Raw genomic sequence first — 72,089 nt, 5'->3', positions numbered from 1 at the left:
CCAAAACACACCACATAAAACACACCATCCAAAACACACCGTCCAAAACACACCACATAAAACACACCATCCAAAACACACCGTCCAAATCACACCGTCCAAAACACACCAGATAAAACACACCATCCAAAACACACCAAATAAAACACACCATCCAAATCACACAGTCCAAAACACACCGTCCAAAACACACCATCCAAATCACACAGTCCAAAACACACCGTCCAAATCACACAGTCCAAAACACACCGTCCAAAACACACCATCCAAATCACACAGTCCAAAACACACCGTCCAAATCACACCGTCCAAAACACACCGTCCAAAATACACCGTCCAAATCACACCATCCAAAACACACCATCCAAAACACACCATCCAAAACACACCATCCAAATCACACCATCCAAATCACACCGTCCAAAACACACCAGATAAAACACACCATCCAAAACACACTGTCCAAATCACACCGTCCAAAACACACCAGATAAAACGCACCGTCCAAAACACGCCGTCCAAAACACACCGTCCAAATCACACCGTCCAAAACACACCACATAAAACACACCGTCCAAAACACACCGTCCAAATCACACCGTCCAAAATACACCATCCAAATCACACCGTCCAAAACACGCCGTCCAAAACACACCGTCCAAATCACACCGTACAAAATACACCACATAAAACACACCATCCAAAACACACCGTCCAAAACACGCCGTCCAAAACACACCGTCCAAATCACACCGTCCAGAACACACCACATAAAACACATCATCCAAAACACACCATCCAAAACACACCGTCCAAAACACACAGTCCAAAACACACCGTCCAAATCACATCGTCCAAAACACACCGTCCAGAACACACCACATAAAACACATCATCCAAAACACACCATCCAAAACACACCGTCCAAATCACACCATCCAAAACACACCACATAAAATACACAGTCCAAAACACACCGTCCAAAACACACTGTCCAAAACACATCGTCCAAATCACCCCATCCAAAACACACCGTCCAAATCACACCGTCCAAAACACACCGCCCAAATCACACCACACAAAACACACTGTCCAAAACACACCGTCTAAATCACACCGTCCAAAACAAACAACATAAAACACACCGTCCAAAACACAATGTCCAAATCACACCGTCCAATACACACCGTCCAAAACACACAGTCCAAATCACACCGTCCAAAACACACCGTCCAAAACACACCGTCCAAATCACACCATCCAAATCACACCGTCCAAAACACACCACATAAAACACACCATCCAAAACACACCGTCCAAATCACACTGTCCAAATCACACCGTCCAATACACACCAGATAAAACACACCATCCAAAACGCACCGTACAAAACACACCATCCAAAACACACCGTACAAATCACACTGTCCAAATCACACTGTCCAAAACACACCAGATAAAACACACCATCAAAAACACACCGTCCAAATCACACCGTCCAAAACACACCACATAAAACACACCATCCAAAACACACCGTCCAAAACACACCACATAAAACACACCATCCAAAACGCACCGTACAAAACACACCATCCAAAACACACCGTACAAATCACACTGTCCAAATCACACTGTCCAAAACACACCAGATAAAACACACCATCAAAAACACACCGACCAAATCACACCGTCCAAAACACACCACATAAAACACACCATCCAAAACACACCGTCCAAAACACACCACATAAAACACACCATCCAAATCACACCGTCCAAAACAGACCAGATAAAACACACCATCCAAAACACTCCGTCCAAAACACACCATCCAAATCACACTGTCCAAATCACACCGTCCAAATCACACCGTCCAAAACACACCACATAAAACACACCATCCAAAACACAGCGTCCAAAACACACCACATAAAACACACCATCCAAATCACACCGTCCAAAACAGACCAGATAAAACACACCATCCAAAACACTCCGTCCAAAACACACCATCCAAATCACACAGTCCAAATCACACCGTCCAAAACACACCGTCCAAATCACACAGTCCAAATCACACCGTCCAAAACACACCATCCGAAACACACCGTCCAAAACACACCGTCCAAAACACACCATCCAAATCACACAGTCCAAATCACACCGTCCAAATCACACCGTCCAAAACACACCAGATAAAACACACCATCCAAAACGCACCGTACAAAACACACCGTCCAAAACACACCGTACAAATCACACCGTCCAAAACACACCGTCCAAAACACACCACATAAAACACACCATCCAAAACACACCATCCAAATCACACCATCCAAATCACACCGTCCAGAACACACCACATAAAACACATCATCCAAAACACACCATCCAAAACACACCGTCCAAATCACACCATCCAAAACACACCACATAAAATACACCGTCCAAAACACACCGTCCAAATCACACCGTCCAATACACACCGTCCAAAACACACAGTCCAAATCACACCGTCCAAATCACACCGTCCAAAACCCACCAGATAAAACACACCATCCAAAACACACCGTCCAAATCACACTGTCCAAAACACACGGTCCAAAATACACCACTTAAAACACACCATCCAAAACACACCATCCAAAACACACCATCCAAATCACACCGTCCAAAACACACCGTCCAAATCACACCGTCCAAAATACACCACATAAAACACACCATCCAAAACACACCATCCAAAAGACACCGTCCAAAACACACCGTCCAAATCACACCGTCCAAATCACACCGTCCAAATCACACAGTCCAAAACACACCAAATAAAACACACCATCCAAAACACACCATCCAAAACACACCGTCCAAAACACGCCGTCCAAAACACACCGTCCAAATCACACCGTCCAAAACACACCACATAAAACACACCGTCCAAAACACACCGTCCAAATCACACCGTCCAAAATAATCCATCCAAATCACACCGTCCAAAACACGCCGTCCAAAACACACCGTCCAAATCACACCGTACAAAATACACCACATAAAACACAACATCCAAAACACACCGTCCAAAACACGCCGTCCAAAACACACCGTCCAAATCACACCGTCCAGAACACACCACATAAAACACATCATCCAAAACACACCATCCAAAACACACCGTCCAAAACACACAGTCCAAAACACACCGTCCAAATCACATCGTCCACAACACACCACATAAAACACATCATCCAAAACACACCATCCAAAACACACCGTCCAAATCACACCGTCCAAAACACACCGTCCAAATCACACCGTCCAAAACACACCATCCAAAATACACCGTCCAAATCACACCATCCAAAACACACCATCCAAAACACACCATCCAAAACACACCATCCAAATCACACCATCCAAATCACACCGTCCAAAACACACCAGATAAAACACACCAAATAAAACACACCATCCAAAACACACCATCCAAAATACACCGTCCAAAACACGCCGTCCAAAACACACCGTCCAAATCACACCGTCCAAAACACACCACATAAAACACACCGTCCAAAACACACCGTCCAAATCACACCGTCCAAAATACACCATCCAAATCACACCGTCCAAAACACGCCGTCCAAAACACACCGTCCAAATCACACCGTCCAAAATACACCATCCAAAACACACCGTCCAAAACACGCCGTCCAAAACACACCGTCCAAATCACACCGTCCAGAACACACCACATAAAACACATCATCCAAAACACACCATCCAAAACACACCGTCCAAAACACACAGTCCAAAACACACCGTCCAAATCACATCGTCCAAAACACACCGTCCAGAACACACCACATAAAACACATCATCCAAAACACACCATCCAAAACACACCGTCCAAATCACACCGTCCAGAACACACCACATAAAACACATCATCCAAAACACACCATCCAAAACACACCGTCCAAAACACACAGTCCAAAACACACCGTCCAAATCACATCGTCCAAAACACACCGTCCAGAACACACCACATAAAACACATCATCCAAATCACACCATCCAAAACACACCACATAAAATACACAGTCCAAAACACACCGTCCAAAACACACTGTCCAAAACACATCGTCCAAATCACCCCATCCAAAACACACCGTCCAAATCACACCGACCAAAACACACCGCCCAAATCACACCACACAAAACACACTGTCCAAAACACACCGTCTAAATCACACCGTCCAAAACACACAACATAATACACACCGTCCAAAACACACACTCCAAATCACACCGTCCAAAACACACCGTCCAAAACACACCGTCCAAATCACACCATCCAAATCACACCGTCCAAAACACACCACATAAAACACACCATCCAAAACACACCGTCCAAATCACACTGTCCAAATCACACCGTCCAATACACACCAGATAAAACACACCATCCAAAACGCACCGTACAAAACACACCATCCAAAACACACCGTACAAATCACACTGTCCAAATCACACTGTCCAAAACACACCAGATAAAACACACCATCAAAAACACACCGTCCAAATCACACTGTCCAAATCACACCGTCCAAATCACACCGTCCAAAACACACCACATAAAACACACCATCCAAAACACACCGTCCAAAACACACCACATAAAACACACCATCCAAATCACACCGTCCAAAACAGACCAGATAAAACACACCATCCAAAACACTCCGTCCAAAACACACCATCCAAATCACACAGTCCAAATCACACCGTCCAAAACACACCGTCCAAATCACACAGTCCAAATCACACCGTCCAAAACACACCATCCGAAACACACCGTCCAAAACACACCGTCCAAAACACACCATCCAAATCACACAGTCCAAATCACACCGTCCAAATCACACCGTCCAAAACACACCAGATAAAACACACCATCCAAAACGCACCGTACAAAACACACCGTCCAAAACACACCGTACAAATCACACCGTCCAAAACACACCGTCCAAAACACACCACATAAAACACACCATCCAAAACACACCATCCAAATCACACCATCCAAATCACACCGTCCAGAACACACCACATAAAACACATCATCCAAAACACACCATCCAAAACACACCGTCCAAATCACACCATCCAAAACACACCACATAAAATACACCGTCCAAAACACACCGTCCAAATCACACCGTCCAATACACACCGTCCAAAACACACAGTCCAAATCACACCGTCCAAATCACACCGTCCAAAACCCACCAGATAAAACACACCATCCAAAACACACCGTCCAAATCACACTGTCCAAAACACACGGTCCAAAATACACCACATAAAACACACCATCCAAAACACACCATCCAAAACACACAATCCAAATCACACCGTCCAAAACACACCGTCCAAATCACACCGTCCAAAATACACCACATAAAACACACCATCCAAAACACACCATCCAAAAGACACCGTCCAAAACACACCGTCCAAATCACACCGTCCAAATCACACCGTCCAAATCACACAGTCCAAAACACACCAAATAAAACACACCATCCAAAACACACCATCCAAAACACACCGTCCAAAACACGCCGTCCAAAACACACCGTCCAAATCACACCGTCCAAAACACACCACATAAAACACACCGTCCAAAACACACCGTCCAAATCACACCGTCCAAAATACACCATCCAAATCACACCGTCCAAAACACGCCGTCCAAAACACACCGTCCAAATCACACCGTACAAAATACACCACATAAAACACAACATCCAAAACACACCGTCCAAAACACGCCGTCCAAAACACACCGTCCAAATCACACCGTCCAGAACACACCACATAAAACACATCATCCAAAACACACCATCCAAAACACACCGTCCAAAACACACAGTCCAAAACACACCGTCCAAATCACATCGTCCACAACACACCACATAAAACACATCATCCAAAACACACCATCCAAAACACACCGTCCAAATCACACCGTCCAAAACACACCGTCCAAATCACACCGTCCAAAACACACCGTCCAAAATACACCGTCCAAATCACACCATCCAAAACACACCATCCAAAACACACCATCCAAATCACACCATCCAAATCACACCGTCCAAAACACACCAGATAAAACACACCAAATAAAACACACCATCCAAAACACACCATCCAAAATACACCGTCCAAAACACGCCGTCCAAAACACACCGTCCAAATCACACCGTCCAAAACACACCACATAAAACACACCGTCCAAAACACACCGTCCAAATCACACCGTCCAAAATACACCGTCCAAATCACACCGTACAAAATACACCACATAAAACACACCATCCAAAACACACCGTCCAAAACACGCCGTCCAAAACACACCGTCCAAATCACATCGTCCAAAACACACCGTCCAGAACACACCACATAAAACACATCATCCAAAACACACCATCCAAAACACACCGTCCAAAACACACAGTCCAAAACACACCGTCCAAATCACATCGTCCAAAACACACCGTCCAGAACACACCACATAAAACACATCATCCAAAACACACCATCCAAAACACACCGTCCAAATCACACCGTCCAGAACACACCACATAAAACACATCATCCAAAACACACCATCCAAAACACACCGTCCAAAACACACAGTCCAAAACACACCGTCCAAATCACATCGTCCAAAACACACCGTCCAGAACACACCACATAAAACACATCATCCAAATCACACCATCCAAAACACACCACATAAAATACACAGTCCAAAACACACCGTCCAAAACACACTGTCCAAAACACATCGTCCAAATCACCCCATCCAAAACACACCGTCCAAATCACACCGTCCAAAACACACCGCCCAAATCACACCACACAAAACACACTGTCCAAAACACACCGTCTAAATCACACCGTCCAAAACACACAACATAAAACACACCGTCCAAAACACAATGTCCAAAATACACCGTCCAAATCACACCGTCCAAAACACACCATCCAAAATACACCACATAAAACACACCGTCCAAAACACACCGTCCAAATCACACAGTCCAAAACACACCGTCCAAATCACACTGTCCAAATCACACCGTCCAATACACACCAGATAAAACACACCATCCAAAACGCACCGTACAAAACACACCATCCAAAACACACCGTACAAAACACACTGTCCAAATCACACTGTCCAAAACACACCAGATAAAACACACCATCAAAAACACACCGTCCAAATCACACTGTCCAAATCACACCGTCCAAATCACACCGTCCAAAACACACCACATAAAACACACCATCCAAAACACACCGTCCAAAACACACCACATAAAACACACCATCCAAATCACACGGTCCAAAACAGACCAGATAAAACACACCATCCAAAACACTCCGTCCAAAACACACCATCCAAATCACACAGTCCAAATCACACCGTCCAAAACACACCGTCCAAATCACACAGTCCAAATCACACCGTCCAAAACACACCATCCGAAACACACCGTCCAAAACACACCGTCCAAAACACACCATCCAAATCACACAGTCCAAATCACACCGTCCAAATCACACCGTCCAAAACACACCAGATAAAACACACCATCCAAAACGCACCGTACAAAACACACCGTCCAAAACACACCGTACAAATCACACCGTCCAAAACACACCGTCCAAAACACACCACATAAAACACACCATCCAAAACACACCATCCAAATCACACCATCCAAATCACACCGTCCAGAACACACCACATAAAACACATCATCCAAAACACACCATCCAAAACACACCGTCCAAATCACACCATCCAAAACACACCACATAAAATACACCGTCCAAAACACACCGTCCAAATCACACCGTCCAATACACACCGTCCAAAACACACAGTCCAAATCACACCGTCCAAATCACACCGTCCAAAACCCACCAGATAAAACACACCATCCAAAACACACCGTCCAAATCACACTGTCCAAAACACACGGTCCAAAATACACCACATAAAACACACCATCCAAAACACACCATCCAAAACACACCATCCAAATCACACCGTCCAAAACACACCGTCCAAATCACACCGTCCAAAATACACCACATAAAACACACCATCCAAAACACACCATCCAAAAGACACCGTCCAAAACACACCGTCCAAATCACACCGTCCAAATCACACCGTCCAAATCACACAGTCCAAAACACACCAAATAAAACACACCATCCAAAACACACCATCCAAAACACGCCGTCCAAAACACACCGTCCAAATCACACCGTCCAAAACACACCACATAAAACACACCGTCCAAAACACACCGTCCAAATCACACCGTCCAAAATACACCATCCAAATCACACCGTCCAAAACACGCCGTCCAAAACACACCGTCCAAATCACACCGTACAAAATACACCACATAAAACACAACATCCAAAACACACCGTCCAAAACACGCCGTCCAAAACACACCGTCCAAATCACACCGTCCAGAACACACCACATAAAACACATCATCCAAAACACACCATCCAAAACACACCGTCCAAAACACACAGTCCAAAACACACCGTCCAAATCACATCGTCCACAACACACCACATAAAACACATCATCCAAAACACACCATCCAAAACACACCGTCCAAATCACACCATCCAAAACACACCACATAAAATACACAGTCCAAAACACACCGTCCAAAACACACTGTCCAAAACACATCGTCCAAATCACCCCATCCAAAACACACCGTCCAAATCACACCGTCCAAAACACACCGCCCAAATCACACCACACAAAACACACTGTCCAAAACACACCGTCTAAATCACACCGTCCAAAACACACAACATAAAACACACCGTCCAAAACACCATGTCCAAAGCACACCGTCCAATACACACCGTCCAAAACACACAGTCCAAATCACACCGTCCAAAACACACCGTCCAAAACACACCGTCCAAATCACACCATCCAAATCACACCGTCCAAAACACACCACATAAAACACACCATCCAAAACACACCGTCCAAATCACACTGTCCAAATCACACCGTCCAATACACACCAGATAAAACACACCATCCAAAACGCACCGTACAAAACACACCATCCAAAACACACCAGACAAATCACACTGTCCAAATCACACTGTCCAAAACACACCAGATAAAACACACCATCAAAATCACACCGTCCAAATCACACTGTCCAAATCACACCGTCCAAATCACCCCGTCCAAAACACACCACATAAAACACACCATCCAAAACACACCGTCCAAAACACACCACATAAAACACACCATCCAAATCACACCGTCCAAAACACACCAGATAAAACACACCATCCAAAACACTCCGTCCAAAACACACCATCCAAATCACACAGTCCAAATCACACCGTCCAAAACACACCGTCCAAATCACAAAGTCCAAATCACACCGTCCAAAACACACCATCCAAAACACACCGTCCAAAACACACCGTCCAAAACACACCATCCAAATCACACAGTCCAAATCACACCGTCCAAATCACACCGTCCAAAACACACCAGATAAAACACACCATCCAAAACGCACCGTACAAAACACACCATCCAAAACACACCGTACAAATCACACCGTCCAAAACACACCGTCCAAAACACACCACATAAAACACACCATCCAAAACACACCATCCAAATCACACCATCCAAATCACACCGTCCAGAACACATCACATAAAACACATCATCCAAAACACACCATCCAAAACACACCGTCCAAATCACACCATCCAAAACACACCACATAAAATACACCGTCCAAAACACACCGTCCAAAACACACTGTCCAAAACACACTGTCCAAATCACCCCGTCCAAAACACACCATCCAAATCACACCGTCCAAAACACACCACATAAAACACACCATCCAAAACACACCGTCCAAATCACACCGTCCAAAACACACCGTCCAAATCACACCGTCCAAAACACACCGTCCAAAATACACCGTCCAAATCACACCGTCCAAAACACACCATCCAAAATACACCACATAAAACACACCGTCCAAAACACACCATCCAAATCACACAGTCCAAAACACACCGTCCAAAACACACCGTCCAAATCACACAGTCCAAAACACACCGTCCAAAACACACCATCCAAATCACACCGTCCAAAACACACCGTCCAAATCACACCGTCCAAAATACACCACATAAAACACACCATCCAAAACACACCATCCAAATCACACAGTCCAAAACACACCATCCAAAACACACCATCCAAAAGACACCGTCCAAAACACACCGTCCAAATCACACCGTCCAAATCACACCGTCCAAATCACACCGTCCAAAACACGCCGTCCAATACACACCGTCCAAAACACACAGTCCAAATCACACCGTCCAAAACACACCACATAAAACACACCGTCCAAAACACACCGTCCAAATCACACCGTCCAAAATACACCATCCAAATCACACCGTCCAAAACACGCCGTCCAAAACACACCGTCCAAATCACACCGTACAAAATACACCACATAAAACACACCATCCAAAACACACCGTCCAAAACACGCCGTCCAAAACACACCGTCCAAATCACACCGTCCAGAACACACCACATAAAACACATCATCCAAAACACACCATCCAAATCACACCATCCAAATCACACCGTCCAGAACACATCACATAAAACACATCATCCAAAACACACCATCCAAAACACACCGTCCAAATCACACCATCCAAAACACACCACATAAAATACACCGTCCAAAACACACCGTCCAAAACACACTGTCCAAAACACACTGTCCAAATCACCCCGTCCAAAACACACCATCCAAATCACACCGTCCAAAACACACCACATAAAACACACCATCCAAAACACACCGTCCAAATCACACCGTCCAAAACACACCGTCCAAATCACACCGTCCAAAACACACCGTCCAAAATACACCGTCCAAATCACACCGTCCAAAACACACCATCCAAAATACACCACATAAAACACACCGTCCAAAACACACCATCCAAATCACACAGTCCAAAACACACCGTCCAAAACACACCGTCCAAATCACACAGTCCAAAACACACCGTCCAAAACACACCATCCAAATCACACCGTCCAAAACACACCGTCCAAATCACACCGTCCAAAATACACCACATAAAACACACCATCCAAAACACACCATCCAAATCACACAGTCCAAAACACACCATCCAAAAGACACCGTCCAAAACACACCGTCCAAATCACACCGTCCAAATCACACCGTCCAAATCACACCGTCCAAAACACGCCGTCCAATACACACCGTCCAAAACACACAGTCCAAATCACACCGTCCAAAACACACCACATAAAACACACCGTCCAAAACACACCGTCCAAATCACACCGTCCAAAATACACCATCCAAATCACACCGTCCAAAACACGCCGTCCAAAACACACCGTCCAAATCACACCGTACAAAATACACCACATAAAACACACCATCCAAAACACACCGTCCAAAACACGCCGTCCAAAACACACCGTCCAAATCACACCGTCCAGAACACACCACATAAAACACATCATCCAAAACACACCATCCAAAACACACCGTCCAAATCACACCATCCAAAACACACCACATAAAATACACCATCCAAAACACACTGTCCAAAACACACTGTCCAAATCACGCCGTCCAAAACACACCGTCCAAATCACACCGTCCAAAACACACCGCCCAAATCACACCATCCAAAACACACCATCCAAAACACACCATCCAAATCACACCGTCCAAAACACACCGTCCAAATCACACCGTCCAAAATACACCACATAAAACACACCATCCAAAACACACCATCCAAAAGGCACCGTCCAAAACACACCGTCCAAATCACACCGTCCAAATCACACCGTCCAAATCACACAGTCCAAAACACACCAAATAAAACACACCATCCAAAACACACCATCCAAAACACACCATCCAAAACACGCCGTCCAAAACACACCGTCCAAATCACACCGTCCAAAACACACCACATAAAACACACCGTCCAAAACACACCGTCCAAATCACACCGTCCAAAATACACCATCCAAATCACACCGTCCAAAACACGCCGTCCAAAACACACCGTCCAAATCACACCGTACAAAATACACCACATAAAACACAACATCCAAAACACACCGTCGAAAACACGCCGTCCAAAACACACCGTCCAAATCACACCGTCCAGAACACACCACATAAAACACATCATCCAAAACACACCATCCAAAACACACCGTCCAAAACACACAGTCCAAAACACACCGTCCAAATCACATCGTCCACAACACACCACATAAAACACATCATCCAAAACACACCATCCAAAACACACCGTCCAAATCACACCATCCAAAACACACCACATAAAATACAGAGTCCAAAACACACCGTCCAAAACACACTGTCCAAAACACATCGTCCAAATCACCCCATCCAAAACACACCGTCCAAATCACACCGTCCAAAACACACCGCCCAAATCACACCACACAAAACACACTGTCCAAAACACACCGTCTAAATCACACCGTCCAAAACACACAACATAAAACACACCGTCCAAAACACCATGTCCAAATCACACCGTCCAATACACACCGTCCAAAACACACAGTCCAAATCACACCGTCCAAAACACACCGTCCAAAACACACCGTCCAAATCACACCATCCAAATCACACCGTCCAAAACACACCACATAAAACACACCATCCAAAACACACCGTCCAAATCACACTGTCCAAATCACACCGTCCAATACACACCAGATAAAACACACCATCCAAAACGCACCGTACAAAACACACCATCCAAAACACACCAGACAAATCACACTGTCCAAATCACACTGTCCAAAACACACCAGATAAAACACACCATCAAAATCACACCGTCCAAATCACACTGTCCAAATCACACCGTCCAAATCACCCCGTCCAAAACACACCACATAAAACACACCATCCAAAACACACCGTCCAAAACACACCACATAAAACACACCATCCAAATCACACCGTCCAAAACACACCAGATAAAACACACCATCCAAAACACTCCGTCCAAAACACACCATCCAAATCACACAGTCCAAATCACACCGTCCAAAACACACCGTCCAAATCACAAAGTCCAAATCACACAGTCCAAATCACACCGTCCAAATCACACCGTCCAAAACACACCAGATAAAACACACCATCCAAAACGCACCGTACAAAACACACCATCCAAAACACACCGTACAAATCACACCGTCCAAAACACACCGTCCAAAACACACCACATAAAACACACCATCCAAAACACACCATCCAAATCACACCATCCAAATCACACCGTCCAGAACACATCACATAAAACACATCATCCAAAACACACCATCCAAAACACACCGTCCAAATCACACCATCCAAAACACACCACATAAAATACACCGTCCAAAACACACTGTCCAAATCACCCCGTCCAAAACACACCATCCAAATCACACCGTCCAAAACACACCACATAAAACACACCATCCAAAACACACCGTCCAAATCACACCGTCCAAAACACACCGTCCAAATCACACCGTCCAAAACACACCGTCCAAAATACACCGTCCAAATCACACCGTCCAAAACACACCATCCAAAATACACCACATAAAACACACCGTCCAAAACACACCATCCAAATCACACAGTCCAAAACACACCGTCCAAAACACACCGTCCAAATCACACAGTCCAAAACACACCGTCCAAAACACACCATCCAAATCACACCGTCCAAAACACACCGTCCAAATCACACCGTCCAAAATACACCACATAAAACACACCATCCAAAACACACCATCCAAATCACACAGTCCAAAACACACCATCCAAAACACACCATCCAAAAGACACCGTCCAAAACACACCGTCCAAATCACACCGTCCAAATCACACCGTCCAAATCACACCGTCCAAAACACGCCGTCCAATACACACCGTCCAAAACACACAGTCCAAATCACACCGTCCAAAACACACCACATAAAACACACCGTCCAAAACACACCGTCCAAATCACACCGTCCAAAATACACCATCCAAATCACACCGTCCAAAACACGCCGTCCAAAACACACCGTCCAAATCACACCGTACAAAATACACCACATAAAACACACCATCCAAAACACACCGTCCAAAACACGCCGTCCAAAACACACCGTCCAAATCACACCGTCCAGAACACACCACATAAAACACATCATCCAAAACACACCATCCAAATCACACCATCCAAATCACACCGTCCAGAACACATCACATAAAACACATCATCCAAAACACACCATCCAAAACACACCGTCCAAATCACACCATCCAAAACACACCACATAAAATACACCGTCCAAAACACACCGTCCAAAACACACTGTCCAAAACACACTGTCCAAATCACCCCGTCCAAAACACACCATCCAAATCACACCGTCCAAAACACACCACATAAAACACACCATCCAAAACACACCGTCCAAATCACACCGTCCAAAACACACCGTCCAAATCACACCGTCCAAAACACACCGTCCAAAATACACCGTCCAAATCACACCGTCCAAAACACACCATCCAAAATACACCACATAAAACACACCGTCCAAAACACACCATCCAAATCACACAGTCCAAAACACACCGTCCAAAACACACCGTCCAAATCACACAGTCCAAAACACACCGTCCAAAACACACCATCCAAATCACACCGTCCAAAACACACCGTCCAAATCACACCGTCCAAAATACACCACATAAAACACACCATCCAAAACACACCATCCAAATCACACAGTCCAAAACACACCATCCAAAACACACCATCCAAAAGACACCGTCCAAAACACACCGTCCAAATCACACCGTCCAAATCACACCGTCCAAATCACACCGTCCAAAACACGCCGTCCAATACACACCGTCCAAAACACACAGTCCAAATCACACCGTCCAAAACACACCACATAAAACACACCGTCCAAAACACACCGTCCAAATCACACCGTCCAAAATACACCATCCAAATCACACCGTCCAAAACACGCCGTCCAAAACACACCGTCCAAATCACACCGTACAAAATACACCACATAAAACACACCATCCAAAACACACCGTCCAAAACACGCCGTCCAAAACACACCGTCCAAATCACACCGTCCAGAACACACCACATAAAACACATCATCCAAAACACACCATCCAAAACACACCGTCCAAATCACACCATCCAAAACACACCACATAAAATACACCATCCAAAACACACTGTCCAAAACACACTGTCCAAATCACCCCGTCCAAAACACACCGTCCAAATCACACCGTCCAAAACACACCGCCCAAATCACACCGTCCAAAACACACGACATAAAACACACCGTCCAAAACACAATGTCCAAATCACACCGTCCAATACACACCGTCCAAAACACACAGTCCAAATCACACCGTCCAAAACACACCGTCCAAAACACACCGTCCAAATCACACCATCCAAATCACACCGTCCAAAACACACCACATAAAACACATCATCCAAAACACACCGTCCAAATCACACTGTCCAAATCACACCGTCCAAAACACACCAGATAATACACACCATCCAAAACGCACCGTCCAAAACACACCATCCAAAACACACCGTCCAAATCACACCGTCCAAATCACACCGTCCAAAACACACCAGATAAAACACACCATCCAAAACACACCATCCAAATCACACCGTCCAAATCACACTGTCCAAATCACACCATCCAAAACACACCGTTCAAAACACACCGTCCAAATCACACCATATAAAACACATCATCCAAAACACACCGTCCAAAACACACCATCCAAAACACACCGTCCATAACACCCTGTCCAAAACACACCGTCCAAATCACCCCGTCCAAAACACACCGCCCAAATCACACAACACAAAACACACTGTCCAAAACACACCGTCTAAATCACACCGTCCAAAACACATGACATAAAACACACCGTCCAAAACACAATGTCCAAATCACACCGTCCAATACACACAGTCCAAAACACACAGTCCAAATCACACCGTCCAAAACACACCGTCCAAAACACACCACATAAAACACACCATCCAAAACACACCATCCAAATCACACCATCCAAATCACAACGTCCAAAACACACCAGATAAAACACACCATCCAAAACACACCGTCCAAATCACACTGTCCAAATCACACCGTCCAAAACACACCAGATAAAACACACCATCCAAAGCGCACCGTCCAAAACACACCACATAAAACACACCATCCAAAACACACCATCCAAATCACACCATCCAAATCACAACGTCCAAAACACACCAGATAAAACACACCATCCAAAACACACCGTCCAAATCACACTGTCCAAATCACACCGTCCAAAACACACCAGATAAAACACACCATCCAAATCACACCGTCCAAAACAAACTGTCCAACTCACACCATCCAAATCACACCGTCCAAAACACACCACATAAAACACACCATCCAAAACACACCGTCCAAATCACACCGTCCAAAACACACCAGATAAAACACACCATCCAAAACACTCCATCCAAATCACACCGTCCAAAACACACCACATAAAACACACCATCCAAAACACACCAAATAAAACACACCGTCCAAAACACACCGTCCAAATCACACCGTCCAAAACACACGGTCCAAAATACACCGTCCAAATCACACCGTCCAAAACACACCATCCAAATCACACCGTCCAAAACAAACCGTCCAAATCACACCGTCCAAAATACACCGTCCAAATCACACCGTCCAAAACACACCGTCCAAAACACACCGTCCAAATCACACAGTCCAAATCACACCGTCCAAAACACACCGTCCAAATCACACCGTCCAAAACACACCGTCCAAAATACACCGTCCAAATCACACCGTCCAAAACACACCATCCAAAATACACCACATAAAACACACCGTCCAAAACACACCATCCAAATCACACAGTCCAAAACACACCGTCCAAAACACACCGTCCAAATCACACAGTCCAAAACACACCGTCCAAAACACACCATCCAAATCACACCGTCCAAAACACACCGTCCAAATCACACCGTCCAAAATACACCACATAAAACACACCATCCAAAACACACCATCCAAATCACACAGTCCAAAACACACCATCCAAAACACACCATCCAAAAGACACCGTCCAAAACACACCGTCCAAATCACACCGTCCAAATCACACCGTCCAAATCACACCGTCCAAAACACGCCGTCCAATACACACCGTCCAAAACACACAGTCCAAATCACACCGTCCAAAACACACCACATAAAACACACCGTCCAAAACACACCGTCCAAATCACACCGTCCAAAATACACCATCCAAATCACACCGTCCAAAACACGCCGTCCAAAACACACCGTCCAAATCACACCGTACAAAATACACCACATAAAACACACCATCCAAAACACACCGTCCAAAACACGCCGTCCAAAACACACCGTCCAAATCACACCGTCCAGAACACACCACATAAAACACATCATCCAAAACACACCATCCAAATCACACCATCCAAATCACACCGTCCAGAACACATCACATAAAACACATCATCCAAAACACACCATCCAAAACACACCGTCCAAATCACACCATCCAAAACACACCACATAAAATACACCGTCCAAAACACACCGTCCAAAACACACTGTCCAAAACACACTGTCCAAATCACCCCGTCCAAAACACACCATCCAAATCACACCGTCCAAAACACACCACATAAAACACACCATCCAAAACACACCGTCCAAATCACACCGTCCAAAACACACCGTCCAAATCACACCGTCCAAAACACACCGTCCAAAATACACCGTCCAAATCACACCGTCCAAAACACACCATCCAAAATACACCACATAAAACACACCGTCCAAAACACACCATCCAAATCACACAGTCCAAAACACACCGTCCAAAACACACCGTCCAAATCACACAGTCCAAAACACACCGTCCAAAACACACCATCCAAATCACACCGTCCAAAACACACCGTCCAAATCACACCGTCCAAAATACACCACATAAAACACACCATCCAAAACACACCATCCAAATCACACAGTCCAAAACACACCATCCAAAAGACACCGTCCAAAACACACCGTCCAAATCACACCGTCCAAATCACACCGTCCAAATCACACCGTCCAAAACACGCCGTCCAATACACACCGTCCAAAACACACAGTCCAAATCACACCGTCCAAAACACACCACATAAAACACACCGTCCAAAACACACCGTCCAAATCACACCGTCCAAAATACACCATCCAAATCACACCGTCCAAAACACGCCGTCCAAAACACACCGTCCAAATCACACCGTACAAAATACACCACATAAAACACACCATCCAAAACACACCGTCCAAAACACGCCGTCCAAAACACACCGTCCAAATCACACCGTCCAGAACACACCACATAAAACACATCATCCAAAACACACCATCCAAAACACACCGTCCAAATCACACCATCCAAAACACACCACATAAAATACACCATCCAAAACACACTGTCCAAAACACACTGTCCAAATCACGCCGTCCAAAACACACCGTCCAAATCACACCGTCCAAAACACACCGCCCAAATCACACCATCCAAAACACACCATCCAAAACACACCATCCAAATCACACCGTCCAAAACACACCGTCCAAATCACACCGTCCAAAATACACCACATAAAACACACCATCCAAAACACACCATCCAAAAGGCACCGTCCAAAACACACCGTCCAAATCACACCGTCCAAATCACACCGTCCAAATCACACAGTCCAAAACACACCAAATAAAACACACCATCCAAAACACACCATCCAAAACACACCATCCAAAACACGCCGTCCAAAACACACCGTCCAAATCACACCGTCCAAAACACACCACATAAAACACACCGTCCAAAACACACCGTCCAAATCACACCGTCCAAAATACACCATCCAAATCACACCGTCCAAAACACGCCGTCCAAAACACACCGTCCAAATCACAGCGTACAAAATACACCACATAAAACACAACATCCAAAACACACCGTCGAAAACACGCCGTCCAAAACACACCGTCCAAATCACACCGTCCAGAACACACCACATAAAACACATCATCCAAAACACACCATCCAAAACACACCGTCCAAAACACACAGTCCAAAACACACCGTCCAAATCACATCGTCCACAACACACCACATAAAACACATCATCCAAAACACACCATCCAAAACACACCGTCCAAATCACACCATCCAAAACACACCACATAAAATACAGAGTCCAAAACACACCGTCCAAAACACACTGTCCAAAACACATCGTCCAAATCACCCCATCCAAAACACACCGTCCAAATCACACCGTCCAAAACACACCGCCCAAATCACACCACACAAAACACACTGTCCAAAACACACCGTCTAAATCACACCGTCCAAAACACACAACATAAAACACACCGTCCAAAACACCATGTCCAAATCACACCGTCCAATACACACCGTCCAAAACACACAGTCCAAATCACACCGTCCAAAACACACCGTCCAAAACACACCGTCCAAATCACACCATCCAAATCACACCGTCCAAAACACACCACATAAAACACACCATCCAAAACACACCGTCCAAATCACACTGTCCAAATCACACCGTCCAATACACACCAGATAAAACACACCATCCAAAACGCACCGTACAAAACACACCATCCAAAACACACCAGACAAATCACACTGTCCAAATCACACTGTCCAAAACACACCAGATAAAACACACCGTCCAAATCACACTGTCCAAATCACACCGTCCAAATCACCCCGTCCAAAACACACCACATAAAACACACCATCCAAAACACACCGTCCAAAACACACCACATAAAACACACCATCCAAATCACACCGTCCAAAACACACCAGATAAAACACACCATCCAAAACACTCCGTCCAAAACACACCATCCAAATCACACAGTCCAAATCACACCGTCCAAAACACACCGTCCAAATCACAAAGTCCAAATCACACAGTCCAAATCACACCGTCCAAATCACACCGTCCAAAACACACCAGATAAAACACACCATCCAAAACGCACCGTACAAAACACACCATCCAAAACACACCGTACAAATCACACCGTCCAAAACACACCGTCCAAAACACACCACATAAAACACACCATCCAAAACACACCATCCAAATCACACCATCCAAATCACACCGTCCAGAACACATCACATAAAACACATCATCCAAAACACACCATCCAAAACACACCGTCCAAATCACACCATCCAAAACACACCACATAAAATACACCGTCCAAAACACACTGTCCAAATCACCCCGTCCAAAACACACCATCCAAATCACACCGTCCAAAACACACCACATAAAACACACCATCCAAAACACACCGTCCAAATCACACCGTCCAAAACACACCGTCCAAATCACACCGTCCAAAACACACCGTCCAAAATACACCGTCCAAATCACACCGTCCAAAACACACCATCCAAAATACACCACATAAAACACACCGTCCAAAACACACCATCCAAATCACACAGTCCAAAACACACCGTCCAAAACACACCGTCCAAATCACACAGTCCAAAACACACCGTCCAAAACACACCATCCAAATCACACCGTCCAAAACACACCGTCCAAATCACACCGTCCAAAATACACCACATAAAACACACCATCCAAAACACACCATCCAAATCACACAGTCCAAAACACACCATCCAAAACACACCATCCAAAAGACACCGTCCAAAACACACCGTCCAAATCACACCGTCCAAATCACACCGTCCAAATCACACCGTCCAAAACACGCCGTCCAATACACACCGTCCAAAACACACAGTCCAAATCACACCGTCCAAAACACACCACATAAAACACACCGTCCAAAACACACCGTCCAAATCACACCGTCCAAAATACACCATCCAAATCACACCGTCCAAAACACGCCGTCCAAAACACACCGTCCAAATCACACCGTACAAAATACACCACATAAAACACACCATCCAAAACACACCGTCCAAAACACGCCGTCCAAAACACACCGTCCAAATCACACCGTCCAGAACACACCACATAAAACACATCATCCAAAACACACCATCCAAATCACACCATCCAAATCACACCGTCCAGAACACATCACATAAAACACATCATCCAAAACACACCATCCAAAACACACCGTCCAAATCACACCATCCAAAACACACCACATAAAATACACCGTCCAAAACACACCGTCCAAAACACACTGTCCAAAACACACTGTCCAAATCACCCCGTCCAAAACACACCATCCAAATCACACCGTCCAAAACACACCACATAAAACACACCATCCAAAACACACCGTCCAAATCACACCGTCCAAAACACACCGTCCAAATCACACCGTCCAAAACACACCGTCCAAAATACACCGTCCAAATCACACCGTCCAAAACACACCATCCAAAATACACCACATAAAACACACCGTCCAAAACACACCATCCAAATCACACAGTCCAAAACACACCGTCCAAAACACACCGTCCAAATCACACAGTCCAAAACACACCGTCCAAAACACACCATCCAAATCACACCGTCCAAAACACACCGTCCAAATCACACCGTCCAAAATACACCACATAAAACACACCATCCAAAACACACCATCCAAATCACACAGTCCAAAACACACCATCCAAAACACACCATCCAAAAGACACCGTCCAAAACACACCGTCCAAATCACACCGTCCAAATCACACCGTCCAAATCACACCGTCCAAAACACGCCGTCCAATACACACCGTCCAAAACACACAGTCCAAATCACACCGTCCAAAACACACCACATAAAACACACCGTCCAAAACACACCGTCCAAATCACACCGTCCAAAATACACCATCCAAATCACACCGTCCAAAACACGCCGTCCAAAACACACCGTCCAAATCACACCGTACAAAATACACCACATAAAACACACCATCCAAAACACACCGTCCAAAACACGCCGTCCAAAACACACCGTCCAAATCACACCGTCCAGAACACACCACATAAAACACATCATCCAAAACACACCATCCAAAACACACCGTCCAAATCACACCATCCAAAACACACCACATAAAATACACCATCCAAAACACACTGTCCAAAACACACTGTCCAAATCACCCCGTCCAAAACACACCGTCCAAATCACACCGTCCAAAACACACCGCCCAAATCACACCGTCCAAAACACACGACATAAAACACACCGTCCAAAACACAATGTCCAAATCACACCGTCCAATACACACCGTCCAAAACACACAGTCCAAATCACACCGTCCAAAACACACCGTCCAAAACACACCGTCCAAATCACACCATCCAAATCACACCGTCCAAAACACACCACATAAAACACATCATCCAAAACACACCGTCCAAATCACACTGTCCAAATCACACCGTCCAAAACACACCAGATAATACACACCATCCAAAACGCACCGTCCAAAACACACCATCCAAAACACACCGTCCAAATCACACCGTCCAAATCACACCGTCCAAAACACACCAGATAAAACACACCATCCAAAACACACCATCCAAATCACACCGTCCAAATCACACTGTCCAAATCACACCATCCAAAACACACCGTTCAAAACACACCGTCCAAATCACACCATATAAAACACACCATCCAAAACACACCGTCCAAAACACACCATCCAAAACACACCGTCCATAACACCCTGTCCAAAACACACCGTCCAAATCACCCCGTCCAAAACACACCGCCCAAATCACACAACACAAAACACACTGTCCAAAACACACCGTCTAAATCACACCGTCCAAAACACATGACATAAAACACACCGTCCAAAACACAATGTCCAAATCACACCGTCCAATACACACAGTCCAAAACACACAGTCCAAATCACACCGTCCAAAACACACCGTCCAAAACACACCACATAAAACACACCATCCAAAACACACCATCCAAATCACACCATCCAAATCACAACGTCCAAAACACACCAGATAAAACACACCATCCAAAACACACCGTCCAAATCACACTGTCCAAATCACACCGTCCAAAACACACCAGATAAAACACACCATCCAAAGCGCACCGTCCAAAACACACCACATAAAACACACCATCCAAAACACACCATCCAAATCACACCATCCAAATCACAACGTCCAAAACACACCAGATAAAACACACCATCCAAAACACACCGTCCAAATCACACTGTCCAAATCACACCGTCCAAAACACACCAGATAAAACACACCATCCAAATCACACCGTCCAAAACAAACTGTCCAACTCACACCATCCAAATCACACCGTCCAAAACACACCACATAAAACACACCATCCAAAACACACCGTCCAAATCACACCGTCCAAAACACACCAGATAAAACACACCATCCAAAACACTCCATCCAAATCACACCGTCCAAAACACACCACATAAAACACACCATCCAAAACACACCAAATAAAACACACCGTCCAAAACACACCGTCCAAATCACACCGTCCAAAACACACGGTCCAAAATACACCGTCCAAATCACACCGTCCAAAACACACCATCCAAATCACACCGTCCAAAACAAACCGTCCAAATCACACCGTCCAAAATACACCGTCCAAATCACACCGTCCAAAACACACCGTCCAAAACACACCGTCCAAATCACACAGTCCAAAACACACCGTCCAAAACACACCATCCAAATCACACTGTCCAAAACACACCGTCCAAATCACACAGTCCAAAACACACCGTCCAAAACACACCATCCAAATCACACAGTCCAAAACACACCGTCCAAAACACACCATCCAAAAGACACCGTCCAAAACACACCGTCCAAATCACACCGTCCAAATCACACCGTCCAAATCACACCGTCCAAAACACGCCGTCCAAAACACACCACATAAAACACACCGTCCAAAACACACCGTCCAAATCACACCGTCCAAAATACACCATGCAAATCACACCGTCCAAAACACGCCGTCCAAAACACACCGTCCAAATCACACCGTACAAAATACACCACATAAAACACACCATCCAAAACACACCGTCCAAAACACGCCGTCCAAAACACACCGTCCAAATCACACCGTCCAGAACACACCACATAAAACACATCATCCAAAACACACCATCCAAAACACACCGCCCAAATCACACCACACAAAACACACTGTCCAAAACACACCGTCCAAATCACACCGTCCAGAACACACCACATAAAACACATCATCCAAAACACACCATCCAAAACACACCGTCCAAATCACACCATCCAAAACACACCACATAAAATACAGAGTCCAAAACACACCGTCCAAAACACACTGTCCAAAACACATCGTCCAAATCACCCCATCCAAAACACACCGTCCAAATCACACCGTCCAAAACACACCGCCCAAATCACACCACACAAAACACACTGTCCAAAACACACCGTCTAAATCACACCGTCCAAAACACACAACATAAAACACACCGTCCAAAACACCATGTCCAAATCACACCGTCCAATACACACCGTCCAAAACACACAGTCCAAATCACACCGTCCAAAACACACCGTCCAAAACACACCGTCCAAATCACACCATCCAAATCACACCGTCCAAAACACACCACATAAAACACACCATCCAAAACACACCGTCCAAATCACACTGTCCAAATCACACCGTCCAATACACACCAGATAAAACACACCATCCAAAACGCACCGTACAAAACACACCATCCAAAACACACCAGACAAATCACACTGTCCAAATCACACTGTCCAAAACACACCAGATAAAACACACCATCAAAATCACACCGTCCAAATCACACTGTCCAAATCACACCGTCCAAATCACCCCGTCCAAAACACACCACATAAAACACACCATCCAAAACACACCGTCCAAAACACACCACATAAAACACACCATCCAAATCACACCGTCCAAAACACACCAGATAAAACACACCATCCAAAACACTCCGTCCAAAACACACCATCCAAATCACACAGTCCAAATCACACCGTCCAAAACACACCGTCCAAATCACAAAGTCCAAATCACACAGTCCAAATCACACCGTCCAAATCACACCGTCCAAAACACACCAGATAAAACACACCATCCAAAACGCACCGTACAAAACACACCATCCAAAACACACCGTACAAATCACACCGTCCAAAACACACCGTCCAAAACACACCACATAAAACACACCATCCAAAACACACCATCCAAATCACACCATCCAAATCACACCGTCCAGAACACATCACATAAAACACATCATCCAAAACACACCATCCAAAACACACCGTCCAAATCACACCATCCAAAACACACCACATAAAATACACCGTCCAAAACACACTGTCCAAATCACCCCGTCCAAAACACACCATCCAAATCACACCGTCCAAAACACACCACATAAAACACACCATCCAAAACACACCGTCCAAATCACACCGTCCAAAACACACCGTCCAAATCACACCGTCCAAAACACACCGTCCAAAATACACCGTCCAAATCACACCGTCCAAAACACACCATCCAAAATACACCACATAAAACACACCGTCCAAAACACACCATCCAAATCACACAGTCCAAAACACACCGTCCAAAACACACCGTCCAAATCACACAGTCCAAAACACACCGTCCAAAACACACCATCCAAATCACACCGTCCAAAACACACCGTCCAAATCACACCGTCCAAAATACACCACATAAAACACACCATCCAAAACACACCATCCAAATCACACAGTCCAAAACACACCATCCAAAACACACCATCCAAAAGACACCGTCCAAAACACACCGTCCAAATCACACCGTCCAAATCACACCGTCCAAATCACACCGTCCAAAACACGCCGTCCAATACACACCGTCCAAAACACACAGTCCAAATCACACCGTCCAAAACACACCACATAAAACACACCGTCCAAAACACACCGTCCAAATCACACCGTCCAAAATACACCATCCAAATCACACCGTCCAAAACACGCCGTCCAAAACACACCGTCCAAATCACACCGTACAAAATACACCACATAAAACACACCATCCAAAACACACCGTCCAAAACACGCCGTCCAAAACACACCGTCCAAATCACACCGTCCAGAACACACCACATAAAACACATCATCCAAAACACACCATCCAAATCACACCATCCAAATCACACCGTCCAGAACACATCACATAAAACACATCATCCAAAACACACCATCCAAAACACACCGTCCAAATCACACCATCCAAAACACACCACATAAAATACACCGTCCAAAACACACCGTCCAAAACACACTGTCCAAAACACACTGTCCAAATCACCCCGTCCAAAACACACCATCCAAATCACACCGTCCAAAACACACCACATAAAACACACCATCCAAAACACACCGTCCAAATCACACCGTCCAAAACACACCGTCCAAATCACACCGTCCAAAACACACCGTCCAAAATACACCGTCCAAATCACACCGTCCAAAACACACCATCCAAAATACACCACATAAAACACACCGTCCAAAACACACCATCCAAATCACACAGTCCAAAACACACCGTCCAAAACACACCGTCCAAATCACACAGTCCAAAACACACCGTCCAAAACACACCATCCAAATCACACCGTCCAAAACACACCGTCCAAATCACACCGTCCAAAATACACCACATAAAACACACCATCCAAAACACACCATCCAAATCACACAGTCCAAAACACACCATCCAAAACACACCATCCAAAAGACACCGTCCAAAACACACCGTCCAAATCACACCGTCCAAATCACACCGTCCAAATCACACCGTCCAAAACACGCCGTCCAATACACACCGTCCAAAACACACAGTCCAAATCACACCGTCCAAAACACACCACATAAAACACACCGTCCAAAACACACCGTCCAAATCACACCGTCCAAAATACACCATCCAAATCACACCGTCCAAAACACGCCGTCCAAAACACACCGTCCAAATCACACCGTACAAAATACACCACATAAAACACACCATCCAAAACACACCGTCCAAAACACGCCGTCCAAAACACACCGTCCAAATCACACCGTCCAGAACACACCACATAAAACACATCATCCAAAACACACCATCCAAAACACACCGTCCAAATCACACCATCCAAAACACACCACATAAAATACACCATCCAAAACACACTGTCCAAAACACACTGTCCAAATCACCCCGTCCAAAACACACCGTCCAAATCACACCGTCCAAAACACACCGCCCAAATCACACCGTCCAAAACACACGACATAAAACACACCGTCCAAAACACAATGTCCAAATCACACCGTCCAATACACACCGTCCAAAACACACAGTCCAAATCACACCGTCCAAAACACACCGTCCAAAACACACCGTCCAAATCACACCATCCAAATCACACCGTCCAAAACACACCACATAAAACACATCATCCAAAACACACCGTCCAAATCACACTGTCCAAATCACACCGTCCAAAACACACCAGATAATACACACCATCCAAAACGCACCGTCCAAAACACACCATCCAAAACACACCGTCCAAATCACACCGTCCAAATCACACCGTCCAAAACACACCAGATAAAACACACCATCCAAAACACACCATCCAAATCACACCGTCCAAATCACACTGTCCAAATCACACCATCCAAAACACACCGTTCAAAACACACCGTCCAAATCACACCATATAAAACACACCATCCAAAACACACCGTCCAAAACACACCGTCCAAAACACACCGTCCATAACACCCTGTCCAAAACACACCGTCCAAATCACCCCGTCCAAAACACACCGCCCAAATCACACAACACAAAACACACTGTCCAAAACACACCGTCTAAATCACACCGTCCAAAACACATGACATAAAACACACCGTCCAAAACACAATGTCCAAATCACACCGTCCAATACACACAGTCCAAAACACACAGTCCAAATCACACCGTCCAAAACACACCGTCCAAAACACACCACATAAAACACACCATCCAAAACACACCATCCAAATCACACCATCCAAATCACAACGTCCAAAACACACCAGATAAAACACACCATCCAAAACACACCGTCCAAATCACACTGTCCAAATCACACCGTCCAAAACACACCAGATAAAACACACCATCCAAAGCGCACCGTCCAAAACACACCACATAAAACACACCATCCAAAACACACCATCCAAATCACACCATCCAAATCACAACGTCCAAAACACACCAGATAAAACACACCATCCAAAACACACCGTCCAAATCACACTGTCCAAATCACACCGTCCAAAACACACCAGATAAAACACACCATCCAAATCACACCGTCCAAAACAAACTGTCCAACTCACACCATCCAAATCACACCGTCCAAAACACACCACATAAAACACACCATCCAAAACACACCGTCCAAATCACACCGTCCAAAACACACCAGATAAAACACACCATCCAAAACACTCCATCCAAATCACACCGTCCAAAACACACCACATAAAACACACCATCCAAAACACACCAAATAAAACACACCGTCCAAAACACACCGTCCAAATCACACCGTCCAAAACACACGGTCCAAAATACACCGTCCAAATCACACCGTCCAAAACACACCATCCAAATCACACCGTCCAAAACAAACCGTCCAAATCACACCGTCCAAAATACACCGTCCAAATCACACCGTCCAAAACACACCGTCCAAAACACACCGTCCAAATCACACAGTCCAAAACACACCGTCCAAAACACACCATCCAAATCACACTGTCCAAAACACACCGTCCAAATCACACAGTCCAAAACACACCGTCCAAAACACACCATCCAAATCACACAGTCCAAAACACACCGTCCAAAACACACCATCCAAAAGACACCGTCCAAAACACACCGTCCAAATCACACCGTCCAAATCACACCGTCCAAATCACACCGTCCAAAACACGCCGTCCAAAACACACCACATAAAACACACCGTCCAAAACACACCGTCCAAATCACACCGTCCAAAATACACCATGCAAATCACACCGTCCAAAACACGCCGTCCAAAACACACCGTCCAAATCACACCGTACAAAATACACCACATAAAACACACCATCCAAAACACACCGTCCAAAACACGCCGTCCAAAACACACCGTCCAAATCACACCGTCCAGAACACACCACATAAAACACATCATCCAAAACACACCATCCAAAACACACCGCCCAAATCACACCACACAAAACACACTGTCCAAAACACACCGTCCAAATCACACCGTCCAGAACACACCACATAAAACACATCATCCAAAACACACCATCCAAAACACACCGTCCAAATCACACCGTCCAGAACACACCACATAAAACACATCATCCAAAACACACCATCCAAAACACACCATCCAAAACACACCGTCCAAATCACACTGTCCAAATCACACCGTCCAAAACACACCAGATAAAACACACCATCCAAATCACACCATCCAAAACAAACTGTCCAACTCACACCATCCAAATCACACCGTCCAAAACACACCACATAAAACACACCATCCAAAACACACCGTCCAAAACACACCACATAAAACACACCATCCAAAACACACCGTCCAAATCACACCGTCCAAAACACACCAGATAAAACACACCATCCAAAACACTCCGTCCAAATCACACCGTCCAAAACACACCACATAAAACACACCATCCAAAACACACCAAATAAAACACACCGTCCAAAACACACCGTCCAAATCACACCGTCCAAAACACACCGTCCAAAATACACCGTCCAAATCACACCGTCCAAAACACACCATAAAAATAACACCGTCCAAAACAAACCGTCCAAATCACACCGTCCAAAATACACCGTCCAAATCACACCGTCCAAAACACACCGTCCAAAACACACCGTCCAAATCACACAGTCCAAATCACACCGTCCAAAACACACCATCCAAATCACACCGTCCAAAACACACCGTCCAAATCACACAGTCCAAAACACACCGTCCAAAACACACCATCCAAATCACACAGTCCAAAACACACCGTCCAAAACACACCGTCCAAAAGACACCGTCCAAAACACACCGTCCAAATCACACCGTCCAAATCACACCGTCCAAATCACACCGTCCAAAACACGCCGTCCAAAACACACCACATAAAACACACCGTCCAAAACACACCGTCCAAATCACACCGTCCAAAATACACCATCCAAATCACACCGTCCAAAACACGCCGTCCAAAACACACCGTCCAAATCACACCGTACAAAATACACCACATAAAACACACCATCCAAAACACACCGTCCAAAACACGCCGTCCAAAACACACCGTCCAAATCACACCGTCCAGAACACACCACATAAAACACATCATCCAAAACACACCATCCAAAACACACCGTCCAAATCACACCATCCAAAACACACCACATAAAATACACCATCCAAAACACACCGTCCAAAACACACTGTCCAAAACACACTGTCCAAATCACCCCGTCCAAAACACACCGTCCAAATCACACCGTCCAAAACACACCGCCCAAATCACACCACACAAATCACACCGTCCAAAACACACGACATAAAACACACCGTCCAAAACACAATGTCCAAATCACACCGTCCAATACACACCGTCCAAAACACACAGTCCAAATCACACCATCCAAAACACACCGTCCAAAACACACCGTCCAAATCACACCATCCAAATCACACCGTCCAAAACACACCACATAAAACACATCATCCAAAACACACCGTCCAAATCACACTGTCCAAATCACACCGTCCAAAACACACCAGATAAAACACACCATCCAAAACGCACCGTCCAAAACACACCATCCAAAACACACCGTCCAAATCACACTGTCCAAATCACACCGTCCAAATCACACCGTCCAAAACACACCAGATAAAACACACCATCCAAAACACACCATCCAAATCACACCGTCCAAATCACACTGTCCAAATCACACCACCCAAAACACACCGTTCAAAACACAACGTCCAAATCACACCATATAAAACACACCATCCAAAACACACCGTCCAAAACACACCGTCCAAAACACACCGTCCATAACACCCTGTCCAAAACACACCGTCCAAAACACACCGTCCAAATCACCCCGTCCAAAACACACCGCCCAAATCACACAACACAAAACACACTGTCCAAAACACACCGTCTAAATCACACCATCCAAAACAAACTGTCCAACTCACACCATCCAAATCACACCGTCCAAAACACACCACATAAAACACACCATCCAAAACACACCGTCCAAATCACACCGTCCAAAACACACCAGATAAAACACACCATCCAAAACACTCCGTCCAAATCACACCGTCCAAAACACACCACATAAAACACACCATCCAAAACACACCAAATAAAACACACCGTCCAAAACACACCGTCCAAATCACACCGTCCAAAACACACCGTCCAAAATACACCGTCCAAATCACACCGTCCAAAACACACCATAAAAATAACACCGTCCAAAACAAACCGTCCAAATCACACCGTCCAAAATACACCGTCCAAATCACACCGTCCAAAACACACCGTCCAAAACACACCGTCCAAATCACACAGTCCAAATCACACCGTCCAAAACACACCATCCAAATCACACCGTCCAAAACACACCGTCCAAATCACACAGTCCAAAACACACCGTCCAAAACACACCATCCAAATCACACAGTCCAAAACACACCGTCCAAAACACACCGTCCAAAAGACACCGTCCAAAACACACCGTCCAAATCACACCGTCCAAATCACACCGTCCAAATCACACCGTCCAAAACACGCCGTCCAAAACACACCACATAAAACACACCGTCCAAAACACACCGTCCAAATCACACCGTCCAAAATACACCATCCAAATCACACCGTCCAAAACACGCCGTCCAAAACACACCGTCCAAATCACACCGTACAAAATACACCACATAAAACACACCATCCAAAACACACCGTCCAAAACACGCCGTCCAAAACACACCGTCCAAATCACACCGTCCAGAACACACCACATAAAACACATCATCCAAAACACACCATCCAAAACACACCGTCCAAATCACACCATCCAAAACACACCACATAAAATACACCATCCAAAACACACCGTCCAAAACACACTGTCCAAAACACACTGTCCAAATCACCCCGTCCAAAACACACCGTCCAAATCACACCGTCCAAAACACACCGCCCAAATCACACCACACAAATCACACCGTCCAAAACACACGACATAAAACACACCGTCCAAAACACAATGTCCAAATCACACCGTCCAATACACACCGTCCAAAACACACAGTCCAAATCACACCATCCAAAACACACCGTCCAAAACACACCGTCCAAATCACACCATCCAAATCACACCGTCCAAAACACACCACATAAAACACATCATCCAAAACACACCGTCCAAATCACACTGTCCAAATCACACCGTCCAAAACACACCAGATAAAACACACCATCCAAAACGCACCGTCCAAAACACACCATCCAAAACACACCGTCCAAATCACACTGTCCAAATCACACCGTCCAAATCACACCGTCCAAAACACACCAGATAAAACACACCATCCAAAACACACCATCCAAATCACACCGTCCAAATCACACTGTCCAAATCACACCACCCAAAACACACCGTTCAAAACACAACGTCCAAATCACACCATATAAAACACACCATCCAAAACACACCGTCCAAAACACACCGTCCAAAACACACCGTCCATAACACCCTGTCCAAAACACACCGTCCAAAACACACCGTCCAAATCACCCCGTCCAAAACACACCGCCCAAATCACACAACACAAAACACACTGTCCAAAACACACCGTCTAAATCACACCGTCCAAAACACATGACATAAAACACACCGTCCAAAACACAATGTCCAAATCACACCGTCCAATACACACAGTCCAAAACACACAGTCCAAATCACACCGTCCAAAACACACCGTCCAAAACACACCACATAAAACACACCATCCAAAACACACCATCCAAATCACACCATCCAAATCACAACGTCCAAAACACACCAGATAAAACACACCATCCAAAACACACCGTCCAAATCACACTGTCCAAATCACACCGTCCAAAACACACCAGATAAAACACACCATCCAAAACGCACCGTCCAAAACAAACCACATAAAACACACCATCCAAAACACACCATCCAAATCACACCATCCAAATCACAACGTCCAAAACACACCAGATAAAACACACCATCCAAAACACACCGTCCAAATCACACTGTCCAAATCACACCGTCCAAAACACACCAGATAAAATACACCATCCAAATCACACCGTCCAAAACACACCACATAAAACACACCATCCAAAACACACCATCCAAAATACACCGTCCAAATCACACCGTCCAAAACACACCACATAAAACACACCATCCAAAACACTCCGTCCAAATCACACCGTCCAAAACACACCACATAAAACACACCATCCAAAACACACCAAATAAAACACACCGTCCAAAACACACCGTCCAAATCACACCGTCCAAAACACACCGTCCAAAATACACCGTCCAAATCACACCGTCCAAAACACACCATCCAAATCACACCGTCCAAAACAAACCGTCCAAATCACACCGTCCAAAATACACCGTCCAAATCACACCGTCCAAAACACACCGTCCAAAACACACCGTCCAAATCACACAGTCCAAAACACACCGTCCAAAACACACCGTCCAAATCACACCGTCCAAAACACACCGTCCAAATCACACAGTCCAAAACACACCGTCCAAAACACACCATCCAAATCACACAGTCCAAAACACACCGTCCAAAACACACCGCCCAAATCACACAGTCCAAAACACACCGTCCAAAACACACCATCCAAATCACACCGTCCAAAACACACCGTCCAAATCACACAGTCCAAAACACACCGTCCAAAACACACCATCCAAATCACACAGTCCAAAACACACCGTCCAAAACACACCGTCCAAATCACACCGTCCAAAACACACCGTCCAAAATACACCGTCCAAATCACACCATCCAAAACACACCATCCAAAACACACCATCCAAAACACACCATCCAAATCACACCGTCCAAAACACACCAGATAAAACACACCATCCAAAACACACTGTCCAAATCACACCGTCCAAAACACACCAGATAAAACGCACCGTCCAAAACACACAGTCCAAATCACACCGTCCAAAACAAACTGACCAACTCACACCATCCAAATCACACCGTCCAAAACACACCACATAAAACACACCATCCAAAACACTCCACATAAAACACACCATCCAAAACACACCGTCCAAATCACACCGTCCAAAACACACCAGATAAAACACACCATCCAAAACACTCCGTCCAAATCACACCGTCCAAAACACACCACATAAAACACACCATCCAAAACACACCAAATAAAACACACCATGAAAACACACCGTCCAAATCACACCGTCCAAAACACACCGTCCAAAATACACCGTCCAAATCACACCGTCCAAAACACACCATCCAAAATACACCACATAAAACACACCGTCCAAAACACACCGTCCAAATCACACAGTCCAAAACACACCGTCCAAAACACACCACATAAAACACACCATCCAAAACACACCGTCCAAATCACACCGTCCAAAGCACACCAGATAAAACACACCATCCAAAACACTCCGTCCAAATCACACCGTCCAAAACACACCACATAAAACTCACCATCCAAAACACAACAAATAAAACACACCGTCCAAAACACACCGTCCAAATCACACCGTCCAAAACACCCCGTCCAAAATACACCGTCCAAATCACACCGTCCAAAACACACCATCCAAAATACACCACATAAAACACACCGTCCAAAACACACCGTCCAAATCACACAGTCCAAAACACACCGTCCAAAACACACCGTCCAAATCACACAGTCCAAAACACACCGTCCAAAACACACCGTCCAAATCAGACCGTCCAAAACACACCGTCCAAATCACACCGTCCAAAATACACCACATAAAGCACACCATCCAAAACACACCATCCAAAAGACACCGTCCAAAACACACCGTCCAAATCACACCGTCCAAATCACACCGTCCAAATCACACAGTCCAAAACACACCACATAAAATACACCATCCAAAACACACCGTCCCAATCACACCGTCCAAAACACACCGTCCAAAATACACCGTCCAAATCACACCGTCCAAAACACACCGTCCAAAACACACTGTCCAAATCACACCGTCCAAATCACACCGTCCAAATCACACAGTCCAAAACACACCACATAAAACACACCATCCAAAACACACCGTCCAAATCACACCGTCCAAAACACACAACATAAAACACACCATCTAAAACACACCGTCCAAAACACGCCGTCCAAATCACACCGTCCAAATCACACCGTCCAGAACACACCACATAAAACACATCAACCAAAACACACCATCCAAAACACACCGTCCAAAACACAATGTCCAAATCACACCGTCCAATACACACCGTCCAAAACACACAGTCCAAATCACACCGTCCAAAACACACCGTCCAAAACACACCGTCCAAATCACACCATCCAAATCACACCGTCCAAAATACACCGTCCAAATCACACCGTCCAAAACACACCATCCAAATCACACCGTCCAAAACAAACCGTCCAAATCACACCGTCCAAAATACACCGTCGAAATCACACCGTCCAAAACGCACCGTCCAAAACACACCGTCCAAATCACACAGTCCAAAACACACCGTCCAAAACACACCATCCAAATCACACCGTCCAAAACACACCATCCAAATCACACAGTCCAAAACACACCGTCCAAAACACACCGTCCAAATCACACAGTCCAAAACACACCGTCCAAAACACACCATCCAAATCTCACCGTCCAAAACACACCGTCCAAATCACACAGTCCAAAACACACCGTCCAAAACACACCATCCAAATCACACAGTCCAAAACACACCGTCCAAAACACACCGTCCAAATCACACCGTCCAAAACACACCGTCCAAAATACACCGTCCAAATCACACCATCCAAAACACACCATCCAAAACACACCATCCAAAACACACCATCCAAATCACACCATCCAAATCACACCGTCCAAAACACACCAGATAAAACACACCATCCAAAACACACTGTCCAAATCACACCGTCCAAAACACACCAGATAAAACGCACCGTCCAAAACACACAGTCCAAATCACACCGTCCAAAACAAACTGACCAACTCACACCATCCAAATCACACCGTCCAAAACACACCACATAAAACACACCATCCAAAACACTCCACATAAAACACACCATCCAAAACACACCGTCCAAATCACACCGTCCAAAACACATCAGATAAAACACACCATCCAAAACACTCCGTCCAAATCACACCGTCCAAAACACACCACATAAAACACACCATCCAAAACACACCAAATAAAACACACCGTGAAAACACACCGTCCAAATCACACCGTCCAAAACACACCGTCCAAAATACACCGTCCAAATCACACCGTCCAAAACACACCATCCAAAATACACCACATAAAACACACCGTCCAAAACACACCGTCCAAATCACACAGTCCAAAACACACCGTCCAAAACACACCACATAAAACACACCATCCAAAACACACCGTCCAAATCACACCGTCCAAAACACACCAGATAAAACACACCATCCAAAACACTCCGTCCAAATCACACCGTCCAAAACACACCACATAAAACTCACCATCCAAAACACAACAAATAAAACACACCGTCCAAAACACACCGTCCAAATCACACCGTCCAAAATACACCGTCCAAATCACACCGTCCAAAACACACCATCCAAAATACACCACATAAAACACACCGTCCAAAACACACCGTCCAAATCACACAGTCCAAAACACACCGTCCAAAACACACCGTCCAAATCACACAGTCCAAAACACACCGTCCAAAACACACCGTCCAAATCAGAGCGTCCAAAACACACCGTCCAAATCACACCGTCCAAAATACACCACATAAAGCACACCATCCAAAACACACCATCCAAAAGACACCGTCCAAAACACACCGTCCAAATCACACCATCCAAATCACACTGTCCAAATCACACAGTCCAAAACACACCACATAAAATACACCATCCAAAACACACCGTCCAAATCACACCGTCCAAAACACACCGTCCAAAATACACCGTCCAAATCACACCATCCAAAACACACCGTCCAAAACACACCGTCCAAATCACACCGTCCAAATCACACCGTCCAAATCACACAGTCCAAAACACACCACATAAAACACACCATCCAAAACACACCGTCCAAATCACACCGTCCAAAACACACAACATAAAACACACCATCTAAAACACACCGTCCAAAACACGCCGTCCAAATCACACCGTCCAAATCACACCGTCCAGAACACACCACATAAAACACATCAACCAAAACACACCATCCAAAACACACCGTCCAAAACACAATGTCCAAATCACACCGTCCAATACACACCGTCCAAAACACACAGTCCAAATCACACCGTCCAAAACACACCGTCCAAAACACACCGTCCAAATCACACCATCCAAATCACACCGTCCAAAATACACCGTCCAAATCACACCGTCCAAAACACACCATCCAAATCACACCGTCCAAAACAAACCGTCCAAATCACACCGTCCAAAATACACCGTCCAAATCACACCGTCCAAAACACACCGTCCAAAACACACCGTCCAAAACACACCGTCCAAATCACACAGTCCAAAACACACCGTCCAAAACACACCGTCCAAATCACACCGTCCAAAACACACCGTCCAAATCACACAGTCCAAAACACACCGTCCAAAACACACCATCCAAATCACACAGTCCAAAACACACCGTCCAAAACACACCGTCCAAATCACACAGTCCAAAACACACCGTCCAAAACACACCATCCAAATCACACCGTCCAAAACACACCGTCCAAATCACACAGTCCAAAACACACCGTCCAAAACACACCATCCAAATCACACAGTCCAAAACACACCGTCCAAAACACACCGTCCAAATCACACCGTCCAAAACACACCGTCCAAAATACACCGTCCAAATCACACCATCCAAAACACACCATCCAAAACACACCATCCAAAACACACCATCCTAATCACACCATCCAAATCACACCGTCCAAAACACACCAGATAAAACACACCATCCAAAACACACCGTCCAAAACACACCGTCCAAAACACACCGTCCATAACACCCTGTCCAAAACACACCGTCCAAAACACACCGTCCAAATCACCCCGTCCAAAACACACCGCCCAAATCACACAACACAAAACACACTGTCCAAAACACACCGTCTAAATCACACCGTCCAAAACACATGACATAAAACACACCGTCCAAAACACAATGTCCAAATCACACCGTCCAATACACACAGTCCAAAACACACAGTCCAAATCACACCGTCCAAAACACACCGTCCAAAACACACCACATAAAACACACCATCCAAAACACACCATCCAAATCACACCATCCAAATCACAACGTCCAAAACACACCAGATAAAACACACCATCCAAAACACACCGTCCAAATCACACTGTCCAAATCACACCGTCCAAAACACACCAGATAAAACACACCATCCAAAACGCACCGTCCAAAACAAACCACATAAAACACACCATCCAAAACACACCATCCAAATCACACCATCCAAATCACAACGTCCAAAACACACCAGATAAAACACACCATCCAAAACACACCGTCCAAATCACACTGTCCAAATCACACCGTCCAAAACACACCAGATAAAACACACCATCCAAATCACACCGTCCAAAACAAACTGTCCAACTCACACCATCCAAATCACACCGTCCAAAACACACCACATAAAACACACCATCCAAAACACACCATCCAAAATACACCGTCCAAATCACACCGTCCAAAACACACCACATAAAACACACCATCCAAAACACTCCGTCCAAATCACACCGTCCAAAACACACCACATAAAACACACCATCCAAAACACACCAAATAAAACACACCGTCCAAAACACACCGTCCAAATCACACCGTCCAAAACACACCGTCCAAAATACACCGTCCAAATCACACCGTCCAAAACACACCATCCAAATCACACCGTCCAAAACAAACCGTCCAAATCACACCGTCCAAAATACACCGTCCAAATCACACCGTCCAAAACACACCGTCCAAAACACACCGTCCAAATCACACAGTCCAAAACACACCGTCCAAAACACACCGTCCAAATCACACCGTCCAAAACACACCGTCCAAATCACACAGTCCAAAACACACCGTCCAAAACACACCATCCAAATCACACAGTCCAAAACACACCGTCCAAAACACACCGCCCAAATCACACAGTCCAAAACACACCGTCCAAAACACACCATCCAAATCACACCGTCCAAAACACAGCGTCCAAATCACACAGTCCAAAACACACCGTCCAAAACACACCATCCAAATCACACAGTCCAAAACACACCGTCCAAAACACACCGTCCAAATCACACCGTCCAAAACACACCGTCCAAAATACACCGTCCAAATCACACCATCCAAAACACACCATCCAAAACACACCATCCAAAACACACCATCCAAATCACACCGTCCAAAACACACCAGATAAAACACACCATCCAAAACACACTGTCCAAATCACACCGTCCAAAACACACCAGATAAAACGCACCGTCCAAAACACACAGTCCAAATCACACCGTCCAAAACAAACTGACCAACTCACACCATCCAAATCACACCGTCCAAAACACACCACATAAAACACACCATCCAAAACACTCCACATAAAACACACCATCCAAAACACACCGTCCAAATCACACCGTCCAAAACACACCAGATAAAACACACCATCCAAAACACTCCGTCCAAATCACACCGTCCAAAACACACCACATAAAACACACCATCCAAAACACACCAAATAAAACACACCATGAAAACACACCGTCCAAATCACACCGTCCAAAACAAACCGTCCAAAATACACCGTCCAAATCACACCGTCCAAAACACACCATCCAAAATACACCACATAAAACACACCGTCCAAAACACACCGTCCAAATCACACAGTCCAAAACACACCGTCCAAAACACACCACATAAAACACACCATCCAAAACACACCGTCCAAATCACACCGTCCAAAGCACACCAGATAAAACACACCATCCAAAACACTCCGTCCAAATCACACCGTCCAAAACACACCACATAAAACTCACCATCCAAAACACAACAAATAAAACACACCGTCCAAAACACACCGTCCAAATCACACCGTCCAAAACACCCCGTCCAAAATACACCGTCCAAATCACACCGTCCAAAACACACCATCCAAAATACACCACATAAAACACACCGTCCAAAACACACCGTCCAAATCACACAGTCCAAAACACACCGTCCAAAACACACCGTCCAAATCACACAGTCCAAAACACACCGTCCAAAACACACCGTCCAAATCAGACCGTCCAAAACACACCGTCCAAATCACACCGTCCAAAATACACCACATAAAGCACACCATCCAAAACACACCATCCAAAAGACACCGTCCAAAACACACCGTCCAAATCACACCGTCCAAATCACACCGTCCAAATCACACAGTCCAAAACACACCACATAAAATACACCATCCAAAACACACCGTCCCAATCACACCGTCCAAAACACACCGTCCAAAATACACCGTCCAAATCACACCGTCCAAAACACACCGTCCAAAACACACTGTCCAAATCACACCGTCCAAATCACACCGTCCAAATCACACAGTCCAAAACACACCACATAAAACACACCATCCAAAACACACCGTCCAAATCACACCGTCCAAAACACACAACATAAAACACACCATCTAAAACACACCGTCCAAAACACGCCGTCCAAATCACACCGTCCAAATCACACCGTCCAGAACACACCACATAAAACACATCAACCAAAACACACCATCCAAAACACACCGTCCAAAACACAATGTCCAAATCACACCGTCCAATACACACCGTCCAAAACACACAGTCCAAATCACACCGTCCAAAACACACCGTCCAAAACACACCGTCCAAATCACACCATCCAAATCACACCGTCCAAAATACACCGTCCAAATCACACCGTCCAAAACACACCATCCAAATCACACCGTCCAAAACAAACCGTCCAAATCACACCGTCCAAAATACACCGTCGAAATCACACCGTCCAAAACACACCGTCCAAAACACACCGTCCAAATCACACAGTCCAAAACACACCGTCCAAAACACACCATCCAAATCACACCGTCCAAAACACACCATCCAAATCACACAGTCCAAAACACACCGTCCAAAACACACCGTCCAAATCACACAGTCCAAAACACACCGTCCAAAACACACCATCCAAATCACACCGTCCAAAACACACCGTCCAAATCACACAGTCCAAAACACACCGTCCAAAACACACCATCCAAATCACACAGTCCAAAACACACCGTCCAAAACACACCGTCCAAATCACACCGTCCAAAACACACCGTCCAAAATACACCGTCCAAATCACACCATCCAAAACACACCATCCAAAACACACCATCCAAAACACACCATCCAAATCACACCATCCAAATCACACCGTCCAAAACACACCAGATAAAACACACCATCCAAAACACACTGTCCAAATCACACCGTCCAAAACACACCAGATAAAACGCACCGTCCAAAACACACAGTCCAAATCACACCGTCCAAAACAAACTGACCAACTCACACCATCCAAATCACACCGTCCAAAACACACCACATAAAACACACCATCCAAAACACTCCACATAAAACACACCATCCAAAACACACCGTCCAAATCACACCGTCCAAAACACATCAGATAAAACACACCATCCAAAACACTCCGTCCAAATCACACCGTCCAAAACACACCACATAAAACACACCATCCAAAACACACCAAATAAAACACATCGTGAAAACACACCGTCCAAATCACACCGTCCAAAACACACCGTCCAAAATACACCGTCCAAATCACACCGTCCAAAACACACCATCCAAAATACACCACATAAAACACACCGTCCAAAACACACCGTCCAAATCACACAGTCCAAAACACACCGTCCAAAACACACCACATAAAACACACCATCCAAAACACACCGTCCAAATCACACCGTCCAAAACACACCAGATAAAACACACCATCCAAAACACTCCGTCCAAATCACACCGTCCAAAACACACCACATAAAACTCACCATCCAAAACACAACAAATAAAACACACCGTCCAAAACACACCGTCCAAATCACACCGTCCAAAATACACCGTCCAAATCACACCGTCCAAAACACACCATCCAAAATACACCACATAAAACACACCGTCCAAAACACACCGTCCAAATCACACAGTCCAAAACACACCGTCCAAAACACACCGTCCAAATCACACAGTCCAAAACACACCGTCCAAAACACACCGTCCAAATCAGACCGTCCAAAACACACCGTCCAAATCACACCGTCCAAAATACACCACATAAAGCACACCATCCAAAACACACCATCCAAAAGACACCGTCCAAAACACACCGTCCAAATCACACCATCCAAATCACACTGTCCAAATCACACAGTCCAAAACACACCACATAAAATACACCATCCAAAACACACCGTCCAAATCACACCGTCCAAAACACACCGTCCAAAATACACCGTCCAAATCACACCATCCAAAACACACCGTCCAAAACACACCGTCCAAATCACACCGTCCAAATCACACCGTCCAAATCACACAGTCCAAAACACACCACATAAAACACACCATCCAAAACACACCGTCCAAATCACACCGTCCAAAACACACAACATAAAACACACCATCTAAAACACACCGTCCAAAACACGCCGTCCAAATCACACCGTCCAAATCACACCGTCCAGAACACACCACATAAAACACATCAACCAAAACACACCATCCAAAACACACCGTCCAAAACACAATGTCCAAATCACACCGTCCAATACACACCGTCCAAAACACACAGTCCAAATCACACCGTCCAAAACACACCGTCCAAAACACACCGTCCAAATCACACCATCCAAATCACACCGTCCAAAATACACCGTCCAAATCACACCGTCCAAAACACACCATCCAAATCACACCGTCCAAAACAAACCGTCCAAATCACACCGTCCAAAATACACCGTCCAAATCACACCGTCCAAAACACACCGTCCAAAACACACCGTCCAAAACACACCGTCCAAATCACACAGTCCAAAACACACCGTCCAAAACACACCGTCCAAATCACACCGTCCAAAACACACCGTCCAAATCACACAGTCCAAAACACACCGTCCAAAACACACCATCCAAATCACACAGTCCAAAACACACCGTCCAAAACACACCGTCCAAATCACACAGTCCAAAACACACCGTCCAAAACACACCATCCAAATCACACCGTCCAAAACACACCGTCCAAATCACACAGTCCAAAACACACCGTCCAAAACACACCATCCAAATCACACAGTCCAAAACACACCGTCCAAAACACACCGTCCAAATCACACCGTCCAAAACACACCGTCCAAAATACACCGTCCAAATCACACCATCCAAAACACACCATCCAAAACACACCATCCAAAACACACCATCCTAATCACACCATCCAAATCACACCGTCCAAAACACACCAGATAAAACACACCATGCAAAACACACTGTCCAAATCACACCGTCCAAAACACACCAGACAAAACGCACCGTCCAAAACACACAGTCCAAATCACACCGTCCAAAACAAACTGACCAACTCACACCATCCAAATCACACCGTCCAAAACACACCACATAAAACACACCATCCAAAACACTCCACATAAAACACACCATCCAAAACGCACCGTCCAAATCACACCGTCCAAAACACATCAGATAAAACACACCATCCAAAACACTCCGTCCAAATCACACCGTCCAAAACACACCACATAAAACACACCATCCAAAACACACCAAATAAAACACACCGTGAAAACACACCGTCCAAATCACACCGTCCAAAACACACCGTCCAAAATACACCGTCCAAATCACACCGTCCAAAACACACCATCCAAAATACACCACATAAAACACACCGTCCAAAACACACCGTCCAAATCACACAGTCCAAAACACACCGTCCAAAACACACCACATAAAACACACCATCCAAAACACACCGTCCAAATCACACCGTCCAAAACACACCAGATAAAACACACCATCCAAAACACTCCGTCCAAATCACACCGTCCAAAACACACCACATAAAACTCACCATCCAAAACACAACAAATAAAACACACCGTCCAAAACACACCGTCCAAATCACACCGTCCAAAACACACCGTCCAAAATACACCGTCCAAATCACACCGTCCAAAACACACCATCCAAAATACACCACATAAAACACACCGTCCAAAACACACCGTCCAAATCACACAGTCCAAAACACACCGTCCAAAACACACCGTCCAAATCACACAGTCCAAAACACACCGTCCAAAACACACCATCCAAATCACACAGTCCAAAACACACCGTCCAAAACACACCGTCCAAATCACACCGTCCAAAACACACCGTCCAAAATACACCGTCCAAATCACACCATCCAAGACACACCATCCAAAACACACCATCCTAATCACACCATCCAAATCACACCGTCCAAAACACACCAGATAAAACACACCATCCAAAACACACTGTCCAAATCACACCGTCCAAAACACACCAGATAAAACGCACCGTCCAAAACACACAGTCCAAATCACACCGTCCAAAACAAACTGACCAACTCACACCATCCAAATCACACCGTCCAAAACACACCACATAAAACACACCATCCAAAACACTCCACATAAAACACACCATCCAAAACGCACCGTCCAAATCACACCGTCCAAAACACATCAGATAAAACACACCATCCAAAACACTCCGTCCAAATCACACCGTCCAAAACACACCACATAAAACACACCATCCAAAACACACCAAATAAAACACACCGTGAAAACACACCGTCCAAATCACACCGTCCAAAACACACCGTCCAAAATACACCGTCCAAATCACACCGTCCAAAACACACCATCCAAAATACACCACATAAAACACACCGTCCAAAACACACCGTCCAAATCACACAGTCCAAAACACACCGTCCAAAACACACCACATAAAACACACCATCCAAAACACACCGTCCAAATCACACCGTCCAAAACACACCAGATAAAACACACCATCCAAAACACTCCGTCCAAATCACACCGTCCAAAACACACCACATAAAACTCACCATCCAAAACACAACAAATAAAACACACCGTCCAAAACACACCGTCCAAATCACACCGTCCAAAACACACCGTCCAAAATACACCGTCCAAATCACACCGTCCAAAACACACCATCCAAAATACACCACATAAAACACACCGTCCAAAACACACCGTCCAAATCACACAGTCCAAAACACACCGTCCAAAACACACCGTCCAAATCACACAGTCCAAAACACACCATCCAAAACACACCGTCCAAAACACACCGTCCAAAACACACCGTCCAAATCACACCGTCCAAAATACACCGTCCAAATCACACCGTCCAAAACACACCGTCCAAAACACACCGACCAAATCACACCGTCCAAAACACACCGTCCAAATCACACAGTCCAAAACACACCGTCCAAAACACACCATCCAAATCACACAGTCCAAAACACACCGTCCAAAACACACCGTCCAAATCACACAGTCCAAAACACACCGTCCAAAACACACCATCCAAATCACACCGTCCAAAACACACCGTCCAAATCACACAGTCCAAAACACACCGTCCAAAACACACCATCCAAATCACACAGTCCAAAACACACCGTCCAAAACACACCGTCCAAATCACACAGTCCAAAACACACCGTCCAAAACACACCATCCAAATCACACAGTCCAAAACACACCGTCCAAAACACACCGTCCAAATCACACCGTCCAAAACACACCGTCCAAAATACACCGTCCAAATCACACCATCCAAAACACACCATCCAAAACACACCATCCAAAACACACCATCCAAATCACACCATCCAAATCACACCGTCCAAAACACACCAGATAAAACACACCATCCAAAACACACTGTCCAAATCACACCGTCCAAAACACACCAGATAAAACGCACCGTCCAAAACACACAGTCCAAATCACACCGTCCAAAACAAACTGACCAACTCACACCATCCAAATCACACCGTCCAAAACACACCACATAAAACACACCATCCAAAACACTCCACATAAAACACACCATCCAAAACACACCGTCCAAATCACACCGTCCAAAACACATCAGATAAAACACACCATCCAAAACACTCCGTCCAAATCACACCGTCCAAAACACACCACATAAAACACACCATCCAAAACACACCAAATAAAACACACCGTGAAAACACACCGTCCAAATCACACCGTCCAAAACACACCGTCCAAAATACACCGTCCAAATCACACCGTCCAAAACACACCATCCAAAATACACCACATAAAACACACCGTCCAAAACACACCGTCCAAATCACACAGTCCAAAACACACCGTCCAAAATACACCACATAAAACACACCGTCCAAAACACACCGTCCAAATCACACCGTCCAAATCACACCGTCCAAAACACACCAGATAAAACACACCATCCAAAACACTCCGTCCAAATCACACCGTCCAAAACACACCACATAAAACTCACCATCCAAAACACAACAAATAAAACACACCGTCCAAAACACACCGTCCAAAATACACCGTCCAAATCACACCGTCCAAAACACACCATCCAAAATACACCACATAAAACACACCATCCAAAACACACCGTCCAAATCACACAGTCCAAAACACACCGTCCAAAACACACCGTCCAAATCACACAGTCCAAAACACACCGTCCAAAACACACCGTCCAAATCAGACCGTCCAAAACACACCGTCCAAATCACACCGTCCAAAATACACCACATAAAGCACACCATCCAAAACACACCATCCAAAAGACACCGTCCAAAACACACCGTCCAAATCACACCGTCCAAATCACACCGTCCAAATCACACAGTCCAAAACACACCACATAAAATACACCATCCAAAACACACCGTCCAAATCACACCGTCCAAAACACACCGTCCAAAATACACCGTCCAAATCACACCGTCCAAAACACACCGTCCAAAACACACCGTCCAAATCACACCGTCCAAATCACACCGTCCAAATCACACAGTCCAAAACACACCACATAAAACACACCATCCAAAACACACCGTCCAAATCACACCGTCCAAAACACACAACATAAAACACACCATCTAAAACACACCGTCCAAAACACGCCGTCCAAATCACACCGTCCAAATCACACCGTCCAGAACACACCACATAAAACACATCAACCAAAACACACCGTCCAAAACACACCGTCCAAAACACAATGTCCAAATCACACCGTCCAATACACATCGTCCAAAACACACAGTCCAAATCACACCATCCAAAACACACCGTCCAAAACACACCGTCCAAATCACACCATCCAAATCACTCCGTCCAAAACACACCACATAAAACACAACATCCAAAACACACCGTCCAAATCACACCGTCCAAATCACACCGTCCAAAACCCACCAGATAAAACACAACATCCAAAACACACCGTCCAAATCACACCATCCAAATCACTCCGTCCAAAACACACCACATAAAACACAACATCCAAAACACACCATCCAAAACACACCGTCCAAATCACACTGTCCAAATCACACCGTCCAAAACACACCAGATAAAACACACCGTCCAAATCACACCGTCCAAAACACACGGTCCAAAATACACCACATAAAACACACCATCCAAAACACACCGTCCAAATCACACCGTCCAAAACACACCACATAAAACACACCATCTAAAACACACCGTCCAAAACACGCCGTCCAAATCACACCGTCCAAATCACACCGTCCAGAACACACCACATAAAACACATCAAGCAAAACACACCATCCAAAACACACCGTCCAAAACACAATTTCCAAATCACACCGTCCAATACACACCGTCCAAAACACACAGTCCAAATCACACCGTCCAAAACACACCGTCCAAAACACACCGTCCAAATCACACCATCCAAATCACACCGTCCAAAACACACCACATAAAACACACCATCCAAAACACACCGTCCAAATCACACCGTCCAAATCACACCGTCCAAAACCCACCAGATAAAACACACCATCCAAAAAACACCGTCCAAATCACACTGTCCATATCACACCGTCCAAAATACACCAGATAAAACACACCGTCCAAATCACACCGTCCAAAACACACGGTCCAAAATACACCACATAAAACACACCATCCAAAACACACCATCCAAAACACACCATCCAAATCACACCGTCCAAAACACACCGTTCAAATCACACCGTCCAAAATACACCACATAAAACACACCATCCAAAACACACCATCCAAAACACACCATCCAAAAGACACCGTCCAAAACACACCGTCCAAATCACACCATCCAAATCACACCGTCCAAATCACACAGTCCAAAACACACCAAATAAATCACACCGTCCAAAACACACCACATAAAACACACCGTCCAAAACACACCATCCAAATCACACCGTCCAAAATACACCATCCAAATCACACCGTCCAAAACACGCCGTCCAAAACACACCGTCCAAATCACACCGTCCAAAATACACCACATAAAACACACCATCCAAAACACACCGTCCAAAACACGCCGTCCAAAACACACCGTCCAAATCACACCGTCCAGAACACACCACATAAAACACATCATCCAAAACACACCATCCAAAACACACCGCCCAAATCACACCACACAAAACACACTGTCCAAAACACACCGTCTAAATCACACCGTCCAAAACACACGACATAAAACACACCGTCCAAAACACAATGTCCAAATCACACCGTCCAATACACACCGTCCAAAACACACAGTCCAAATCACACCGTCCAAAACACACCGTCCAAAACACACCGTCCAAATCACACCATCCAAATCACACCGTCCAAAACACACCAGATAAAACACACCATCCAAAACACACCGTCCAAATCACACCGTCCAAAACACACCAGATAAAACACACCATCCAAAACGCACCGTCCAAAACACACAGTCCAAATCACACCGTCCAAAACAAACTGTCCAACTCACACCATCCAAATCACACCGTCCAAAACACACCACATAAAACACACCACACAAAACACACCGTCCAAAACACACCATCCAAAACACACCGTCCAAATCACACCGTCCAGAACACACCGTCCAAATCACACCGTCCAAAACACACCGTCCAAAACACACCATCCAAAACACACCGTCCAAATCACACCGTCCAGAACACACCGTCCAAATCACACCGTCCAAATCACACCGTCCAAATCACACAGTCCAAAACACACCACATAAAATACACCATCCAAAACACACCGTCCAAATCACACCGTCCAAAACACACCGTCCAAAATACACCGTCCAAATCACACCGTCCAAAACACACCGTCCAAAACACACCGTCCAAATCACACCGTCCAAATCACACCGTCCAAATCACACAGTCCAAAACACACCACATAAAACACACCATCCAAAACACACCGTCCAAATCACACCGTCCAAAACACACAACATAAAACACACCATCTAAAACACACCGTCCAAAACACGCCGTCCAAATCACACCGTCCAAATCACACCGTCCAGAACACACCACATAAAACACATCAATCAAAACACACCGTCCAAAACACACCGTCCAAAACACAATGTCCAAATCACACCGTCCAATACACATCGTCCAAAACACACAGTCCAAATCACACCATCCAAAACACACCGTCCAAAACACACCGTCCAAATCACACCATCCAAATCACTCCGTCCAAAACACACCACATAAAACACAACATCCAAAACACACCGTCCAAATCACACCGTCCAAATCACACCGTCCAAAACCCACCAGATAAAACACAACATCCAAAACACACCGTCCAAATCACACCATTCAAATCACTCCGTCCAAAACACACCACATAAAACACAACATCCAAAACACACCATCCAAAACACACCGTCCAAATCACACTGTCCAAATCACACCGTCCAAAACACACCAGATAAAACACACCGTCCAAATCACACCGTCCAAAACACACGGTCCAAAATACACCACATAAAACACACCATCCAAAACACACCGTCCAAATCACACCGTCCAAAACACACAACATAAAACACACCATCTAAAACACACCGTCCAAAACACGCCGTCCAAATCACACCGTCCAAATCACACCGTCCAGAACACACCACATAAAACACATCAACCAAAACACACCATCCAAAACACACCGTCCAAAACACAATTTCCAAATCACACCGTCCAATACACACCGTCCAAAACACACAGTCCAAATCACACCGTCCAAAACACACCGTCCAAAACACACCGTCCAAATCACACCATCCAAATCACACCGTCCAAAACACACCACATAAAACACACCATCCAAAACACACCGTCCAAATCAGACCGTCCAAATCACACCGTCCAAAACCCACCAGATAAAACACACCATCCAAAAAACACCGTCCAAATCACACTGTCCATATCACACCGTCCAAAATACACCAGATAAAACACACCGTCCAAATCACACCGTCCAAAACACACGGTCCAAAATACACCACATAAAACACACCATCCAAAACACACCATCCAAAACACACCATCCAAATCACACCGTCCAAAACACACCGTCCAAATCACACCGTCCAAAATACACCACATAAAACACACCATCCAAAACACACCATCCAAAACACACCATCCAAAAGACACCGTCCAAAACACACCGTCCAAATCACACCATCCAAATCACACCGTCCAAATCACACAGTCCAAAACACACCAAATAAAACACACCATCCAAAACACACCATCCAAAACACACCGTCCAAAACACGCCGTCCAAAACACACCGTCCAAATCACACCGTCCAAAACACACCACATAAAACACACCGTCCAAAACACACCATCCAAATCACACCGTCCAAAATACACCATCCAAATCACACCGTCCAAAACACGCCGTCCAAAACACACCGTCCAAATCACACCGTCCAAAATACACCACATAAAACACACCATCCAAAACACACCGTCCAAAACACGCCGTCCAAAACACACCGTCCAAATCACACCGTCCAGAACACACCACATAAAACACATCATCCAAAACACACCATCCAAAACACACCGCCCAAATCACACCACACAAAACACACTGTCCAAAACACACCGTCTAAATCACACCGTCCAAAACACACGACATAAAACACACCGTCCAAAACACAATGTCCAAATCACACCGTCCAATACACACCGTCCAAAACACACAGTCCAAATCACACCGTCCAAAACACACCGTCCAAAACACACCGTCCAAATCACACCATCCAAATCACACCGTCCAAAACACACCAGATAAAACACACCATCCAAAACACACCGTCCAAATCACACTGTCCAAATCACACCGTCCAAAACACACCAGATAAAACACACCATCCAAAACGCACCGTCCAAAACACACAGTCCAAATCACACCGTCCAAAACAAACTGTCCAACTCACACCATCCAAATCACACCGTCCAAAACACACCACATAAAACACACCACACAAAACACACCGTCCAAAACACACCATCCAAAACACACCGTCCAAATCACACCGTCCAGAACACACCGTCCAAATCACACCGTCCAAAACACACCGTCCAAAACACACCGTCCAAAACACACCGTCCAAAACACACCATCCAAAACACACCACATAAAACACAACATCCAAAACACACCGTCCAAATCACACCGTCCAAATCACACCGTCCAAAACCCACCAGATAAAACACAACATCCAAAACACACCGTCCAAATCACACCATTCAAATCACTCCGTCCAAAACACACCACATAAAACACAACATCCAAAACACACCATCCAAAACACACCGTCCAAATCACACTGTCCAAATCACACCGTCCAAAACACACCAGATAAAACACACCGTCCAAATCACACCGTCCAAAACACACGGTCCAAAATACACCACATAAAACACACCATCCAAAACACACCGTCCAAATCACACCGTCCAAAACACACAACATAAAACACACCATCTAAAACACACCGTCCAAAACACGCCGTCCAAATCACACCGTCCAAATCACACCGTCCAGAACACACCACATAAAACACATCAACCAAAACACACCATCCAAAACACACCGTCCAAAACACAATTTCCAAATCACACCGTCCAATACACACCGTCCAAAACACACAGTCCAAATCACACCGTCCAAAACACACCGTCCAAAACACACCGTCCAAATCACACCATCCAAATCACACCGTCCAAAACACACCACATAAAACACACCATCCAAAACACACCGTCCAAATCAGACCGTCCAAATCACACCGTCCAAAACCCACCAGATAAAACACACCATCCAAAAAACACCGTCCAAATCACACTGTCCATATCACACCGTCCAAAATACACCAGATAAAACACACCGTCCAAATCACACCGTCCAAAACACACGGTCCAAAATACACCACATAAAACACACCATCCAAAACACACCATCCAAAACACACCATCCAAATCACACCGTCCAAAACACACCGTCCAAATCACACCGTCCAAAATACACCACATAAAACACACCATCCAAAACACACCATCCAAAACACACCATCCAAAAGACACCGTCCAAAACACACCGTCCAAATCACACCATCCAAATCACACCGTCCAAATCACACAGTCCAAAACACACCAAATAAAACACACCATCCAAAACACACCATCCAAAACACACCGTCCAAAACACGCCGTCCAAAACACACCGTCCAAATCACACCGTCCAAAACACACCACATAAAACACACCGTCCAAAACACACCATCCAAATCACACCGTCCAAAATACACCATCCAAATCACACCGTCCAAAACACGCCGTCCAAAACACACCGTCCAAATCACACCGTCCAAAATACACCACATAAAACACACCATCCAAAACACACCGTCCAAAACACGCCGTCCAAAACACACCGTCCAAATCACACCGTCCAGAACACACCACATAAAACACATCATCCAAAACACACCATCCAAAACACACCGCCCAAATCACACCACACAAAACACACTGTCCAAAACACACCGTCTAAATCACACCGTCCAAAACACACGACATAAAACACACCGTCCAAAACACAATGTCCAAATCACACCGTCCAATACACACCGTCCAAAACACACAGTCCAAATCACACCGTCCAAAACACACCGTCCAAAACACACCGTCCAAATCACACCATCCAAATCACACCGTCCAAAACACACCAGATAAAACACACCATCCAAAACACACCGTCCAAATCACACTGTCCAAATCACACCGTCCAAAACACACCAGATAAAACACACCATCCAAAACGCACCGTCCAAAACACACAGTCCAAATCACACCGTCCAAAACAAACTGTCCAACTCACACCATCCAAATCACACCGTCCAAAACACACCACATAAAACACACCACACAAAACACACCGTCCAAAACACACCATCCAAAACACACCGTCCAAATCACACCGTCCAGAACACACCGTCCAAATCACACCGTCCAAAACACACCGTCCAAAACACACCGTCCAAAACACACCGTCCAAAACACACCATCCAAAACACACCACATAAAACACACCATCCAAAACACACCGTCCAAATCACACCGTCCAAAACACACCTTCTAAAACACACCACATAAAACACACCATCCAAAACACACCGTCCAAATCACATCGTCCAAAACACACCGTCTAAAACACACCACATAAAACACACCATCCAAAACACACCGTCCAAATCACACCGTCCAAAACACAATACATAAAACACACCACATAAAACACACCGTCCAAAACACACCATCCAAAACACACCACATAAAACACACCATCCAAAACACACCACATAAAACACACCGTCCAAAACACACCGTCCAAAACACACCACACAAAACACACCGTCCAAAACACACCATCCAAAACACACCGTCCAAATCACACCGTCCAAAACACACCGTCCAATACACACCATGCAAAACACAACAAATAAAACACACCGTCCAAATCACACCGTCCAAAACACACCGTCCAAATCACACCGTCCAAAACACACCGTCCAAATCACACTGTCCAAAATACACCGTCCAAATCACACCGTCCAAAACACACCGTCCAAAATACACCACATAAAACACACCATCCAAAACACACCGTCCAAAACACGCCGTCCAAAACACACCGTCCAAATCACACCGTCCAGAACACACCGTCCAAATCACACCATCCAAAACACACCGTCCAAAATACACCGTCCAAATCACACCGTCCAAAACACACCGTCCAAAATACACCACATAAAACACACCATCCAAAACACACCGTCCAAATCACACCGTCCAGAACACACCGTCCAAATCACACCGTCCAAAACACACCGTCCAAAATACACCGTCCAAATCACACCGTCCAAAACACACCGTCCAAAACACACCGTCCAAATCACACCATACAAAACACACTGTTCAAAACACACCGTCCAAATCACACCATACAAAACACACCGTCCAAAACACACCATCCAAATCACACCATCCAAAACACACCGTCCAAAACACACCATCCAAATCACACAGTCCAAATCACACCGTCCAAAACACACCAAATAAAACACACCGTCCAAAACACACCGTCCAAATCACACCGTCCAAAACACACCGTCCAAAACACACCATCCAATACACACCATCCAAAACACACCAAATAAAACACACCGTCCAAATCACACCGTCCAAATCACACAGTCCAAATCACACCGTCCAAAATACACCGTCCAAATCACACCATCCAAACCACACCGTCCAAAACACACCAAATAAAACACACCGTCCAAAACACACCGTCCAAATCACACCATCCAAAACACACCGTCCAAAACACACCATCCAATACACACCATCCAAAACACACCAAATAAAACACACCGTCCAAATCACACCGTCCAAATCACACAGTCCAAATCACACCGTCCAAAATACACCGTCCAATACACACCATCCAAAACACACCAAATAAAACACACCGTCCAAAACACACCGTCCAAATCACACCGTCCAAATCACACCGTCCAAAATACACCGTCCAAATCACACCATCCAAAACACACCGTCCAAAACACACCGTCCAAAACACACCGTCCAAATCACACCGTCCAAAACACACCAAATAAAACACACCATCCAATACACACCATCCAAAACACACCATCCAAATCACACCGTCCAAAACACACCGTCCAAAACACACCATCCAAATCACACAGTCCAAAACACACCGTCCAAAACACACCGTCCAAATCACACAGTCCAAAACACACCGTCCAAAACACACCATCCAAATCACACAGTCCAAAACACACCGTCCAAAACACACCGTCCAAATCACACCGTCCAAAACACACCGTCCAAAATACACCGTCCAAATCACACCATCCAAAACACACCATCCAAAACACACCATCCAAAACACACCATCCAAATCACACCATCCAAATCACACCGTCCAAAACACACCAGATAAAACACACCATCCAAAACACACTGTCCAAATCACACCGTCCAAAACACACCAGATAAAACGCACCGTCCAAAACACACAGTCCAAATCACACCGTCCAAAACAAACTGACCAACTCACACCATCCAAATCACACCGTCCAAAACACACCACATAAAACACACCATCCAAAACACTCCACATAAAACACACCATCCAAAACACACCGTCCAAATCACACCGTCCAAAACACATCAGATAAAACACACCATCCAAAACACTCCGTCCAAATCACACCGTCCAAAACACACCACATAAAACACACCATCCAAAACACACCAAATAAAACACACCGTGAAAACACACCGTCCAAATCACACCGTCCAAAACACACCGTCCAAAATACACCGTCCAAATCACACCGTCCAAAACACACCATCCAAAATACACCACATAAAACACACCGTCCAAAACACACCGTCCAAATCACACAGTCCAAAACACACCGTCCAAAATACACCACATAAAACACACCGTCCAAAACACACCGTCCAAATCACACCGTCCAAATCACACCGTCCAAAACACACCAGATAAAACACACCATCCAAAACACTCCGTCCAAATCACACCGTCCAAAACACACCACATAAAACTCACCATCCAAAACACAACAAATAAAACACACCGTCCAAAACACACCGTCCAAAATACACCGTCCAAATCACACCGTCCAAATCACACAGTCCAAAACACACCGTCCAAAACACACCGTCCAAATCAGACCGTCCAAAACACACCGTCCAAATCACACCGTCCAAAATACACCACATAAAGCACACCATCCAAAACACACCATCCAAAAGACACCGTCCAAAACACACCGTCCAAATCACACCGTCCAAATCACACCGTCCAAATCACACAGTCCAAAACACACCACATAAAATACACCATCCAAAACACACCGTCCAAATCACACCGTCCAAAACACACCGTCCAAAATACACCGTCCAAATCACACCGTCCAAAACACACCGTCCAAAACACACCGTCCAAATCACACCGTCCAAATCACACCGTCCAAATCACACAGTCCAAAACACACCACATAAAACACACCATCCAAAACACACCGTCCAAATCACACCGTCCAAAACACACAACATAAAACACACCATCTAAAACACACCGTCCAAAACACGCCGTCCAAATCACACCGTCCAAATCACACCGTCCAGAACACACCACATAAAACACATCAACCAAAACACACCGTCCAAAACACACCGTCCAAAACACAATGTCCAAATCACACCGTCCAATACACATCGTCCAAAACACACAGTCCAAATCACACCATCCAAAACACACCGTCCAAAACACACCGTCCAAATCACACCATCCAAATCACTCCGTCCAAAACACACCACATAAAACACAACATCCAAAACACACCGTCCAAATCACACCGTCCAAATCACACCGTCCAAAACCCACCAGATAAAACACAACATCCAAAACACACCGTCCAAATCACACCATCCAAATCACTCCGTCCAAAACACACCACATAAAACACAACATCCAAAACACACCATCCAAAACACACCGTCCAAATCACACTGTCCAAATCACACCGTCCAAAACACACCAGATAAAACACACCGTCCAAATCACACCGTCCAAAACACACGGTCCAAAATACACCACATAAAACACACCATCCAAAACACACCGTCCAAATCACACCGTCCAAAACACACCACATAAAACACACCATCTAAAACACACCGTCCAAAACACGCCGTCCAAATCACACCGTCCAAATCACACCGTCCAGAACACACCACATAAAACACATCAAGCAAAACACACCATCCAAAACACACCGTCCAAAACACAATTTCCAAATCACACCGTCCAATACACACCGTCCAAAACACACAGTCCAAATCACACCGTCCAAAACACACCGTCCAAAACACACCGTCCAAATCACACCATCCAAATCACACCGTCCAAAACACACCACATAAAACACACCATCCAAAACACACCGTCCAAATCACACCGTCCAAATCACACCGTCCAAAACCCACCAGATAAAACACACCATCCAAAAAACACCGTCCAAATCACACTGTCCATATCACACCGTCCAAAATACACCAGATAAAACACACCGTCCAAATCACACCGTCCAAAACACACGGTCCAAAATACACCACATAAAACACACCATCCAAAACACACCATCCAAAACACACCATCCAAATCACACCGTCCAAAACACACCGTTCAAATCACACCGTCCAAAATACACCACATAAAACACACCATCCAAAACACACCATCCAAAACACACCATCCAAAAGACACCGTCCAAAACACACCGTCCAAATCACACCATCCAAATCACACCGTCCAAATCACACAGTCCAAAACACACCAAATAAATCACACCGTCCAAAACACGCCGTCCAAAACACACCGTCCAAATCACACCGTCCAAAACACACCACATAAAACACACCGTCCAAAACACACCATCCAAATCACACCGTCCAAAATACACCATCCAAATCACACCGTCCAAAACACGCCGTCCAAAACACACCGTCCAAATCACACCGTCCAAAATACACCACATAAAACACACCATCCAAAACACACCGTCCAAAACACGCCGTCCAAAACACACCGTCCAAATCACACCGTCCAGAACACACCACATAAAACACATCATCCAAAACACACCATCCAAAACACACCGCCCAAATCACACCACACAAAACACACTGTCCAAAACACACCGTCTAAATCACACCGTCCAAAACACACGACATAAAACACACCGTCCAAAACACAATGTCCAAATCACACCGTCCAATACACACCATCCAAAACACACAGTCCAAATCACACCGTCCAAAACACACCGTCCAAAACACACCGTCCAAATCACACCATCCAAATCACACCGTCCAAAACACACCAGATAAAACACACCATCCAAAACACACCGTCCAAATCACACCGTCCAAAACACACCAGATAAAACACACCATCCAAAACGCACCGTCCAAAACACACAGTTCAAATCACACCGTCCAAAACAAACTGTCCAACTCACACCATCCAAATCACACCGTCCAAAACACACCACATAAAACACACCACACAAAACACACCGTCCAAAACACACCATCCAAAACACACCGTCCAAATCACACCGTCCAGAACACACCGTCCAAATCACACCGTCCAAAACACACCGTCCAAAACACACCATCCAAAACACACCGTCCAAATCACACCGTCCAGAACACACCGTCCAAATCACACCGTCCAAATCACACCGTCCAAATCACACAGTCCAAAACACACCACATAAAATACACCATCCAAAACACACCGTCCAAATCACACCGTCCAAAACACACCGTCCAAAATACACCGTCCAAATCACACCGTCCAAAACACACCGTCCAAAACACACCGTCCAAATCACACCGTCCAAATCACACCGTCCAAATCACACAGTCCAAAACACACCACATAAAACACACCATCCAAAACACACCGTCCAAATCACACCGTCCAAAACACACAACATAAAACACACCATCTAAAACACACCGTCCAAAACACGCCGTCCAAATCACACCGTCCAAATCACACCGTCCAGAACACACCACATAAAACACATCAATCAAAACACACCGTCCAAAACACACCGTCCAAAACACAATGTCCAAATCACACCGTCCAATACACATCGTCCAAAACACACAGTCCAAATCACACCATCCAAAACACACCGTCCAAAACACACCGTCCAAATCACACCATCCAAATCACTCCGTCCAAAACACACCACATAAAACACAACATCCAAAACACACCGTCCAAATCACACCGTCCAAATCACACCGTCCAAAACCCACCAGATAAAACACAACATCCAAAACACACCGTCCAAATCACACCATCCAAATCACTCCGTCCAAAACACACCACATAAAACACAACATCCAAAACACACCATCCAAAACACACCGTCCAAATCACACTGTCCAAATCACACCGTCCAAAACACACCAGATAAAACACACCGTCCAAATCACACCGTCCAAAACACACGGTCCAAAATACACCACATAAAACACACCATCCAAAACACACCGTCCAAATCACACCGTCCAAAACACACAACATAAAACACACCATCTAAAACACACCGTCCAAAACACGCCGTCCAAATCACACCGTCCAAATCACACCGTCCAGAACACACCACATAAAACACATCAACCAAAACACACCATCCAAAACACACCGTCCAAAACACAATTTCCAAATCACACCGTCCAATACACACCGTCCAAAACACACAGTCCAAATCACACCGTCCAAAACACACCGTCCAAAACACACCGTCCAAATCACACCATCCAAATCACACCGTCCAAAACACACCACATAAAACACACCATCCAAAACACACCGTCCAAATCAGACCGTCCAAATCACACCGTCCAAAACCCACCAGATAAAACACACCATCCAAAAAACACCGTCCAAATCACACTGTCCATATCACACCGTCCAAAATACACCAGATAAAACACACCGTCCAAATCACACCGTCCAAAACACACGGTCCAAAATACACCACATAAAACACACCATCCAAAACACACCATCCAAAACACACCATCCAAATCACACCGTCCAAAACACACCGTCCAAATCACACCGTCCAAAATACACCACATAAAACACACCATCCAAAACACACCATCCAAAACACACCATCCAAAAGACACCGTCCAAAACACACCGTCCAAATCACACCATCCAAATCACACCGTCCAAATCACACAGTCCAAAACACACCAAATAAAACACACCATCCAAAACACACCATCCAAAACACACCGTCCAAAACACGCCGTCCAAAACACACCGTCCAAATCACACCGTCCAAAACACACCACATAAAACACACCGTCCAAAACACACCATCCAAATCACACCGTCCAAAATACACCATCCAAATCACACCGTCCAAAACACGCCGTCCAAAACACACCGTCCAAATCACACCGTCCAAAATACACCACATAAAACACACCATCCAAAACACACCGTCCAAAACACGCCGTCCAAAACACACCGTCCAAATCACACCGTCCAGAACACACCACATAAAACACATCATCCAAAACACACCATCCAAAACACACCGCCCAAATCACACCACACAAAACACACTGTCCAAAACACACCGTCTAAATCACACCGTCCAAAACACACGACATAAAACACACCGTCCAAAACACAATGTCCAAATCACACCGTCCAATACACACCGTCCAAAACACACAGTCCAAATCACACCGTCCAAAACACACCGTCCAAAACACACCGTCCAAATCACACCATCCAAATCACACCGTCCAAAACACACCAGATAAAACACACCATCCAAAACACACCGTCCAAATCACACTGTCCAAATCACACCGTCCAAAACACACCAGATAAAACACACCATCCAAAACGCACCGTCCAAAACACACAGTCCAAATCACACCGTCCAAAACAAACTGTCCAACTCACACCATCCAAATCACACCGTCCAAAACACACCACATAAAACACACCACACAAAACACACCGTCCAAAACACACCATCCAAAACACACCGTCCAAATCACACCGTCCAGAACACACCGTCCAAATCACACCGTCCAAAACACACCGTCCAAAACACACCGTCCAAAACACACCGTCCAAAACACACCATCCAAAACACACCACATAAAACACACCATCCAAAACACACCGTCCAAATCACACCGTCCAAAACACACCTTCTAAAACACACCACATAAAACACACCATCCAAAACACACCGTCCAAATCACATCGTCCAAAACACACCGTCTAAAACACACCACATAAAACACACCATCCAAAACACACCGTCCAAATCACACCGTCCAAAACACAATACATAAAACACACCACATAAAACACACCGTCCAAAACACACCATCCAAAACACACCACATAAAACACACCATCCAAAACGCACCACATAAAACACACCGTCCAAAACACACCGTCCAAAACACACCACACAAAACACACCGTCCAAAACACACCATCCAAAACACACCGTCCAAATCACACCGTCCAAAACACACCGTCCAATACACACCATGCAAAACACAACAAATAAAACACACCGTCCAAATCACACCGTCCAAAACACACCGTCCAAATCACACCGTCCAAAACACACCGTCCAAATCACACTGTCCAAAATACACCGTCCAAATCACACCGTCCAAAACACACCGTCCAAAATACACCACATAAAACACACCATCCAAAACACACCGTCCAAAACACGCCGTCCAAAACACACCGTCCAAATCACACCGTCCAGAACACACCGTCCAAATCACACCGTCCAAAACACACCGTCCAAAATACACCGTCCAAATCACACCGTCCAAAACACACCGTCCAAAATACACCACATAAAACACACCATCCAAAACACACCGTCCAAATCACACCGTCCAGAACACACCGTCCAAATCACACCGTCCAAAACACACCGTCCAAAATACACCGTCCAAATCACACCGTCCAAAACACACCGTCCAAAACACACCGTCCAAATCACACCATACAAAACACACTGTTCAAAACACACCGTCCAAATCACACCATACAAAACACACCGTCCAAAACACACCATCCAAATCACACCATCCAAAACACACCGTCCAAAACACACCATCCAAATCACACAGTCCAAATCACACCGTCCAAAACACACCAAATAAAACACACCGTCCAAAACACACCGTCCAAATCACACCGTCCAAAACACACCGTCCAAAACACACCATCCAATACACACCATCCAAAACACACCAAATAAAACACACCGTCCAAATCACACCGTCCAAATCACACAGTCCAAATCACACCGTCCAAAATACACCGTCCAAATCACACCATCCAAACCACACCGTCCAAAACACACCAAATAAAACACACCGTCCAAAACACACCGTCCAAATCACACCATCCAAAACACACCGTCCAAAACACACCATCCAATACACACCATCCAAAACACACCAAATAAAACACACCGTCCAAATCACACCGTCCAAATCACACAGTCCAAATCACACCGTCCAAAATACACCGTCCAATACACACCATCCAAAACACACCAAATAAAACACACCGTCCAAAACACACCGTCCAAATCACACCGTCCAAATCACACCGTCCAAAATACACCGTCCAAATCACACCATCCAAAACACACCGTCCAAAACACACCGTCCAAAACACACCGTCCAAATCACACCGTCGAAAACACACCAAATAAAACACACCATCCAATACACACCATCCAAAACACACCATCCAAATCACACCGTCCAAAACACACCGTCCAAATCACACCGTCCAAAATACACCACATAAAACACACCATCCAAAACACACCATCCAAAAGACACCGTCCAAAACACACCGTCCAAATCACACCGTCCAAATCACACCGTCCAAAACACACCGTCCAAAACACACCAGATAAAACACACCATCCAAAACACACCGTCCAAATCACACTGTCCAAATCACACCGTCCAAAACACACCAGATAAAACACACCATCCAAAACGCACCGTCCAAAACACACAGTCCAAATCACACCGTCCAAAACAAACTGTCCAACTCACACCATCCAAATCACACCGTCCAAAACACACCACATAAAACACACCACACAAAACACACCGTCCAAAACACACCATCCAAAACACACCGTCCAAATCACACCGTCCAGAACACACCGTCCAAATCACACCGTCCAAAACACACCGTCCAAAACACACCGTCCAAAACACACCGTCCAAAACACACCATCCAAAACACACCACATAAAACAAACCATCCAAAACACACCGTCCAAATCACACCGTCCAAAACACACCTTCTAAAACACACCACATAAAACACACCATCCAAAACACACCGTCCAAATCACACCGTCCAAAACACACCGTCTAAAACACACCACATAAAACACACCATCCAAAACACACCGTCCAAATCACACCGTCCAAAACACAATACATAAAACACACCACATAAAACACACCGTCCAAAACACACCATCCAAAACACACCACATAAAACACACCATCCAAAACACACCACATAAAACACACCGTCCAAAACACACCGTCCAAAACACACCACACAAAACACACCGTCCAAAACACACCATCCAAAACACACCGTCCAAATCACACCGTCCAAAACACACCGTCCAATACACACCATGCAAAACACAACAAATAAAACACACCGTCCAAATCACACCGTCCAAAACACACCGTCCAAATCACACCGTCCAAAACACACCGTCCAAATCACACTGTCCAAAATACACCGTCCAAATCACACCGTCCAAAACACACCGTCCAAAATACACCACATAAAACACACCATCCAAAACACACCGTCCAAAACACGCCGTCCAAAACACACCGTCCAAATCACACCGTCCAGAACACACCGTCCAAATCACACCGTCCAAAACACACCGTCCAAAATACACCGTCCAAATCACACCGTCCAAAACACACCGTCCAAAATACACCACATCAAACACACCATCCAAAACACACCGTCCAAATCACACCGTCCAGAACACACCGTCCAAATCACACCGTCCAAAACACACCGTCCAAAATACACCGTCCAAATCACACCGTCCAAAACACACCGTCCAAAACACACCGTCCAAATCACACCATACAAAACACACTGTTCAAAACACACCGTCCAAATCACACCATACAAAACACACCGTCCAAAACACACCATCCAAATCACACCATCCAAAACACACCGTCCAAAACACACCATCCAAATCACACAGTCCAAATCACACCGTCCAAAACACACCAAATAAAACACACCGTCCAAAACACACCGTCCAAATCACACCGTCCAAAACACACCGTCCAAAACACACCATCCAATACACACCATCCAAAACACACCAAATAAAACACACCGTCCAAATCACACCGTCCAAATCACACAGTCCAAATCACACCGTCCAAAATACACCGTCCAAATCACACCATCCAAAACACACCGTCCAAAACACACCAAATAAAACACACCGTCCAAAACACACCGTCCAAATCACACCGTCCAAAACACACCGTCCAAAACACACCATCCAATACACACCATCCAAAACACACCAAATAAAACACACCGTCCAAATCACACCGTCCAAATCACACAGTCCAAATCACACCATCCAAAATACACCGTCCAATACACACCATCCAAAACACACCAAATAAAACACACCGTCCAAAACACACCGTCCAAATCACACCGTCCAAATCACACCGTCCAAAATACACCGTCCAAATCACACCATCCAAAACACACCGTCCAAAACACGCCGTCCAAAACACACCGTCCAAATCACACCGTCCAAAACACACCAAATAAAACACACCATCCAATACACACCATCCAAAACACACCATCCAAATCACACCGTCCAAAACACACCGTCCAAATCACACCGTCCAAAACACACCGTCCAAATCACACCGTCCAAAATACACCATCCAAATCATACCATCCAAAACACACCGTCCAAAACACACCATCCAACACACACCATCCAAAACACACCAAATAAAAGACACCGTCCAAAACACACCGTCCAAATCACACCGTCCAAATCACACCGTCCAAAATACACCACATAAAACACACCATCCAAAACACACCGTCCAAATCACACCGTCCAGAACACACCGTCCAAATCACACCGTCCAAATCACACCGTCCAAAATACACCGTCCAAATCACACCATCCAAAACACACCGTCCAAAACACGCCGTCCAAAACACACCGTCCAAATCACACCGTCCAGAACACACCACATAAAACACACCATCCAAAACACACCGTCCAAAACACACCGTCCAAAATACACCACATAAAACACACCATCCAAAACACACCGTCCAAATCACACCGTCCAGAACACACCGTCCAAATCACACCGTCCAAAACACACCGTCCAAAATACACCGTCCAAATCACACCGTCCAAAACACACCGTCCAAAACACACCGCCCAAATCACACCACACAAAACACACTGTCCAAAACACACCGTCTAAATCACACCGTCCAAAACACACGACATAAAACACACCGTCCAAAACACAATGTCCAAATCACACCGTCCAATACACACCGTCCAAAACACACAGTCCAAATCACACCGTCCAAAACACACCGTCCAAAACACACCGTCCAAATCACACCATCCAAATCACACCGTCCAAAACACACCAGATAAAACACACCATCCAAAACACACCGTCCAAATCACACTGTCCAAATCACACCGTCCAAAACACACCAGATAAAACACACCATCCAAAACGCACCGTCCAAAACACACAGTCCAAATCACACCGTCCAAAACAAACTGTCCAACTCACACCATCCAAATCACACCGTCCAAAACACACCACATAAAACACACCACACAAAACACACGGTCCAAAACACACCATCCAAAACACACCGTCCAAATCACACCGTCCAAAACACACCATCCAAAACACACCACACAAAACACACCATCCAAAACACACCGTCCAAAACACACCGTCCAAAACACACCATCCAAAACACACCACATAAAACACACCATCCAAAACACACCGTCCAAATCACACCGTCCAAAACACACCTTCTAAAACACACCACATAAAACACACCGTCCAAAACACACCGTCCAAATCACACCGTCCAAAACACACCGTCTAAAACACACCACATAAAACACACCATCCAAAACACACAGTCAAAATCACACCGTCCAAAACACACCACATAAAACACACCACATAAAACACACCGTCCAAAACACACCATCCAAAACACACCACATAAAACACACCATCCAAAACACACCACATAAAACACACCGTCCAAAACACACCATCCAAAACACACCACACAAAACACACCGTCCAAAACACACCATCCAAAACACACCGTCCAAAACACACCGTCCAAGACACACCGTCCAAATCACACTGTCCAAAACACACTGTCCAAAACACACCATCCAAAACACACCGTCCAAAACACACCACATAAAACACACCATCCAAAACACACCGTCCAAAACACACCACATAAAACACACCACATAAAACACACCGTCCAAAACACACCATCCAAAACACACCACATAAAACACACCATCCAAAACACACCACATAAAACACACCGTCCAAAACACACCGTCCAAAACACACCACACAAAACACACCGTCCAAAACACACCATCCAAAACACACCGTCCAAAACACACCGTCCAAAACACACCATCCAAATCACACTATCCAAAACACACTGTCCAAAACACACCATCCAAAACACACCGTCCAAAACACACCACATAAAACACACTATCCAATACACACCGTCCAAATCACACCGTCCAAAACACACCGTCCAAAACACACCATCCAAAACACACCGTCCAAATCACACCATACAAAACACACCGTCCAAAACACACCATCCAAAACACACCACATAAAACACACCATCCAAAACACACCGTCCAAAACACGCCGTCCAAAACACACCGTCCAAATCACACCGTCCAGAACACACCACATAAAACACACCATCCAAAACACACCGTCCAAAACACACCGTCCAAAATACACCACATAAAACACACCATCCAAAACACACCGTCCAAATCACACCGTCCAGAACACACCGTCCAAATCACACCATCCAAAACACACCGTCCAAAATACACCGTCCAAATCACACCGTCCAAAACACACCGCCCAAATCACACCACACAAAACACACTGTCCAAAACACACCGTCTAAATCACACCGTCCAAAACACACGACATAAAACACACCGTCCAAAACACAATGTCCAAATCACACCGTCCAATACACACCGTCCAAAACACACAGTCCAAATCACACCGTCCAAAACACACCGTCCAAAACACACCGTCCAAATCACACCATCCAAATCACACCGTCCAAAACACACCACATAAAACACACCATCCAAAACACACCGTCCAAATCACACCGTCCAAAACACACCAGATAAAACACACCATCCAAAACGCACCGTCCAAAACACACAGTCCAAATCACACCGTCCAAAACAAACTGTCCAACTCACACCATCCAAATCACACCGTCCAAAACACACCACATAAAACACACCACACAAAACACACGGTCCAAAACACACCATCCAAAACACACCGTCCAAATCACACCGTCCAAAACACACCATCCAAAACACACCACACAAAACACACCATCCAAAACACACCGTCCAAAACACACCGTCCAAAACACACCATCCAAAACACACCACATAAAACACACCATCCAAAACACACCGTCCAAATCACACCGTCCAAAACACACCTTCTAAAACACACCACATAAAACACACCGTCCAAATCACACCGTCCAAAACACACCGTGTAAAACACACCACATAAAACACACCATCCAAAACACACCGTCCAAATCACGCCGTCCAAAACACACCACATAAAACACACCACATAAAACACACCGTCCAAAACACACCATCCAAAACACACCACATAAAACACACCATCCAAAACACACCACATAAAACACACCGTCCAAAACACACCATCCAAAACACACCACACAAAACACACCGTCCAAAACACACCATCCAAAACACACCGTCCAAAACACACCGTCCAAAACACACCGTCCAAATCACACTGTCCAAAACACACTGTCCAAAACACTCCATCCAAAACACACCGTCCAAAACACACCACATAAAACACACCATCCAAAACACACCGTCCAAAACACACCACATAAAACACACCACATAAAACACACCGTCCAAAACACACCATCCAAAACACACCACATAAAACACACCATCCAAAACACACCACATAAAACACACCGTCCAAAACACACCGTCCAAAACACACCACACAAAACACACCGTCCAAAACACACCATCCAAAATACACCGTCCAAAACACACCGTCCAAAACACACCATCCAAATCACACTATCCAAAACACACTGTCCAAAACACACCATCCAAAACACACCGTCCAAAACACACCACATAAAACACACCATCCAATACACACCGTCCAAATCACACCGTCCAAAACACACCGTCCAAAACACACCATCCAAAACACACCGTCCAAATCACACCATACAAAACACACCGTCCAAAACACACCATCCAAAACACACCACATAAAACACACCATCCAAAACACACCGTCCAAAACACACCGTCCAAAACACACCATCCAAAACACACCACATAAAACACACCATCCAAAACACACCGTCCAAATCACACCGTCCAAAACACACCGTCCAATACACACCATGCAAAACACACCAAATAAAACACACCGTCCAAATCACACCATCCAAAACACACCGTCCAAATCACACTGTCCAAAATACACCGTCCAAATCACACCGTCCAAAACACACCGTCCAAAATACACCACATAAAACACACCATCCAAAACACACCGTCCAAAACACGCCGTCCAAAACACACCGTCCAAATCACACCGTCCAGAACACACCGTCCAAATCACACCGTCCAAAACACACCGTCCAAAATACACCGTCCAAATCACACCGTCCAAAACACACCGTCCAAAATACACCACATAAAACACACCATCCAAAACACACCGTCCAAATCACACCGTCCAAAACACACCTTCCAAAATACACCACATAAAACACACCATCCAATACACACCATGCAAAACACGCCGTCCAAAACACACCGTCCAAATCACACCATACAAAACACACCGTTCAAAACACACCGTCCAAATCACACCATACAAAACACACCATCCAAAACACACCATCCAAATCACACCATCCAAAACACACCGTCCAAAACACACCATCCAAATCACACAGTCCAAATCACACCGTCCAAAACACACCAAATAAAACACACCGTCCAAAACACACCGTCCAAATCACACCATCCAAAATACACCGTCCAAATCACACCGTCCAAAACACACCGTCCAAAACACACCATCCAATACACACCATCCAAAACACACCAAATAAAACACACCGTCCAAATTTCTTCTTCTTCTTCTTCTTCTTCTTTTGGGCCTCCTTATCTCGAGAGACAATGGATACGCGCCTGGAGGTGGTCAGTGGTTTGTGAAGCAGTTCCTGGAGTGGCTATAAAGGCCAATTCTGGAGTGACAGGCTCTTCCACAGGTGCTGCAGAGAAATTTGTTTGTTGGGGCTGTTGCACAGTTGGCTCTCCCCTTGCGCCTCTGTCTTTTTTCCTGCCAACTACTAAGTATCTTCGACTCGCCGTCCAAAACACACCGTCCAAATCACACCGTCCAAAATACACCATCCAAATCACACCATCCAAAACACACCGTCCAAAATACGCCGTCCAAAACACACCGTCCAAATCACACCGTCAAGAACAAACCACATAAAACACACCATCCAAAACACACCGTCCAAAACACACCGTCCAAAACACACCATCCAAAACACACCGTCCAAATCACACCGTCCAGAACACACCACATAAAACACACCATCCAAAACACACCGTCCAAAACACACCGTCCAAAACACACCATCCAAAACACACCATCCAAAACACACCGTCCAAAACACACCGTCCAAAACACACCGTCCATAACACACTGTCCAAAACACACCGTCCAAATCACCCCGTCCAAAACACACCGTCCAAATCACACCGTCCAAAACACACCGCCCAAATCACACCACACAAAACACACCGTCCAAAACACACGACATAAAACACACCATCCAAAACACACCGTCCAATACACACCGTCCAAAACACACAGTCCAAATCACACCGTCCAAATCACACCATCCAAATCACACCGCCCAAATCACACCACACAAAACACACCGTCCAAAACACACGACATAAAACACACCATCCAAAACACACCGTCCAATACACACCGTCCAAAACACACAGTCCAAATCACACCGTCCAAATCACACCATCCAAATCACACCATCCAAAACACACGACATAAAACACAC

This window comes from Heterodontus francisci, chromosome 19 (genome assembly GCF_036365525.1).
Source record: "Heterodontus francisci isolate sHetFra1 chromosome 19, sHetFra1.hap1, whole genome shotgun sequence".
Classification (NCBI taxonomy): Eukaryota; Metazoa; Chordata; class Chondrichthyes; order Heterodontiformes; family Heterodontidae; genus Heterodontus; species Heterodontus francisci.
Note: the sequence above shows the minus strand (reverse complement) of the source record.